The 60,229-nt window shown below is 41.5% G+C and overlaps 4 protein-coding genes across 15 annotated transcripts; 1 reads left to right on the top strand and 3 right to left on the bottom strand.

Moving 5' to 3' along the window:
- The first annotated feature begins 2,798 nt into the window (after positions 1–2,798).
- LOC103706983 (carbamoyl-phosphate synthase small chain, chloroplastic) lies at positions 2,799–12,692 on the top strand. Of its 2 annotated transcripts, none has more exons than XM_008791292.3 (11): positions 2,799–3,058; positions 3,889–3,952; positions 4,750–4,876; positions 6,597–6,685; positions 6,783–6,843; positions 6,961–7,028; positions 7,118–7,246; positions 8,693–8,802; positions 8,888–9,235; positions 9,842–10,007; positions 12,295–12,692. In XM_008791292.3, the coding sequence occupies exons 1-11, from the start codon at positions 2,891–2,893 to the stop codon at positions 12,336–12,338; spliced, it is 1,374 nt and encodes a 457-aa protein (XP_008789514.1). In that variant the 5' UTR covers positions 2,799–2,890; the 3' UTR covers positions 12,339–12,692. The 2 variants fall into 2 exon arrangements, with proteins under 2 accessions (XP_008789514.1, XP_038971261.1); XM_039115333.1 differs by having other exon boundaries at positions 2,799–3,064.
- Positions 12,693–13,517: 825 nt separating this feature from the next.
- LOC103706982 lies at positions 13,518–30,193 on the bottom strand. Of its 11 annotated transcripts, none has more exons than XM_008791290.4 (10): positions 29,891–30,191; positions 26,540–29,439; positions 26,208–26,476; positions 26,032–26,118; positions 24,358–24,510; positions 15,748–15,911; positions 15,515–15,662; positions 14,887–15,009; positions 14,731–14,818; positions 13,518–14,072 (listed from the first exon to the last, which is right to left on the bottom strand). In XM_008791290.4, the coding sequence occupies exons 2-10, from the start codon at positions 29,145–29,147 to the stop codon at positions 13,882–13,884; spliced, it is 3,831 nt and encodes a 1,276-aa protein (XP_008789512.2). In that variant the 5' UTR covers positions 29,148–29,439; positions 29,891–30,191; the 3' UTR covers positions 13,518–13,881. The 11 variants fall into 11 exon arrangements, 9 of the variants coding, with proteins under 9 accessions (XP_008789512.2, XP_038971258.1, XP_008789506.2 ...); XR_005506790.1 differs by lacking the exon at positions 13,518–14,072 and adding exons at positions 14,282–14,465; positions 14,551–14,658 and having other exon boundaries at positions 14,887–15,359; positions 15,463–15,662; positions 26,208–29,439; positions 29,891–30,193; XM_039115332.1 differs by lacking the exon at positions 13,518–14,072 and adding exons at positions 14,282–14,465; positions 14,551–14,658 and having other exon boundaries at positions 26,208–29,439; positions 29,891–30,192.
- Positions 30,194–32,099: 1,906 nt separating this feature from the next.
- LOC103707029 (blue copper protein 1a-like) lies at positions 32,100–33,039 on the bottom strand. The gene is made up of 2 exons (XM_008791357.2): positions 32,865–33,039; positions 32,100–32,434 (listed from the first exon to the last, which is right to left on the bottom strand). Exons 1-2 carry the CDS (start codon positions 33,037–33,039, stop codon positions 32,100–32,102), a joined length of 510 nt encoding a protein of 169 aa, XP_008789579.2.
- Positions 33,040–34,298: 1,259 nt separating this feature from the next.
- LOC103706980 (myosin-8-like) lies at positions 34,299–56,979 on the bottom strand. The gene is made up of 39 exons (XM_017842752.3): positions 56,454–56,979; positions 55,788–55,916; positions 55,367–55,510; positions 54,944–55,089; positions 54,702–54,858; positions 54,512–54,570; positions 54,245–54,404; positions 51,591–51,740; positions 51,334–51,470; positions 51,097–51,243; positions 50,854–50,955; positions 49,942–49,999; positions 49,739–49,840; positions 48,715–48,752; positions 48,463–48,589; positions 48,188–48,358; positions 47,971–48,102; positions 47,756–47,865; positions 47,612–47,672; positions 46,344–46,521; positions 45,989–46,194; positions 45,448–45,567; positions 44,956–45,054; positions 43,715–43,927; positions 43,353–43,492; positions 43,063–43,186; positions 42,936–42,974; positions 42,759–42,833; positions 42,476–42,646; positions 39,554–39,709; positions 39,231–39,413; positions 38,344–38,466; positions 37,856–37,926; positions 37,674–37,773; positions 37,547–37,603; positions 35,683–35,739; positions 35,427–35,507; positions 35,004–35,086; positions 34,299–34,830 (listed from the first exon to the last, which is right to left on the bottom strand). The coding sequence occupies exons 1-39, from the start codon at positions 56,454–56,456 to the stop codon at positions 34,719–34,721; spliced, it is 4,521 nt and encodes a 1,506-aa protein (XP_017698241.2). The 5' UTR covers positions 56,457–56,979; the 3' UTR covers positions 34,299–34,718.
- Between the last annotated feature and the right edge of the window lie 3,250 nt (positions 56,980–60,229).

Genomic DNA, 60,229 nt, shown 5'->3' with positions numbered 1-60,229 from the left:
GCTGTACTCGGGCCAGGCTCATCACCCAGAAGTACCTGATGCATCTGAGAAATAGCATCATATAGGTGCCCGGCACCTAGTGACGTAGCCTCTGAGGGACCCATCCGTACAATGTCGGTACTGATACCGAGTGCAGCTGCATTACGCCGCCGGTGCATGTCAGCATCATCATGACCTCCCCTAGCTCCAGAATGAGTACTCGAGCGCAGATGAGGAGGCTGAACTGCAACGTGCGTGATACGGAGATACCACTCCATGTATCCCGGTACGCTGTCTGATGGCCGGGTAACTGGGTGGCTCCTGCTCGCCTGGCTCAGCACGTGGTCCTCCCACCGCTCCCAAAGCTGATCCATATAGGAGTAATGTATCCGGTATGAGCCTGCTGTGGAACCTCTGTTGGCTCGCGTAGGGGCTAGTGGCGCTCGAGGGATGGTCTGAATACGACCAAACTGTCTAAGAACCCTTTCTGGATGATAGGGTTCTACGATATCAAGGCACTTGATGGAGCCACTAAAAAATGCGACGGGTATATATGGGCGATCTCCCCGAAGCCGATGATGGGGATCCCAAATAACCTGTAAAACAAAAGGTCCATTTCAGTTTTATACTATATCGCATATTAAATGTACTGACAAACACAAGCAAATGGTAATATGATACGTACCTCATCGATGCTCAAAAGGTCCAATGACTCACGTAAAACCACTAAATGGTCCATCGTGGTACGGGATGGAGTACCGGGCATCCAGCGGTGCACGCGGGGACTGGCATCAGTATACTCGAGCGACGGGTGAGGACTGAGTGCTGGAAAATGCTCATAAATCCATGCCTGCAGAAGCGTCATATAACCACTGATCTGTCTCACTGATGACCTCGACGCAATCCCCAACTGCCGATACAAATATGCTAAGGCAGCTGTACCCCAGGCATATGTGCTCACCCTATCCAGATCCCGCAGTAAACACAGATACGCTATAGGCACCCTGGTCCCACTCTTATCAGCAAAGAGTGTGCAGCCTAACAAAAATAACAAATAGGCTCGTGCTGCACACTCTATCCTCTGCTGCCTGTCTCTATCAGATACAGAGTGAAACTGAGTCCTCAGCCACTCCATCCTCACAGACTGACCGCGCGATGACAGTACCTCCTGACGCGCGTCTCCAGCTGACACCCCCAACAACTCCACAAGTAGCTCCTCAGCATCCCGATCACTCATCCTCTCAGGAGAAACTAATACTGAGGAACCTGCGACAGGAATCCCTAAAATGGCGGATACATCATCCAATGTGATAGTGATCTCGCCAAATGGTATATGGAAGGTGTTCGTCTCGGGCTGCCATCTCTCTACGAAGCCCGAAATCAGAATCTTATCGATGAATCGATAAGAGCACTGTACTAACTCTACGAGGCCCGACTGCCTCAATAGTGCTCTGAACCTGGTATTTGGTTGGTTTGAAGACCACCACTTCCATTCACCAACCTTGGCAGTATGGTTCATGCACTTTAGTGAAGCTCGTTCCTGTAATATAAATGTATAATTACTACTACTTTATAAAACATCAATAAACAAAATATAATGCTATAACAAATAAACAATACCTGTTGCCTCCAGATGGAAGCTGCTATATGCGTCCTGAAACTGATCAGGACGGACTCATCCTCTGGACCTCCTGGACATGGTCCAACGGACTCATCGTCTTCGCCCCTAGCGGGCATATCATCATGCTCTGACTCAGGAGAGTCCGATGGCATATGAGCAGGCTCGGGAGAAGCAATCCTAGCACGACGTCTCCTAGCTGACGCCGTAGGTCTAACTCTGGCGGGACGGGGATCCATGTCTGAAAATATAGAAATTCAATGTTAGGCTATATCAAAGAAAATAATTCAATTGCATACATAAATGTTCGGCACAAAATTCAGCACGGCACGCACCAGAACCCTTCTGTTCGGCTGCACAGTGCCGAACAGAAGGCTTCTGTTCGGCTGCACAGAGCCGAACAGAAGGCTTCTGTTCGGCTGCTCAGAGCCGGACAGAACCATTCTGTTCGGCACTGTGCAGCCGAACAGAAGGCTTCTGTTCGGCACCGTGCAGCCGAACAGAAGGCTTCTGTTCGGTTGAGTGTTGCCGAACAGAGGGCTTCTGTTCGGCACTGTTCAGCCGAACAGAACCCTTCTGTTCGGCGATCCAGTGCCGAACGGAGCACTGGAGGCGGGGGGGCGGGGAGCTACCTCGACGTGGTCGTGGAGGCGCCGGCGAGGTGCTCGTTGCTCGGGAGATGGCCGGGGAGGTGGTTCCGGGAGAATGCCGGCGACGAGAGGGAGAAGGGGAGAATGCCGGCGACGAGAGGGAGAAGGGGGAACGGGGGGGTTTTGGGCGAGGGAGAAGGGGGAGACGGAGGGGGTTTGGCCGCCGGCGAGGTGCTTGAGGTGCTTGAGGCGAAGTTTTTTGGGCGGAAGGGAGAAGCCGGCTGGAGTGGAGTTTTGGAGGGGAAGAGCGGGGTTGGGGGGGGGGGGGGGTTTGGGGGTGTAGAGAGCAATTTAGGTGAGGGGGTGGGGAGGGTGAAGGGTAATTTAGGATTTTTTATTTTTTTAGGGGTGTCCTTAGCAAATGGGGGGGTGTAGAGAGTATTTAATTTTTTTTTAATTTTTGGGGGGTGTCCTGAGCAATCGGGGGGGTGTATTTAGAACTACCCGACTGCGTTCCGTTCCCCAATCATATGCCCATGGATATGTAATGCCGTCGCAGTAAGCTGCGACCCACTCTAAAGTGTCTTCTATTTATTCTGCGTTCTACGGAACAGGGCTGCTGCCGCTACGCTCTCTCGTCTCCTATTCTCTCAGCCACCTCTCTGCTTCTTTTCTTCTTCTTCTTCTTCTCCTTCGTCTTCTCATGGCGACAATTCAACCCCTTTTTCCCGTGAAATCCATCCAGCATCCAAGAGACGGCGTCTCCTCGTCTGAGTTGCAGGCCGTCCTCCGAAAACCCTTCTCCCTTCTCTTCCCCAAGACCTCAGCCGCTCCCATCCGAGGTGATAGCTCTCGCTGGCTCCGAATCCCGGTAAAGGTTGATTGGTTTCTTACCTTTCGAGGCGAAAGGTGTTGTCTTGACATCATTGAAGTTGCTGGCTCGTTGTATCTTGAGCCATAGGGTTTCGTTTGTCTCGAAAAATGCTTTTTTTTTTTTCTTCCTTTGATTCCACCTTTCGAGATAATGGATGGTTTGGGGATATTTTCTTGAATTTACGTTGACAAATTGCAAATTTTTTTGGGAACTTCTAGGTTATTTCATAGGGTTTTCAATTTATTTGTTTCCATTGGACCAAACTTATCTTTCTTTAGTAATAAAGACTACGACTTTTTCCCCTCTTGTGGAGAAAATTAGCTTCTTGCACTTATTCTAGTTTTTGGCTTTGTGTATGTTGAGCTTTAGGTTTTTTTTGGGTCTCGGAAAAATAGTTTTTTTCCCCTATAAAATGGATTGGGAGCTGCTTTTGCACTTACATGCCAACAAATTTCAAAAGCTATTTGTGAACATATTGGTTTTTCCATTGGTTCTTGAACGTATTTGTTTCTATTTGATTAAACTTTCTTTCTTTTCTGATAAAACATAAATACTTTTCTTAATTTTTGAGGTGAAAGCTAGCATCTTGCAGTTATACAGACTACTTTATTATAATAATCTTCTTTGCAATGTTTCACTGGGCTTCTTTGTTCTTTTCCAGCGGGGATTTTGCCAATCTTGCTAAGATTTTTTTTTTCATTTGAGATAAAGGATGGTTCAGTAGCCTTCCATGTTTGTTTTTTTAAATAATTTTAAAAGTAATTGTGAATTTAATTGACTGGATTTGTGTCACTGTCTTAATTTGTCTTATTTCTTGGCCGTTACAGGCAGTGAGTAGCGGCCAAAGTGCAAAAGGGGGCAGCACGGTTGACGCATCCTGTGATGGAGATGGTAAATGATTGATGGGTGATTCAGTCTGGTTGTTTATTTTCTCACAACCTAATAGTGCTCTTTTGTTTTCCAATTGTCCTAAATTTAGCTATTGAGTTCGTTGCTTAACAATTTAGTTTATGTTTTAATTTGGGGATTTAGAATCTTCTTGATGTTTAAAGAATGGAAAGGAGTAAAAAGACTAGGATGAAATTCGTGAGGATGTAGTCTTAAGGGCAAATTCTGTTTTGAGGACTTGGCCTTTGACAGAAATAATTGGCCAAGTAGGACAAATATGGCTGGCTCCATGTAGATGGGTGAGACTATTGCTAATGTCTGCATTGGCACTAACAAGCTTGTCTGTTCTTGGATGCTTCAGATTTCTTCCTCACTTTAGGTAACGTGGAAGGAATATAAATGTCCCAACCTTCTCTTGGGACCATCTATCTAGAATTCATGTTATTATTGTTGACTGAGTGGCTCAAGAGCCTAAAGGCCTTTCAGAGACAATCTTTTTTCCGCTGTTTTGTAGAATCTTTAATACCCCTTGTATCTGCTGTACTTTAGTTTAGAAAAGGAACCAAAACTTTGTCATGTCAGACTTTGCATGTTTGACTTAACATTAAGTTCAACATTCAAATAAATTATTTATATCTTTACCTTTTCATACTACATTTAGCATGTGCACTGTATAAAATCAATCCAACTACTTATTTTCAAAATATGACATTTTGCTTAACATTATCTCTCTATAAATTCAACCATCCGAAAATATAGAAAGGTGTAGAATCTGATCTGTTTTTCCTCATGCAATCCAGTGCAAAGACCATGGAAAACATATGATGCCAGGCTTGTTCTTGAAGATGGTTCTATATGGAGAGCCAAGGCTTTTGGTGCTTCAGGAACGCAAGTTGGTGAAGTGGTGTTCAATACATCTTTAACAGGGTAATTAATATCTTCTTTACACTTATCTGCTATATTTTTGAATATCAATGGTCTATACCATAAATTCAGTTTTGATTGCACAATTACTCAATCATCTTGGGAATGTGCTGGAACTATTATTTCCCTCTTCTTTTATTTACCTTTCTGCTATTTTCTATCAATGGATTTTCTCTTATTAACCTGATGTTTTCACCTAGCATTAAGTATGTGCTAAACTTATTATTTATTAAACTTTTCATTATCTGAGTTTGATTTATCTATTTTAATCTCATTCTGAATAATGGTGCTTCATGCTCGATAGTGTGAATATTAGGATATAGGCAAAACTTGCTCAATTATAAAGCTTTAATTAATTGGTAATGGTGCAAGGTTGTGAATTGTCATTGATGATGTTTGACCGAAGCGATATATTCTGGAAAATATAAAAAGGTTACCTTGTTCCCAGAATGTTGGTTGAGTTAATTTTGATTGTACTGTTTTGCAAGAATTGCAATGCTTTCATGTATAGTTGGCAATACATGTTACATTGACATGTAAAACTTAACCAGCATGTTTCGCTCTCTAAGAGAAATGATGGTTTTCAGCTGATGCATAAAATATTGATGTAGGATTTTTTTGGTGGAAATGCGAGAAAAATGAATCAATATCTCTTTCTAATAAAATAGATTTCTTATAATATATATTTTTATCAGACTATAATTGCTTCCATCTTGTAATCTTCGGGAAGATAAATTGGAATTTGATGCATTCTTTACCACATATGAAACAAAGAGCACTAGATAGAACATAGTTTATTAGAAAAATTGGATTCCATGTTTATATCATGCTTCTATAGAGGGGTTGCAATCTGTATCAGTAATCCATGAGCATCTGAACAGTCTCATAACTTTATGGTCTTCGGAGCATTGCTATCATTTTACAATGTTTGATCTGTTCTTAGTTGTGCATTTGCATTTTCAGGAGTTAACTTACAAGATATCAGATACAGCTTATAGATAGCGGATTATGTTTGCTGTACTCCATGCTGTTTAGGATGACATACTCTCCAAAAATCCATCAGTTACTTTGTTTATGCTGAGAAAGCAAGGTTACTAGCAACTTGCAACCTATTTGTATGCTTGTGAATTCTGTAGTTCCTTTTTACTTGATATATCATGTACTCTTGTGATTGAGGGTCTTGTACACTTGGGCATCTGTCAACTTAAACCCTGGAAATACAATGATATATTGGATTGAAATTCAGGGGAAGCTTTTGGAGACTAGATTGAACAAATGGAAATGAGTTTTAGACTAAATCATATCAGCGTGACCATAACAATTTTACATAACTGTAGAATATCACCTTAAGTTACTTAACAATCAATCAGCACACTGATTCTTGGTGAATGCCAGAAGAGATATCTTAGACAATTATTAGGGGAATCGGAGAATGTTGTTTATGTGCACCTTCAAGATTTGATGTTTTGATCTCCAATGTGCTTTCACTATATATGCTGATCCCTTCTATGCTAACAAGGATGTGTTCCTTGGATTGTAAGGAGACTTAGACCACTAAATCTTATGCCAGAGTACTTCAATCATATCTAGAAATCCTGGATGTTCTTTGATCTCTGCTGTATGCATCATACCTCCCATGCCATGATTATTTCTTGTGAGGATTCATACTTTTTGCTTCTCCTTGGGCATGACAATCTTACAGATGAAAAAATATTTATTTTAGGTACCAGGAAATTTTAACAGACCCCAGCTATGCTGGTCAATTCGTCTTGATGACAAATCCTCATATTGGAAATACTGGTGTCAATCCTGGTAGACGAATCAGTTCTTGAATATTTGTTTGCCCATGATTAGCTGAAATTGCCTATCAAAGTCATCAAAGACTGAATTGTGAACTTTTATTGTGCAGATGATGAAGAATCAAGTCAATGTTTCCTTGCTGGTTTAGTGATCAGAAATCTAAGCATCTGGTACTTCAAGTCAGCTATTATATTTCATAAATGATATGAGAGGACAGTTTGCATATGCTAAAAGAAGTACATCTTCTACTTCTTGATAACCTTTATTCTAATTTACCCTTTTTTTAGTACTTCCAACTGGCGGTGCACAGAATCACTTGGTGATTACTTAGCTAAAAAAAATATCATGGGCATATGTAAGTGATGCCTCATAAGCTCTTTTTTTTATTATTTAAATATATCATTACTTTGATTATCTTTTATTTTTATTTTGGGTATGGAGCAGATGATGTGGACACACGTGCAATAACACGCAGACTGAGACTAGATGGGAGCCTTATAGGTGTCTTAAGTACTGAAGAATCTCGATCAGATGAAGAACTGTTGGAAATGGCGCGCAGATGGAAAATTGTCGGTATGGTTTAGATTGTAGTTTTCACATGCAAGTTGCAACTTTTGACAAACTTTTTCGTATGCTTCATTTGCTAATTGTGAATTTCAAAACCATGACCTTATCCTATTTCTTGATTCCAAAATATTTAATTTAAGAAACTCGAAACTTTATCAGATGCAAAAGAAGAAAGTTTTAAAATGGAAAGTTGTGAGATGAGAGAACAGCAGAAATCATGAACTCATAAAATGCTACTCAAAGTAGGGACTTCTAATTCCATGATTTGAGAGATTTGTGAAATTTTATCATACTACGTCAAACACCACGTTATCTATAATTATATTTTTAATTCTGAAAATAAGAGAGATCATAAATATTATGATTTGTGGTACATCCAATACACTCCGTAGTTTTGACTTCAATAGTGACAATGTCGATTGATCTTACGTAAGAAACAAAGACAATGTCTTCTGTTTTCCATGAGGATTACTCAAAAGGCTTACAGATGAAGCTAAAAAAATTCATTACTGAAGAATTATCGCCTCAGGTCCTTATTAACTTTGAATTAATTTTGGTTCCTAGTTCTAGTTGGAGTTCAGGCATTGCAGGCTCCCCAGTTTCATGGTGCCATTTTCAGCCTTTTCCTGTTTCTGAGTGCCACTTGCAGCCTTCCCTGTTTCTAGGTGCTCTCCTGGTACTACCAAGATTTGGAAATCATATCAGCAAACAACATGGTCATTGTGAGCTAATACTGCCTAATAAAAATTAGGGAATGCCTCAAGAGGTTAGCTCTATGATCGCAAATTATTATGAGACTTTCTTTTTTCCTTTAACTACATCTATGTTGGGAAACATCCATACTGTACCTCTGAAAACCTTGAGGTTTTATAGCGATCTTTCTCTTAAGTCTCTTACTTTTAACCAAGAAGTCATCTCCAATCTGTACAAGGTGGCTTTTTATGGATGAAAGTATGAATCCTCCGAGTATATCAAGGGATTAAGACCAACTCTTAACCTGATGTCAACCTTTTGACTAAGTCCCAAATTCTTGTCCAATGCAACTTTTGAAAAAAACAAAACAAAGAAAGAAAGAAAGAAGGGTTCCATGAAACTTGAAGACCAATGGTTTTGCAACATATACCCTTTTGGCTACACGGCTGCATTCTGTGCACCCTAAGAGTATAAGCAATGCTCCAAACTTTCCTTAGATTGGGGACTTCGAATGAAGAAAGATAGATTTGATATATGAACTGCATTCATCTTTAATGCGCAATGGCGACACAATTCCCTTTTTTTTCCCCATGCTTACTTCACAGATTTGATTTGCTATAATGGCTCCTGATCTCAGCAAGAATAAGTGCCTTAACTTCAAATATCTCTGACAAAAAAAATTAGTCAGAGTAAGGCCAGTTCCTTTTTATTCGGAGTTAAAATAAAATGCAGAAGGAAGCTTATGTTCTTGTTTTGCAGGTGTTGATTTGATAAGTGGTGTTTCATGTCATGCTCCGTATGAATGGTCAGAGAAAACAGATGCAGAGTGGGAATTCAGCAATGAGAGGAACAATGCTGAAAGTTTTCATGTTAGTATAATGATGTCTCTGCACGTGACATGCTCTGTATTATACTGTCATGCCTTTAAAAATGTCTTTCTTTTTCTTGTGGCAGGTTGTTGCATATGATTTTGGAGTCAAGCATAATATTTTGAGGCGCTTGGCATCTTATGGTTGCAGAATCACAGTTGTGCCTTCAAAATGGCCTGCTTTGGAAACATTAAAAATGAAACCTGATGGAGTTCTTTTTAGCAATGGTCCAGGAGACCCAGCTGCAGTCCCTTACGCTGTGGAAACGGTAAAAGAAATAATCGGGAAGGTTCCTGTCTTTGGAATCTGCATGGGCCACCAATTGCTTGGTCAGGCATTGGGTGGCAGGACTTTTAAGATGAAGTTTGGTCATCATGGGGGGAACCATCCAGTTTGTGACCTCCGCAATGGTCGTGTTGACATCAGTGCTCAGGTTTGCATACTTTTCAAAACTACCGTGTTTATTTAACTTTTCATATTGATTGTTTAGTTACTGCCATCTGTATGCTTGTTTAAAATGCTTTTGGCTTTCCCATTATTCCCTTTAAAAAGATTGCTAGTCTAGATTGACCAATTGATATGTTACCAAGAAGGGCAGAAAAATTACTACTGAAGGATTGGATTGTAAGCTTCTGCCTGAGCACTGATAGATGATAATTTGTTCGGCTATAAAATTGATCAGCAGTCTGGAGGTAGCCATGTTATCAGAAAGTCAGGATTCTTTATTTTGGAATAGTTCATTAGAAGCAGTCTTCTCAGATTAAAACTTCCAGCTAGAGGTTTATTGAACCATCATTGCCATCAGTTATGATGTGAAGATCAGCATTCCTTCTGCTTGTGCTTCCTTGAGGGTCATCTGGTTTTGAAATACCATAATTTGTTTTTCTCTGGTTTAAGGTCATCCATGTTGCCTTCCCTTTCCTGTGCGTAACTTTGTTGAAGTTAGTTGAAGTTACATTATCTTATGGTTCAAAAGGTGACAAGTTTTTTTGGTTCTAAAATTTTGTTTTCCTAATTTAATACGTTGTTCATTTGACAGAACCATAATTATGCAGTCGATCCAGCATCACTTCCAGTTGGGGTTGAAGCGACACACATAAATTTGAATGACAATAGCTGTGCTGGTCTTGCCTGCTCCGAGTTAAAAATCATGTCTCTTCAGTATCATCCAGAGTCCTCTCCAGGGCCCCATGATTCCGATCTGGGTAACTTATTTCATCACATGCTCCGCTTTGCTTGGATAATATAACTATTTGCACATAATCAAGCATGTAAATCTAAAGACATTGTGTTTAACTAAACAAAAAAGATATTGTGTTTATGACATTTATGTTGTAAAAGCTAAGTTACCATCACAAATTACAGATCAACCATCTGTCCGCAGTTCCAAATTAGTGAGCAGAACCTGAAAGCTTGGACAATTTGAATTGATCAGCAACATAGTACATGATATTGTTATCCAGAACATTCTGCATACTCATTGTCCATGCTAGAACTTATTGCTTGCTGAAATTACCACTGAGAAATGAGGAACGAATATCATAGGAAACTTACAAAATCAGGTTTATTGTATAACTACATGTGTTGGGGAAACATCAGGGTCCAATGAATGAAAATGAGCTAAAACAGTTTGAGGTGTTTGTATGATAAGACTGGGAGCAATATAAAATGAGTATGTTTGAGGAAGTTTGGGAGCAAAGTGAGGTCGAACAAGGGTCGGCGGAACCGTTCTGAACCGGACGGTTCCGGCCATCCCGAGCCGTACCGGTGTCTCACCGGTATGGTTCCAATAACACAAATGGAACCCGTTGCCAGAGCCGGAGAAGAAGGAAAGAGAGAGCTAACGGGGGAGGGAGGGAGAGAGGGTGGGATGCCGATGGAGTGCTGGCGGGACCGGCCACGACCGCGAGAAGCGAGGCCACGGCCGCTTGCCGATTTCACTTGTGAATTTTTTTAAGGCCGCGGCCGCTTGCCGACTTCACTTGTGAATTTTTTTAAGGCCGCGGTCGGACCTTGTTTCGAACTCAGCAGTCGCGGCCTCCGCCGGCACTCCTCCGGCCCTCCCTCCCCCGCTCTCTCTCTCTCTTCCTCTCTGCATGGTTTCTCTCTCGGTATAGGCACGGCCCATATCGAGTCGTTCCGCCGGAGAACCGTACGGTGTCCGGTACCGGTTCCTCCGACCTTGGGTTGAACCCAGGAAAGTATAGATTACTATGGAAATGATCTGATGACATTTTAAATTTAGGACCTAAACTAGAATTGCGGCCAATTTTAAATTGAGATATGTAATCTTAAGTTGACTTGAGAAGATCTTTTTCTCTATATTTCTTTTGCTTGGTAATATTCTAACATGTGATAATATTAGACTGCCTATTTCAATGTGTTTGTGAACTACAGATTGAGTTGACTTACAATCCTTCTGTTATGATGAGATTTTTTGCGTGTTTTAGATACCTACACCATTAATTATGATCTGGAAAGATTTGGGATATCTAAAAACCAAAAGACAAATGCATTTGAGGTTTCCTACCTATGTGTCTAGGCGTACCAAAGTGATCACTTTCTGGTGGCAAAGCAGATATTAATTAATTTATGGTTTGGAGGGATGTAAACCCTTGGAAATTTGGTTCATAAACATCCTATATCATATGGGTGATCATCTCCTTGGATATGTGCATGTACATGTATCTATAAGGAGCATTTTTTTTAAATCCTGATTGTTGTTTTCTGAGTCATCTAAGTACATGTGTATATGTACATGAACTTGTATAGGAGGCGGCATTTTTTTTTAAAAAAAAATCCTGATTTTTGTTTTTACAATCATTCAAGTCCTGTGAACTTGCCCTTGTAATGATGACGGACTATGTGGCTAACTTCATTTGTATCATCTGTTATTTTATGAAAATTTAATAGTCATTAATACACCAACAGTCTTCCCGTTTTGTTTCTTTTTAACCTGCCTTTCTAGGAGGGCAACCATGTATGGCTTTGGGGAGATGTCTGGCATTCACTGTATGATTAGTTTCACTCCAAAGCAATGGGGCTTGTATTTCTCATGATCATTAAAGTTGCAGCACTTACTCAGTGATAATTAAATTCCTTTTTCTTCCATTGGCTTTTCAGGACGAGTTTATTTACAGAAAATGCTCTAGTAGCTCAAAGTAGAACTCAAAAAGTCACTCTAGCTGTTTTGTAGTATTCTCGATGCTCCCTTTGAATTGGGGGCATCATGAAGTGTGCCACATAGTGAAGCAAGGAGAATGGTGCAAAACACAGCTGAGTGACCTTTTGAGGTGGTTTTTCTGAGTTACCATAACATTGCTTATTTACTGTCTTTATGCCGATGATGCACCGCAGATTGATGCAGTTATGCAATATCACTATTTGTTGTATTTCTTATGATTTCATACGTCGGCATGCATGCACTCAGATTTCTGAGGCTCATCCTCTGTCGCATATTATTGACAAAACCATCACCTTTTCGTGTTGCAGCTTTCAGAGGATTTATAGACCTGATGAAAGCAAACAAGACGTGAATGGTGCTGTATAATTTCTGCTTCACTGGCATATGTGAGAGGGAATGAAGCTTGTCAATGACAAAGCTGTCAAATTTGCTCTAGGATCCTTGTTATGCAACCAAGCTTTTTCTGGGCCCAGGTACATTGTCGATCACACGGCACTAAACCCCGAGGCCTTTGCCTGGTTCATTTTGTGTAGGAAAGCTTGTCTAGTAATATAATGATGAATAAAATTTGTGTTGTTTTAGATTCGCATCTTAAGTTATAAAATGCCAGGTTTTGGGTGGTAAGTGTTTACATATTTTGTATCGTGATGATGGTTGATATCTGAATTATGGGTGTAATGTCAGAATTTCTTCTGGCATTCGAGTATTTTCTGTTGCTGATGGTTCTCCTCCCCAGTAGTCTCAAAATAGTAGTCTCTGCAGCAGTTAATCTTGCGATATTTTTTTACCAAGAAATTTCAGCTCTGTAAACGCCAGCTCTTTGTTTTCAGATTTATACGAAGTAAATATAAGGGTGGAATCTGTTCAGAAGGCGAGCCGTCATCAATCTTCTGTATCGAGTTGTGCGATTAGGTCAAAAAAGTTGCCTTTTGATGACTGAATTTTCTTCAGGTTTAGGCCGATCAAAACCCTCGGGCCTTCGTCTTGCCTATGCCGCCTTTCCACAGCTCAAGGATGGAAGCTAACTTTTTTTCCTCAGAACGCATCACTGGCTTTTGTAAATAAATAAAATAGTGCCGCGTTTCCACAGCTCGAGGAAACTCCATTTCGTATGGTGCACCTTTTGGCATGGATGGAAGAACCCACATCTCTGCCGACTTTTTTATCTGGCGTAACCAGAACTAAAGAGAATTAGAGAATGCCACTATGAATCAAGATAAATTCTGATATAGAATCATATTTATTTATTTATTTATTAAAAGAGTTAGTTGTTCTCGACATATCCTAGGCACCTGATTCTTCGAGCTCTAGCGATTTACGAACTGAACGAACCAGTGAATCAGGCAATTATAGTCCCTGCCATCTGACTTCCATTTGTTCATACTAAAAGTTTTTCTAGATGTGATGCAGAGGGCACTACCGGCTGCGAATATTCGACGGCCTCATTCCATTATAATCCATTTCACAGTCTCAGTGCAATCAAATTCTGAACCATCGAGAACTCCGATGTGAGGGAGAGAGAGAGAAAGAGTAAAATATAATGAACAAATCTGCTATAATTTGAAGCAACATTTCAGCTTTTCTTACATTTTTATGACTCATAAATAACATACTCGCACCAAAATACGCTTTACACCCAGAAAAAAGAACTGAATAATCATATCTTTTATGAAGGAAACGAAAAAAGGAACACGCTTTTTATACTCTTATAAACAGTGTCGATATAGCATATACCTCAACTTGAATCGGACTCAACTCTCTCTCAGCTGAAGCTCAATCCCCCCAAAATGAAAAAGATCCAAGAAAAAAAAAAAGGCAAAAAAACAATTCTAATAAAAGGGACAGAAGGCTTGATAGCCTATGCTCAGAATTAATCAGATTCTCTCTAATGATCTTCATCTGTTTGCATGAGTCTGTCCCCTCGACTGAAGAAGAGCCACTGACATAGCACGTAGCCTATCAGTAATCTCAGTAAATGAGGGGCGGACGGCAGGATCAGGTGACCAGCACTCTTCCATTAGCCGCCTCCATTCAGGATCGCAGCGCTCAGGAATTGGTGGCCGAAGAGTGTTGTTCACAATTCCTCCTTCACATTTCGCAACATAGATTATTATTGCAGAACTAGACATGCAATTGATTGATTCGCATGACACCTAACAGATAATTGATTGGCACATGCAGCATTTTGTTTCTTAAAAAAAATCATACTCCATCCACAAATTACTGCAAATAATCAACTACAGCAATAGATCTTGTTAATGATAAAAAAAAAAATAATTGGATCTTGCCTGCTAATGCAGCTAAGAAATCACCTTTTCATGATACATCATGCGGACAAAATTGTACTATAAATTAGGTTACCATTTACATGAAAGAGGTAAGAGCAGCTCGAGTCACCTATTTATAAATTTTGCCACTTATTTTATTTACTGATTCAGGTTGCTTTAGCAAAACAAGGGGAAATCTTTCCGATTACTACCTGTCAAAGGTCATTTTTCTGAGATGAGGAAGAAAACAAGAAATAATTTGGAATTATGTGAAATCCTCACTGCATTATATGTTACCTTTTCCCTGAAAGAGTAGGCAATGTTATCCTAAACTCCATGATCCAAAAATATGCAAAAAAGAAAGAAATGAGATCATCCCCATCAAATACTCTACACTCTTATTTCCTGCACATCCATAACTCGATAACAAGATTTAAGCAAGCCTTTATTTCTCTGGAAGTTTAAAAACAGATTTACCTATGATTGCGCCGCAATGCATGTTTGCATAGGGTTCCTCGCCGGTGAGGATTTCCCACATTGCTATTCCAAATGAGAAAACATCAACCTACAATAGCCCAAATATACAGTTAGCTTCCCTCATGAAATGTATAAACTACCAAATGGACTAGGTACCTTTTCAGAAACCCGGCTACTGCTTCCATTCAACAACTCGGGTGCCATCCAAGGAAGGGTTCCTCGTACACCACCGGAAACCAAGGTATTGCGTTTAATTCTTGATAATCCAAAGTCTCCAACCTGCAAATGCGATTTCCAAATTCTCACTAATAAACTATTTGAATTCTAAGTTTAGATTCCAACAGCGACGACAACAATATTAGCTATTCTTTTGAAACCACTTTAAAGCTAAAACAGCGATATCTTCACAACCATATATTCTTCCAGGAAAAAATTTAGAAATTTCCAGCTGCATCTTTTCAAAGCCACATTTATGCTCTACGCTTGTTCGTTGAGCCCTCCTACTCTAGTTCCTTTTTAACGCTGACTACAAACCAACCCACCCCCGTCCCTACCAACCTTCCCCCACTCGCCCTGCTTTTCTTTATTAATTTCATATATACTGCAGATGTGCCAATGCAGAACAAAACCTGGACCGAGGCAAACACTAAACATCAATAACAAGTTTTCCAGAAGCAAAGATCAAATGATAGTAGGAAATGTAGCTTTATATGAAACATGATTCTAATATACCAGATCGACTGCTCAATAAGTGTCAAAGTAGACTTGCAATTTCTGGCACTACCTTGCAGATTGGTCTTTGGGAATCTCTCAAGTTAACTAGTAAGTTGTCACATTTCAAATCGAAATGAACTATGTTCTTTGAGTGCAAGTATTCCATCCCAAAAGCTGCATCCATTGCAATTATCAGCCTTTTACGGCGGTCAAGTGCCCTGCAGAGTACATTTTAAGCACAATCCTGTCCTAGTCATAAAGAAATAAGATGAAACAATATACCAGAAACTATGGTATGCTCACCTATCCTTCCTTAGTAGGACATGCCTGAGCGATCCATTCACCATAAATTCTGTTACAGTGGCCAGTGTTCCCCCAGCTCCATCAGGAACAACCCCATAAAATGCAACCACATTTGGATGGTGAAGATTTGACAGGATCTGTGCCTCCCTCCAGAAATCCTTGGTCTGCAGAACCAAGAGAATAATGATCCAACAGCATAAGTAACTTATCAACTTGCAAAATAGATGCAATTATTTATACATGTAATATTTTAAGCTCACAAATATGGGTACTCTTGAGAGTAATTCATGTGGTACAATCAGGTAAGATGAAAATAAGTCGAAGCTAGAGGATGCAAGAGTCAGATATAGTTTTCTACATTAGTGCTGGTTTAATCAAAAAAGTTAATCTAAGGTTCTATTATGGCTTATCCGCATTTGCTACATTAGTTCCAATGCAACTAAGTGTGTCTTCCTTTTGGTGCTGGAGAAATAAAGAAAAAATTTGCCTCTCCAGATGCATGATTTGTAATTATTACATCCATTTTAGATGTGTCACCCCTCTTTTGAAGGAGACTTCTCCTTTAGCTTAGGTTACTCCAGGCCTCCAAAACTGTTGAAGGTATAGTGCTGAAATAATAGAAATTTTATCTAATGCATGTTCATATTTTCTTGTATATATAGCACTCACATGCGATAATGGAAAATCCCGTATCTTCATTCTGACAATGCGAGATGTTAAAGACTCTCATTCAAGTAGAGACATGCAACACCACAAATAACATTTTTAGTTGCATTTTCTTTTCAGATACACCAAAAGAAAAGAAAAAAGAATGCATTTTCTTTTACATAACCAAGCCCAATCCCATAAAGATGGAATTGTTGTTGGAATGCATCAGAAGGTTCCAGGTCCAACAGAAAAAAGTTTTGAGCATATATTTATTACTGGTATTGTTACGGGGGAATTTAGCCACCATGCCCCACGTGACCGGCACGCGCGCCCAGGAAGACTACGGCTGCCCCTTGATCCAGCAATCCGACCCCGAGTCGGATATCTTCGGCTCCGCAGCCCGACCCCGAGTCGGCTGCCCCTTGATCCAGCAATCCGACCCCGAGTCGGATATCTACGGCTCCGCAGCCCGACCCCGAGTCGGCTGCCCCCTGATCCAGTCATCCGACCCCGAGTCGGCAATCTCTCGACAACAACAGACTGTTCCTCTGAGGCACGCCACGGCCCCCTGCTCCACTACTCCCTGCAACGGCCGTATCCGGCGCTGCCCCACGATCCCCTGTAACAGCCGTACAAAGCGGAGCTCCACTATGCCCTGCCAGGGCCGTACCCAGCGCTGCCCCACGACGCCCTGTAACGGCCATGTCAGTGGCAGCCCCATCGTGCCACACGATGACGAATCCCCGGAAAAACCCCCCAGCCTGATATATATGGGACTGGGGGGGGAGGGGGAGGGTAAGCAAAGGTTTTCCAGAGTATTCTCTTATCCGTTACTACTATCTCTCCTTCTCCTTCAATCTCCTCTGACTTGATCGTCGGAGGGCCCCCACTACCCCAGTGGTGGTGCGAGGCTTGCCTGCAGGTTTTCCGGTGGAAGGTGGAGCGCAATCAACCCAACTCCAAGGGAACCCCGTTCACACCGCTGTGCCAATCGTTCTCGGTTTGGACCACCAGCAACAGTTGGCGCTAGAAGGAGGGCCCGGATCTTAGAGCGATCGTAATGGCACGGCGAGGTGGTCGTGGAGCTTCCAATGCTTCCGGTCGCGGGGCCTCTCGCGCCTCTGGCCGGGAAGCCGCTGCATCTCTAACACGCCCTCAGCAACACTCCACCGCCCCACCGCCCATTCAGATGGTCGAAGCCGCCCAGTTCGACCAGCTAACCCAGCAGGTTCGCACCCTCGCGGAGGCGGTGCAGAATCTGCAGGGTGCAATGTCCCGGGCGCCGCAGCAGGCTCAGGAGCCGCCGCTGCCTGAGCGTTCGCCTGTCCTCCTTAACCCGCGTTCCTTCCTCTCCCATGGGGAGGAGCGCCGACGCGAGGAGGATTCTCGAGCACGCTCCATTCTGCCGGGACCTTCCCACCGGAGCTGCGCGGGGTACGAGAGGCGGGCCCGGGCGCGTTCCCAGACCCCCCAGTCCTCGAGGAACCCGCGCTCCGGCCGATCCCCCTCTCGCCGCTCCTTGTCTCCCACCCACCGGTCGCGTTCCCTGGACCGGCGGGTGGACGATCTCCACCGACAACTCCAGGTCCTGAAGGGCCATTCCAAAGATCCCTTCGCCGACTTAGAGATCTCCTCCCAGCCGGCGCTCGCCTCGAGGATCCTGCGGACCTCGAATCCGCCGGGGTTCAAAATGCCGGCGATCAAGCCCTATGACGGGGCGGCGGACCCTCGGGATCACGTCGAGAGTTTCAGGACCCTCATGCTCCTCCACGGAGCATCAGATCCCCTTCTCTGCAAAGCTTTCCCGGCAACCCTCCGTGGCCCGGCGAGGGCGTGGTTCGCCGGGCTGGAGGCTGACTCGATCCGGTCCTTCGACCAGTTCACTCGCCTCTTCATCACTCACTTCGCCGTCAGTAGCCGGCGGCGACTGGTCTCCGACTCCCTCTTTGATGTCCGGCAAAACGAGGGAGAGAGCCTGCGGGATTATCTTACCCGCTTCAACAAGGCTACGCTGGAGGTCCGGAACCTGAGTCAGGAGGTGGCCCTTTCAGCCCTGAAGCGTGGCTTCCGAAAGGGCAGACTCACCTTCTCCCTGGATAAACGCCTGCCACGGAGCTTCCCGGAGCTGTTGTCCCGGGCGAACCAGTATGCGGACGCCGAGGAGGCGGCCGCCCACCGGAGCAAGGAGGCCGCCGAGATCCCTCCAAAGCTTGGAAAGAAAAGGCGAAAAGAGGCACGCCAGAGGAGGAGCCCGACGCCCCAGCGTCGGCGCAGAAGCCCGTCGCCGGCGAGAAACCACGGCGCCCCACGCCCTCGTTCTCCGCCTCGACGTTTCAACCGGTACACCCCTCTCCTGACTCCCCGGGCCCAGATCCTTATGGAGATCAAGGGGCGGGAGGATCTCCCGGCTCCGAGACAGATGCGGAAGATCTCCGGGAAGAGGCCCTCTCGGGCGTACTGTGAGTACCACCGAGACCACGGCCACGACACGGAGGACTGCTTCCAGCTTCGGGACGAGATCGAGGCTCTCATCCGTCGGGGGCGTCTCGGTCGATATGTGAGCGACCGACGTCCCCCCGCGGACCCGCGTCCGGCCGACCCGGCTCCTCCGGAGCCTCGGGAGCAGAACCGACCCGTTGCGGGCGTGATCCATACTATCACTGGGGGCTGCTCTCGGCCTGTGAGGAACGCAGGGGGCTCGGCGGAAGCATCAGGGATGGCCGTCGTAAAGAGGCAGAGGGTCGGCAATGTAATCACCTTTTCTGATGAGGATGTAAAGGGGGTTCAGACTCCCCACGATGACGCCATGGTGATCTCCCTCACTATGGCAAACTATGATGTAAGGCGTGTTCTTGTTGATAGTGGAAGCTCAGCCGATATTTTGTTTTACAAGGCCTTCCAAAAGATGAGCTTGTCCAGACAATTGTTGCACAAAACATCCACCCCCCTCATCGGATTCACTGGTGACGCTGTCCCGGCCGAAGGAGTCGTCGAGCTGCCTGTGACTGCGGGCGTTGCACCCGCAGAAGCCACGGTGCGACTCGGGTTCTTGGTCGTCCGTGTTCCCTCGGCCTACAACGCTATCCTCGGACGACCCGGACTGAACGCCCTTCGTGCGGTGGTCTCTACGTACCACTTGCTCATGCGGTTCCCCACGGCGGCTGGGATCGGAGAGGTCCGAGGTGACCAACCGACCGCACGGCAATGTTTCCTAGCGACTCTCAAAGGGAAGAAGCCCGTGGAAGCCCTAAGCGTCGAGTCCCTTGACGCCAGAGACGAGGTGGCCTTGCGGCAGGGGGAGCCAGCCGAGGGTGTGGTCGAAGTTCCCCTTGAGGAAGGCCGCCCCGACCGGGCGATCCGGGTCGGCGCCAATCTCGACCCGGGAGCTCGGGCCCGGTTGGTGGAATTCCTCCGAGCCAATGCCGATGTATTTGCCTGGTCGGCGGCCGATGTACCTGAGATCGACCCGGAGGTCATTTCTCACGCCCTCAACGTCGACCCGACCCACCGACCAATAAAGCAGAAGAAGAGACACTGTGCCCCGGATCGGATCCGGATGGTCGACCAGGAGGTAGACAAGCTCTTGGAGGCAGGATTCATAAGGGAGGTAAGCTACCCCGAGTGGCTGGCAAATGTTGTACTTGTCCGGAAGGCGAGCGGGAAGTGGAGGATGTGCATCGACTATACCGACCTGGCTCCTACCAGTTGGAGGCCCTAGATGGTCGAGAAATTCCGAGGAGCTGGAATTCCGCTAACCTGCGGGTGTATTACCAGTAGAACGACAAAGCCAGGAAGACAGTTCGAAAAATGTACAATTCTTTTTATTTCAATAATTCCTGGTTACAACGGTGTGTTCGTGTGATTACAAAGAATTCCCAGAGGGGAATTGGGGAGTAAAGAAAACAAGGAAGAGGTGGAGACTCCGTGGAGCTGAAGATCTGGGATCCCGAACCCTCCATCCGAAGCAGCTGCAATCCCACCGGGCGTGGGTGCTTCTCCCCGGAGGCGCCATCGACGCCTCACGCAAAAGACAAAGAGCCGGCGCGGACGAAGAAGAAGTGGACGAAGGAGGAGTTCCCGCTGCCTCCAGAGGAACGCCACCTCCAAGGAATATTCCGGTCCTCCCCAGGAGAAGGGGAGGGAAGGAACACAAGGGAGAAAAGCGCGAGGAGGCGCGAACCCGGATGAGGCGTCTGGCGCAGAGCTCAATCGGGAGGCGGGGCTGAAAAGAGGGGGGATGTGATCCCGGATGAAACGCCTAGAGCGGAGTTCCGCCGGGGAGAACCTCCCTGTTGATCCCAGATGAAACGGCTAGTTGGCGGAAGTCGCGAGGGGCGCGCCTCCCGTTCCTCCGGCGGGGGTTTCCCAGCCACACGCCGGAGAGGAGGTCCACGAACCATGGCAACCTGAATAGCTCCGGCTTGGCAGGCTCCACCGCGCCTGCACTTGTATTTATAGCCAAACTGAGGCCCCCCGGTCGTTCCGATGCGGGTGGCTCCAATAAAGGCGGGCGCACCGAATCCGGAGCCGTTCCGGCTCTCGAGGCGTATCCTCCCACGATCTCCTAAGAGTCGTTCTCCTTAATTGCATTCTTCACGCAGGACACTCCGGGCAGCGTGTATCCCGCGGCCCACGTATCTCCGCTCGCGCTCAGGCCGCATCCGCCTCGAAGAGCGCGCGTATCGCGGCCGCTTAACTGACACTCCTTGCAAGCAGCAACTGGCGATCCGATTTCCCAAGTAACGCTTCAATTAGCATTTAATACCCTTCTGGTGTTCCCCAGGCGACGCTTGGAGAAGAGGAGAAACACGATCGTAGCTGGCCACGGAGAAATCTCGTCGAGCGGCAAGCGACAGGCGCGTGACCAACGAGCGGAATTCCCCGAGGCTCGGCCCTCGGATGCCAGGCTAACCCGATGATCATCCCGGGAGCAGACTAGCCTGAAGCCCCGACCGGTCGCCTCGGCTTGCGCCAGCCTTGGCCGACCAACGAGCGGAATTTCCCGAGGCTCGGCCCTCGGATGCCAGGCTAACCCGATGATCATCCCGGGAGCAGACTAGCCTGAAGCCCCGACCGGTCGCCTCGGCTTGCGCCAGCCTTGGCCGACCAACGAGCGGAATTTTCCGAGGCTCGGCCCTCGGATGCCAGGCTAACCCGATGATCATCCCGGGAGCAGACTAGCCTGAAGTCCCGACCGGTCGCCTCGGCTTGCGCCAGCCTTGGCCGACCAACGAGCGGAATTTCCCGAGGCTCGGCCCTCGGATGCCAGGCTAACCCGATGATCATCCCGGGAGCAGACTAGCCTGAAGCCCCGACCGGTCGCCTCGGCTTGCACCAGCCTTGGCCGACCAACGAGCGGAATTTTCCGAGGCTCGGCCCTCGGATGCCAGGCTAACCCGATGATCATCCCGGGAGCAGACTAGCCTGAAGCCCCGACCGGTCGCCTCGGCTTGCGCCAGCCTTGGCCGACCAACGAGCGGAATTTCCCGAGGCTCGGCCCTCGGATGCCAGGCTAACCCGATGATCATCCCGGGAGCAGACTAGCCTGAAGCCCCGACCGGTCGCCTCGGCTTGCGCCAGCCTTGGCCGACTAACGAGCGGAATTTCCTGAGGCCTAACCCTCGGATGCCTGGCCTAGTGCCGGAAGAATTTCCTGAGGCCTAACCCTCGGATGCCTGGCTCCTGAGGCCTAACCCTCGGATGCCTGGCCTAGCGCCGGAAAAATTTCCTGAGGCCTGACCCTCGGATGCCTGGCCTAGCGCCGGAAGAATTTCCTGAGGCCTAACCCTCGGATGCCTGGCCTAGCGCCGGAAGAACTTCAAGAGTTAGGAGTCGGCGAGACGCTACCAAAAGTTAAAAAGAGGAAGGACGAAAGTGAAATGAAGAAACACTCTATTTGCATTAACTTTCATTGTTTCAGGGCCGAGACCCATACAACTTGGCAAAACGCCAACATACAAAGAAAAGGGCAAAGAAAGGTACAGAGGGTCAGCTTGGAGGAACCCCTGGGTCGGGAACGCCGGGCACGTCCGCAAGGGGTAGGGAGGCAGTTAGAGAATCAGCAGGCAATGACGCCAGAGGACGCCTGGCTGCCGAAGGATCGCTCGCGCCCCAAAGGCGAATCGACGCCATTAAGGAAGGATGTCCGCCGAAATCCGCAGACGGCCAGATCAGCGACAACCGCTATACGCCATAAAGGAGGCGGGGAGCTCGAAGCGCGCGCGCCTTTCCGAGGGATGGCGGCAATCTCGAAGCATCACTCCCTTCACCCGTTCCCCTCCTGGTTCCAGGCTCGGAAGTGGGGGCTACTGTTACGGGGGAATTTAGCCACCATGCCCCACGTGACCGGCACGCGCGCCCAGGAAGACTACGGCTGCCCCTTGATCCAGCAATCCGACCCCGAGTCGGATATCTTCGGCTCCGCAGCCCGACCCCGAGTCGGCTGCCCCTTGATCCAGCAATCCGACCCCGAGTCGGATATCTACGTCTCCGCAGCCCGACCCCGAGTCGGCTGCCCCCTGATCCAGTCATCCGACCCCGAGTCGGCAATCTCTCGACAACAACAGACTGTTCCTCTGAGGCACGCCGCGGCCCCCTGCTCCACTACTCCCTGCAACGGCCGTATCCGGCGCTGCCCCACGATCCCCTGTAACAGCCGTACAAAGCGGAGCTCCACTATGCCCTGCCAGGGCCGTACCCAGCGCTGCCCCACGACGCCCTGTAACGGCCATGTCAGTGGCAGCCCCATCGTGCCACACGATGACGAATCCCCGGAAAAACCCCCCAGCCTGATATATATGGGACTGGGGGGGGAGGGGGAGGGTAAGCAAAGGTTTTCCAGAGTATTCTCTTATCCGTTACTACTATCTCTCCTTCTCCTTCAATCTCCTCTGACTTGATCGTCGGAGGGCCCCCACTACCCCAGTGGTGGTGCGAGGCTTGCCTGCAGGTTTTCCGGTGGAAGGTGGAGCGCAATCAACCCAACTCCAAGGGAACCCCGTTCACACCGTTGTGCCAATCGTTCTCGGTTTGGACCACCAGCAACAGGTATCAACCTAAAATCAACTAATGAGAAACTAAAGAAATGTTCCTTTTCTTTCAGAGAAAATGTAAATATTCTTCTTTCAGGCTAGTTGATGGTTAGAGGGAGAGAGCTATCCAAAAAGGAACAAAGATCGAGGGCAGGAGTAGAGGACTATCCTTGAGTTACCAATAGTTGTGATCTTATCTTTCTTTCCCACCTCACCAAAACCATTATTGATACCATGCAGCTGACTGATTCTTGGAGGGGGGGAACCTCCAGACTCTTTTTCCTTCAGCCCTATGAGATTGAACAGGGGTTCTAGCTATGGCCGGCTCAACTGCGAAAAGCCACTGAACTTCATTCATTCCTCCGGTTTGAGACCAATCCTGTCCTTCAGCCGAGAAAGGCCCTTGTTCTGGTTTGAAAGGCGAGGAGCTGAGGACCTTTTATATTTTCTCTTTTATTTTTAACAGAGAAGAAACCCAAAAAGGAAACACCTAAAACACACCTAATCTACTCTAGATCCATTCTTCTTTTACATGTATGCTAGTTTTACCATGCTTTCTAAAAGTCAATCATGTCTATTTGTTTTACAAAAGCTTTCTGATTTCTTTCCATGCATCAGTCCAAGATGGGTATGGGGGTGATAAATTTGCAGAAGAAGGTATATTGGGTAGACCTAATTTTGTCTAGGTGTGACGAAAGATATGAAAAGCATGACTAGATGGCAGGTCTAACCCGAATAGATATGATCCCTGAAGAGGACTTCACAACCCAAACTCAAATGGATGGGACAGGGTTCTTTGCCTATGGTCATCCTAAATAGTGAGAAGGGGATGTGTGCAATCATAAGAAATATTACAGAAGCTACAAACCAAAAAAGATAAAAATTAATAAAAGCAAAAAATACATCAGTAGTGATCATGTTCTCAACGCACCAATCGCTCTTGTTCAGATGATCTCCCTGAAAAGCAACTTTTCTTAATCCGCTTAATTGCAACATCTGTTCCCCGCCACTTTCCATGGAAGACAGTTCCGAATGTACCAGATCCCAATTCACGTAGCTCTTCAAGGTCAGCATTTCTTATGATCTGCTCATCAGCATATGAAACTTTCAGTTTTAGATTTTCTCAAAAAAAAAGAAACTACCAGATTTAGATAAATAGCGATATATCATTTAGCACTGAGAAATGAACAGATGTCTGTGAACATGAGGGAAAGGGAGAATATGCATACAATAATTCATTGCTTTATAGAACTTTTGTATGAATAACTAGGAAAATTGGGAGAATATGAAGCAGCAGAAGATAAAAAATTTGGCCAGCCTGTTTCACTCAGTGAAATAAGAGCTAAAAAAGATTTTTGATAACTCATTACTATAGAAACTTTAGTATGAAAAACTAGGAACATTGGGAGAATATGAATCAGTGGAAGATAAAAAATTTGGTCACCGAGCTCTACTCAGTGAAATAAGAGCCAAAAGATTTTTGAGAATAACATATATTTAATAACTTCAATTTTTTCAAAGAATCATATTTTTTTAAAAATTAATTGAAAATTGTTTATAGTGAGATTTAATGAAGGGAAAGAAGAATAGCATATTCTGCTATACAGCTACAGGTTCTGTAGTCTACAGTCACAAGCTTTGCATTTGCAAATGGCACAGCAAGGGCAGATGCAATAGAGAATGATCATAAAAGGTTCAAAAGGAGTTGAAATATATACAAGCGAAAGAAAATAAAACAAAAGAGAAGCATGTAATATAAGAGAACCTGCAAACACTGTAGATGTAGAAAAGGCAGCAAGATTTTTAAAATACATAGTGATAGGCATTAAGAAATACATAAAATGATTTACAAATACTCCTATCCATAACCCATGAAATACAAATCATCCACATATTATTGAAATAATATAATATGATGGATTACGTATTAAACAAGTAGTAAAGAGCAATGCTCTGATAAAATCATGGTTCACGGTACCAACCCGAACTCTGGTGGCACAGAATGTACCGTACCGTACTAGTTCAGTACGAGTATCCAGTACGGTAGGCGTACCGAGACTCAATATGCTGAAAAGTTTCCATACCATACTGTACCGATATAGTGCTAATGTGGCATTGGTATAGGGTCCGGTACCAAGATGGCGAACTTTGGATAAAATACTACAAGAGCAAGTTGAATCAATTAAAGAGGCAAAAGAAACAAAGGCTTTTGATAATTATCCACTATATCCCATTAGGCAATAAGCAGACAAAGTAGTGTTAAATCTTCTTCGGCTAGGCCAATTTAGTTATAATGTTTCAGGAGAGTATGGAAACAGATGAATATACATTTAATTCTCCAAATATTTGCATAACAAAAACAGGTTCAGCAGCTTCATAAGATAAAAAAATTTTTCCCTGTTTTGCTGTAGTAAACATCACATTGAATGTGAAATAACTCATGGATCAGAAATTTGTGGATCATGCAATCAAGGAAGACAGAGCTCACCAGCACAAGTTTCAAAATGACATGAGCTAACCGGCAATGGTCTAGCTTGCTAGTAAAGCTAGGGCTCAAACCATGTTAGATGGCATATCACAATTAAGCATAAAATACAGCCCATACCTGCAAACCATATATACCAGCTTCCATCTCTGCAATTGCAGCATCACTTATGGATTCATCCATATCTCTTTCATCAGTTTTTGCATCCTAGAGTACAGACATGATACATCAGATGTAGTATGAAACAGTTGGTTTAGAATAGTGAGAATTTCAAATAAATACCACGCAATATTTACCTCACTAACAGACTCCGGAGTGTTGCTCTCTGCATCAGTCACTTTTGGCAAGGAGATTTCACCAGTTTCCACTTCATCAACTGCCTCCTGAAGTACATGAGGAACAATTGTTGGGAATGCTGGGATATCTGAAGGAACACTGTCAGTTACATCTTCAATAATAACCCCTGTCTCCGGTGCAACATTGTTATGCACATTACATATTGATCTGTTCTCTCCTCCTTTCCATGGTTCAAGACCGCAGCCCTCATGATCCATGTCAGTGATGCCTGAATCAGGATGATTAATGGAGTCCCAATCAAGAAGAACAACTTCTTTCTTTAAAATGTTACCTGTGGCTGGATTTGGAAAGAAAGACCAACTCGGAGGGTCATCAGCATGCAGGTTTAGACTCAGACCAATGCCACCGACTGTAACAAGTGGAGCTGTAGAACCTGATACTTTGTATCCTTGGTTATCCTTCTGAGACATTGTGCCTGGAGGAAGATGAGAAACAGGATCACTTGATAATGCGTAAACTAGGTCATTTGGAGTTTTATCACCACAACACTCTGGAGTAATGTCTTCAGCAAATTTGTTTGGAAGTGGAGCTTCTAGAGAATCCTTTGGCCATGAAACAGAAGGTGGAAGAGCCATGACATTGCCACCTTCACATGCAAGATGATCATTTAATGGTTCAGATGATTCACCACGCAGACTATTAGCAATTCCATAGCTTTTGGTGGAAATTTCTGGCTTCGATCCATCAAATGGGTTGCCAGGAGAATGCACTTTGAGATTATCCGAATCAGATTTTGAAGAAAAAAGTGAAGATGTAGGAACAGAACTTTCTAATGCTTCTAACTCCTGGGAAGAAACATGAGCACCACGCATACCACCAGGGTTGTAATTTGTGCCAAGTAACTTACTCTTGTAAATGGATGTCTCTTGTGTTGCATTAAAATCATCATGATAAAGTTTCTTATCCCGAGGAAGAAGAGCTCCTTTCTCATTCATCTGTGTAACCGCATCTCCAGCCAAACAATGTTGCACATAACAGTCTTGTGACCCAGAATTGAGGTCATCAGATCTTTGTTTACGTCGATGTTCTTCACCAGGATAATAGGCAATTTGGTGCTTAGATTCATTTCTTCCACGAACTTCTGGATGATGAGAAGAATATGCAAATTCTGGTCTAACCTGAGGACTGGTGGACAAGGTTCTCTGTAATTTATCAGAAAGATTTGGGTGATTGATATCTATATTTTCATGGAATCGTGTTGTTCCTTCCTGCAGGTTATTTTGGCATATTTGTTGACAAAATGGTGATGCTGTAAAGTCCATGTAGGGTGTTGTTCCTTCTGATGCATTAGACAAATTCCTTTCACCTTGTTCTTGAAGCACTGAATCAGAATATGCATGAGGCATACCTTGAGGTGGACCAATTGAATCATTGGATCCCAATATCCAACTCAGTGAATCTCCTATCTGATTGGGGCATTTGTCAGAATGAAAAGCTCTTTCAGTTTGAGGAGGCTTTTCATAATATGGATATAAACCTAAGTCACTGTCATTGCGAGTAAATGGTGGATTAATAAAATCCCTGATGTGCTTATGATTTTGAGAAGGCATTCCATGAGATACAGTCGGCATCTCAACATCACTACGCATGTTAGGATGCAGCTTTGGTACTCCTTGTAGACAATAGCTAGCATCAATCTCATGATAATTCTCCAGTGGTCGGTCTGCTATAAACTGATCATCATATGATTGATTGCTAGAATGTCTCATATCTCTCTGCTGAACTGGCCTTGGAGAAAAAGGAGGTGACTGTGTGGGGGTCTTTGGTGCAGTTTGAGAACTAACAAAGAACTGTGGACCAGGGAGATGCATGAACATGCCAGCATGATCTGGAGCAGCAAGTCCATTGATAACATCAGAATGAGGAAAAGAAGGGGAATCTCTCTGAAATCTTGGAGAATTATCTAAATGATATCCCATTTGGCTTGAATAGCTATTACCACTTGAGCTTTTCCTGGGACCTGGCTCTAGTATGTTATTCACAGCAACAACATATTGGTACTCTGAGCTGCTATGCAAGTCTCTAGTATCTATAGAAGGGTTATCAGATTCAATCAGGGATATGAGAAATAATCTAAGTCTCTGAGATCCATCAGCCTTTTCAAGCCCATAGTACTCTTCCATCATATTCTGAAGATCCTCATCTGTAGAAACAGATATCAGAGCATCAAGATCTTCGCCAGGAAGCTGATACTTGATGGTGTGAGGTTGGTTGCAAATGCTCACGGTTTTTTGCATAAGTTCTTTCCATGAAAGATTCCTTCTGATGGAGATAATCCGTGTCTCACCACCAACATATCTCAGTTTCCCATCACCTGGCCTCGGCAAGATCTTTCCACCAAAGCTGCATAGGAATTTCACTTTACTGGACTGAGGACTTTCCACGACTCCAGGTCCACGAGGGCAATTCTGATAACCTTGAAGGGGCTCAGAAAGAGGACCAGGTTCAGAACACTCATCCATACAGTTCTCTGTCACTTTCCTATTATTGTCGCCATGAATTTTGCTTGTTCTATCAATATGTTCCATAGCCTTGCCATCCATCAAATGCCCTTTAGCCAAATTAGGATTAGAAACATCAGAATAACCATTAGAGTCTGTTCTTCCAAGCCCAAGAATGCCTGCAAGATCCTCATAGCCTGCCTGAAAAATCTGATAATTATTACATCCTACATTCTTCATTTGCCCACGATCTATCCCAGGTCTAAATGTTGCTCCTCTTGGTGTGATTCGATCTTGAAGGAAATCCATGGAGAACTCCTCGCCAGTCCGAACAGAGATGTTATTCAAGTGCTTGTTTGAAGGTACCTCACCTGCGACCAAATAATTGTAATCTTGCGCAAATCTCTGACCTGGAGGACTGGGTATTTCACCGTCCATTCTTCAAATTAGAAATGGGTCTCATCGACGTCATCTGGCACACAGAACTTTCCAAACTCTAGAAGATTCTTATCCATCTCTTCAATTCCCGAACACTTGAACATGTGTGTCTCCAAGACACCAGCAGAATTCCCACGCCTTCAATTGTTCAATCCATGTAATGTGCATCTGCTACCATCCAAATTGCCAATCAAATTTAACCACGACCGACCAACACTGCCCTATAAAATTGAGATTTTTAATCTGGGCGATTAAAGTCGAAGCGATCATTTTGATGCTATCTGTCAATAAACTGATTGCACATTGCAGACCAAAGTTAAAGCCATCAACAGTTAAAAAATTTCCGCAATACAAGTTTTAGAAGTTTTCATATAAATCAACATCCGAAATTCCAATAAGAAATCCGAATTAAAGACATGCTTCTTAACCTTTATATCAATCAATTGGGCATAGCTCCAATCCGACAGGATAGAACAGAAAACTGGTCGAAAAAAATCGAAACTTACCACAACACACCACACCCCAAACGAGCAAAATAAGGGGAAGAAACTCGAATGCATGCAGAGAAGAAAACAACAATTGGTCAAGATAGCACTAAAAGTTGCAATTTTGAAATCAAAATCATAAGATTCGGGAACAATTAGAGATGGGTTTCGATCCAAGCATGCCTCAGAGCAAGATCAAACCTAAAAAGGAGCTGAAAACTTCCAATATCCCGAGCAAACGAGGGTCATCCATGGTACCTGGAATTACGTATCGCTCCCCTCTTCGGATCAAGCCGAGTAACCTGGAAAGATCGAATTCAAGCAGGCCATGGGGAGAATTTTTGGTTATTGGACAAGAGGTCTTTAGGATTCCGGAAATTTCAGTTTTTTTTTTTTTTTCGTTGCTCGCCTCGTTCTTTTAGCTATTTTGGGAATGGAGAAAGTGCCGATTGCTGCGGCCTGAAATTAAATATGGGGCGTTGGAGGAAGACAATCATGAGAAGAAGGCGGCATCGACGGAGGAGGCTGTAACTGAAAACAATATTACCAAACTCTCTCCCCCACTGTCGTGAGCGGCACGTGATATTTTGCAAATGGTTGCATGCATGTGGCAGCTTAACTTTATAGTTCATGGTTTATGACTAATAATATATTTTTTTATTGGCACCAACCCATGTATTTTAAGAATCCGAATTGACATTGGGCAGCGCTATCATGTTGCTACCCTTTGTCTGTGTATTGTACTTAATTTGAAAAAATAATAATTAAAATAAATGACATGTTTTTAGTTCTAATATATTTTTTGGGCTTATATATATATATATATATATATATATATATATATATATATATATATATATAGTTGATGCGAGGAGGTAATAGATTTTTATATTTTTTAAAAAATTAGATGAGATTATTGTTCAGTGAAAACCAACTAGCTTTTTTATGAATTGAATGTAAACTAAAACTATATGAATTTATTTTATGTCTTAATTATAGAAATATTTTATAAGTAGAGCTGTGAGGGATTTCTGACCTTCAAGTTTGCCGTCTGATCATTTTTTTTTTACTGAGACAAATGTATCATGCAGAATGGATTCGGATACAGTAAAAAAAATCAAAAAATAATAAATTCCGAAGCACACCAGGCAACTCTCTCTTTCTAATCTAAAGAGTGTCATCGAAGTGGTTGGACATATATAAGACCGCCCATTCGGCTGCCCTGTTGCCTCTCGATATACAACCAGCTGACCGTTTTTGTATGGACCCTTAAACAACTTCATTTGCATCACCCTTCAATCCCGGTTCTCCAACTTTGTCCTGCATCACACTCAAATGCAGTGGCTCAGCGGACTTCAAGTCTTCAACCAACAGCATCCCTTGGCGTTCACCATTATGAGATAAACTGGCTGGCCACACGAGATTCGCCAAGTAACATAAAGCAGTCATATTTTCTCCTTAATATATATGCCCATAACATGGTTAACACCTTCCATATCAATCAAGCTAGAGGCATCGGTTTGTATAATGTCTGATTTAAGGAAGATTACACTGACCACTTGTATGTTTCTTGAATTTTTTATTTGCCATGATGCCATCATAGCAAGCACGTTAGCACCTTTATAAAAGTCAAAAATGAAAAAGGTAATCGAATGCGAACCTCCGACCTTTCCAAACCATGGTCTCGTGGCTCCGACTTTTTGTCTTATAATTTCTTCCTTCGATGTCTTGGCTTTTAGTCTGACTTTTAATTTATTAGTGAACCAAGGTACTTCAGAAGGAAATTCTAAAGGCTTCCAAAAGGGCGGTGCAAAAGTTGACAGAGTTTTCAAAGGCTAGGAGACCTTTGACGAATTCGTGTCCAACTGCCTTGCATGAAAAGTTTTATTCCGGTGCACAATATTATATGCCGCCCTTTTGCCAATCCTATCCTGTTATTCCATGCATTGCACTATCTCTCGGGATTAGTTTCGATGCGACAGGTATAAATTCATTTCTCATAGTGTTTAAGACGGAATAAGGACGTACAGCTGGGTGCAATTCCTAGTAGTGTAAGTACATTAAATATATTGAACCAGAGCAGCTTCTCATTGAGGGATAATTTTTTACAGATGGGCAAGCTGGAATAGCTGATGCTGTCAAGTTTGGGAATCAACATGAGAGTGGGCTCAGCAACCACGGCCATCCATTTAAAAATAGGATGTGTAGATATATATATATATATATATATATATATATATATATATATATATATATATATATATATATATATATATATATATATCAATTATTATTCAGTGCAATTTGTTTCTGAATGGGTTTTGCTAGACAAAAAGGATTCATCTTTCTCATATATAAACTCTAAATATGGTAAATCAAATGAGAGCAGACATTACAACATAACAAACCAATTTTAAATTGACGTACATAATGAAATCTCAAAGATAAATTAGAACGATCTATCATTTTAAGTCATGAAGGTCGTCAGAACTGCCACAAGCACCACCATGAAACTCTGGTACTCTGCTACCGTAATCTTGTTGGAGGAACCGGGAACCAGAGCGGTAGGGGTGGGGGACGCAGCGGGAGCCTGCAAGCTTGGAAGGACAGTGATGACAAGCTTCTGGCCGGATTCACAGTGCCCGGCCTTTCCACAGAAGTACCATCTTTTCCCTGGACTTGAGAGTGGGACCGCATCATCCCCAGAGGCTAGAGGCCCCTGTGCTGAAACCTTGTTGCATGCCTGAAAATCTGGGCCACTGACCCTGAGGACGTTGTGATTTTCAGGGTCATACCTAAAGACTGCAAGATTTATAAAGAAATAAAGTTCAAGATCCATCCATTTTTTTTCCCCAGATATTGTCTAATCTTTGCACTGTCTTACGTTAGACTTCTAAGAAACCCGTCAGATTTAAATCTATGGTTTATCTTGGGGAATGAACCATGTCCGTCATGCAGAGGAAGATTGAATTTTCCAAAGATTAGAGCATAACCCAAGCCCATATATACATATATATAGGCTTCGTGGAAACGGTCCTCTACATGAGATATGCATGGATGGCAGGAATCACTTGCATTTATCTCAATGCATCTTATAAGAATCTGTGACTATGGGAAATGCCAGGGAGGCTTGGATTCTAACTTTGAGGCATTCAATCATGATGTGGCCAAGGATGATAGCGTATATAATTAATAGTTTGATCATTAGAGAATCGAAGAAGAGGATCGATACCAAGCGAGTCGCCGACTCTGAACACCTTGCCCCGAGCCCAGTCAGTGTAGTTCACTCCAAGGTTCCAACCCATGTCATCGCCGACCACATATTCCGTTGCTCGAGCCATTGCCGGAAGGATCGCCATGGCAACCACAGCTACTGCAAGGACAGCCAGCATTTGTCTGCAAGCCATTGGAGAGCTCCTTGGTAATGGTACGAGTAGCCTAGGCTTCAGTCAGCCAGAGATCTTCCCTATGGAGTTTTGGGGATGGGAATGCCGCAAGGTGGAGCCGTATATTTATAGAGTTCTCCCTTCGCTGCGCCTGTACTTCCTTCGAGCTGTGCTTCAATTTCAGCAGCTCGACCGGCGGAAGGCGGCAGCATCAGCTAATTTATGAGAAGCGGACAAAAACAAGGGGAGTTGGTGCGAAGAGGTTCTCGGGTGCTTCTTTGGTAGTTCTTTTGTTTGTTCTGGCCATCTGGAGATCCGGCTGCTGTTCTCTGCGCCATGGAGTAAGCAGTCAAAAAATTGGTGATGAGGAAGCTTCATCTGAAAAATTCTGTGTTATTATGACACAGATTACCCCTAGTCTTTCTTCGCCTGCCTATGAACCTTTGTTGTTGAGGAAATCACAACTTCAATTCACTGCTTCCATATGACACCCTTGTTTGTTTGTCACACGTTAAAAAAGGCCAGCTTCCATATGGCACCTCCTTTATACGCTATTATTAAACAAAAACTCCCCAGATTCTTAAAGATAGGGAGAAAGAAATAGGAGCGAATCAACCGAAAGCAGGAATGTATCCATAGGTTTGTAAAATATATAAATAAGGGCATCTGCTATCAGTTATAATCAATCTTATGTATCATATATCATTTACCAATATGAGCTAATAGTTACAATCAGCATAACACCATCCTGCCATGCCCACTTTGCGGTCGGGTCGACAGCTTATTAGACCTGTGCCTAATGCATGGCTTTAACCACTCCAGTGTGGAAGCCTAGTCTCTTGATGTTTTCTCACAACTACAAATGAGAAAGAGGAAATATGATTGATGCAGATCTCTCCAACAAGGATATCCTCATCACCGACCAGCAGATACAATGTCTTGGTTACCAAAATTTTGGGGATAGATTTGATTTCACATGTCTGCAGTCTCAACATCAACCTGCATGATACCTCCATGCAAACAGAAGCATTAAGGCAACATCTTCCCAAAAGTTTTTCACATAGGAGTTCTTTTGAGGACCTCCTGATAGGTACTTGCCCAAGCTCCAGCACTACTTGCATGAGGAAATTAGTAAAAGAAAAGACAGGAGCCAGCTTGATGTGGAGCAGAATGGGAAAATTGCTGATTACCCAATAATCAATTCTTGGTCAATCTCAAATCCAAGCATGAATATCGGGTGGGGCTGGGACAGAAAAGAGCAACCCTTTAATTTCATTCAATACATAAATCAAGCACAAAATGGCTCCGCTTTCAATATTAAAGGAAAAATAATAATTTCCTATAAACATCTGTTTTCATAATCTGTTGCTTTACATTTACCCGATGCCTTACACTATGTAAAGGGACCCTATATTTGATTGATTGAAACCTGGAACTTGTCTAAAAAAGAATGCTGCCTCACCTCACTTGTAAAAAACGAACTCTCTATGGGGAGGCTGAAACTCACCCCAACCCCATCAGCTGCCCCTAGAAACAACTTTACACATCCAGTCCAAAAAATATTAATTTATACACCCGTCAGGGAAGGGAAGAATACAAATGGTGAGAAAATGAATGGATTTACATCATTTGGAGAGAAGCAAGAATATGCCTTTAGGAGACGACTATGGGAATGCAAAAATACTCAAGGTTCCATGGCCTCACTTTAAAAATTCGAAGGCCGGATTATCGAGAAGCACCTCTGCTGGTTTTACATCTGAGAAGTCCTTTTCTTTTAGAGAACTTGAAATATCATCGACAGAGAATGGAATGCTGCATCAGAAAACAGGAGCAATACTGATCAAATTTTATTCAAGTTATAGGTTTTTAGGCCAACGTACATGTTTATAGATTATTACACAATAATATAATAAAAAAAACCTGCATGCTGGAAAGAATCCTGTGTCACACAATAATATGACAGATAAATTTTTTGTTCCTGCTACCTGGAGTTATCATCAAGCAAGAAGGAACTGCTATCTGCATCATTAGAGTCCTCTGTCATTAAAACCCGCATGCCAGAAAGAACCTGTATTAAGACATGACGAAGGAGCCAGTAGTTATTTTTCCTGAAATAAACTCCTTAGTTAGGTGCACTATTTTATAAATATGGTCAATTAGCTTATACAAAATTCAACATGAAATGGCTATGCCGGTCATCAGCAGTAATTTATTTTTCAGTCTGTAAAAGTTATTATGCAGTTTGATTAGTTGGCCAGTATAAAGTGGGTTACAACATCCAAAACAAGGTGCAAATAAACTCAGCAGAACAATGAATGTGCGTGGAAATTGAAACTTCATGATTCCTAAAAACACTTGGGAAGGATGAACATATTACACAAGACAGATGATTAATTGTTTGAACTTACAGTAGAAGAAACACTTTGTGTGTTGTACTTGTCATCCCAATACTGTGTGCAAATTCTGTAAAGCTGTTGAACGCTAAGGATCTGCAGAAAGAAAATAATCAGCATGGACATGTGAACCATGTGACACAGGCAAAAAGGCACACAAACATGAAAGTGTGCTCATGCACATGCTTACACATGCGCGTGAGCACACACACACACACACACACACAGAGAGAGAGAGAGAGAGAGAGAGAGAGAGAGCAGGTGTTGTTACCGGACAGAGGTCATTGACAATCTCATCATAGGAAATCCTATACTTCTGAAATATTACCTGCAAATGGAAAGCAGATACAGCAGGTAATGGGAGAAACAGGAGAGGATGCATTTCATCAGATACCTTGATCCTAATTAATTACTCACTCCAGTAATCCTGAGAACACTTCAAAAAACAAAACTTTATTTAATGTTTCTTAAACAAAACAACTGTTGCTTATGGCATACTGTTGACTTGACAAGCAAGAGTTTGAAACTATAGCTTGTGACATACTACCAGTTCTACTAAAGCTCGGAAAAGATTTGACCTATTATACATGGATATCTACATATATGACAATAAAGCCTCAAACCTTTCGAATGGTTTTGCTAACTGCATTACACTGTTAATGATTAGCTAAGACACTTGACAAGGGACAGGACCGAAAAACTCCACAAACCTAGAATTCATGCCATTAATGCCACTTGATAATTGCCTTGGACAGAAAAAAGGGCAACAAGCTTCTGGAGAAATGTTCTGGATGTTTCCTTAACAAGATGTTCTAATGATTTCTACAAATATGAACTTGCCAAGATCAACTGCTGAATAGAGCAACAACTAACATTGCAATCTCCAGAAATAATATATAAACATCAAATGTTTATCTAGTGAAAAAAGTTCAACAAGAATTCAGAGTACACTTTAGGTTAGGGGTAAAAAGTGGAAATATCAACCATCCATCCTCAAAAACAGTTTCCTCCAGTCATGTTTGATCCCAGATTGGAATTAGAAATCTGGCATATTTAAGTGTATTGGACACCAATTTCATCAATCCTATCTTTTCAGAGCATCAAGTGCCCTAACTTGAGCGTTCATCAGAGAAGAAATGGTTCTACATCACGACCACTAGTATGGTTTAATACAAAACTGAAGGAAAAAACATTAACAAAAAAACATGATGCCATAATGTATTGATTAAATTCTTTTATGTAGGCAATGTGCAGCAGGGTATGTGCCGCAAAGTTAATTAAATAAACACAGAAGGCTTGCTTATTCTGTGATCCACATTTGCAGCTTCTTTCTGAAAGACTGTTGCATGTGTCACATACATCAATGGAGATAATAAGCAGGCACTACCAAAGTAGGATACACCATATTTTAGATTACATCTTACAATCTCTAACAGGATTTCTTTTGCCAACCGGACAATTTATTGATATAAAAAATAAAAATAAAAAAATGTAACTGATATAATCATAGTGGCTTTATGATTATATCAGTCAAATTTTTTAGGGGCCATTGCTTGGTAGAATAGTAAAAGGCTTGGGCTACAAGAAATTGCACAGGTTCGACTCCTGAGGAAGCCACTTTGGTGCAAAAATAAGGCCTCTTAGGACCCTAGATTGTTGGGACCACACATTTTTCATATAATCATGGTAGTTTTAGGTAAAATTGGGAGACACTTGTAGAGCAGTTCTGTAGTAGCAGTGGTGTCCAGTAATGCAAGTTTCAGGCCACAGCTTGCTACAGAACGGTAATAAGAACTTATATCTGTATATATTGTAAGGTTCGTTGTACAGGTACCAGACTTCGTACCTATGCCACCTAGTATAGTGTCAATATGGTACGCGGTATGTCTGGCATACTAAGTGTCGGTACGCCACCAGTACCGGTACCGATACCGAACCAGTACGCTACGCCCGGTACCGTCCGGTATGTCCGGTACCATCCGGTATGGTACGATACCGCATACCATGGTATATTGTACCAAGATATACAAGATAATCCCAGTTATACAAGTTAGTTCTGTTATGATTGACAATTCCAAATAAATTCTGTAAATTGATAGTCTATGATGCTTCAGATGGTAACACAAATTACATACCAAGAAGCCCACAGCTTGCCTTACGTGCTTAAGTTCATCCCAAGATGATCCAACATACTGAAATGCGAGAAATTGTTAGAAATTCAGAGCAACCAAAAGTAATTAACTGTAAATCAGAGATGATTACCTCAGATTTTGCTTGTGCACACCATAACTCCAGATCAGCCAAACCAGCCTTTACGTACTCTCCATTGCTGAAGGAGCAACACTCCCGACGAAGGAGTAGACTGCAGAGTAGCACCAGAAAAACAATAATACATATTGCCTCCACATAGATGAAAGGATTGAAAAATCAAAACAATCACTGACCTGTTGAAAAGTTGTACATTGATGAATGAGAAAATCTGAGTAAACATCTTTTGAATTAGAATTGTGGGCACCTGGAAAACCACCAGGTCAATGACAAGTCCTCTTCTTGTGAACAAATGGTGCAATTTTACTAAGGCTGCAAATCTACTGAGGCCAATAACGGGACAGGCTGGCCAAGTTGCCCAAAAGGCCAGGCCTGGACAAATGGGCTCTGATTTTAGGCCCTGGGACCCAAAACCCTGAAACCCAACAAGCTAGGCCCTGGTTTAGCATTCTGCACAAAATGGATCGCATCCAATTTGAGCCTAGCTCAGCCTCATAATAATCCGAACAAAGGTCAAATTCTGGCCTGCTATACTCGGACCAGTTTCAGCCTAGGCCAAGCTCGGCAGGCATAAGATTGTGTTCCCAGGCTGACATCAGTCTTAGGCCTGGGCTGGCACATTATCACCCCTAACAATTACTTAAACTTTACCTAATAAACTTACATAGTTTTCCTGCAATGTTTGCAGAAGGTTATCGAGGCAATCAATGATGCTCTGCCAGTGGGTGCTCTGAGGTTGACTCCCAAATGAACGCCCTGAGACCCGCAGCGCCCTTGTTCTCGGTGCCTAAATTTTCAACATCAATTAAATTAAAAAATTGAGATATGAAAGCAAGGTCACAAATATTCTGATAAATTGAAATTCGCTTACATATATAACAAAGCAACAATATTTTGAGGATAAATTTATATATAACAAAATCTACAAGAATTGCATACTAAAACTAAGTGGTGTTCCAATTCTACATGGTGAAAATACATGATGAGAAATCAAATCAGAGAACTCACACTGTTTATTATTCCTATAATATCTAAAATGCCAAGACACCCAAAAAAAATGTTACAGCAACATCCTACCCATGCCTGGAGTTGTCACAGAATGTATAGTGACTAATAACATGACAATGACTTCAGCTGATTGTATTCCAAAGTATTCAAAGCCCTTTATTGTCCTAACATGTTCAATATGTGTAGGTCATGAATATGATCGAGTATGCTAATTGTCGATTTATATGGACCGACATGCATTTTGGGACACTACCTCTGCAATAGGATTGATGATCCTATGGGTAGGGTCACAGCTGAACCCTTAAAAAACTTATTAATTCAAGCAGCTGCACATTTATAATGTAGAACATAAGCAGTGTACCAAGTATAACAGATTGTTAAGAGAACACTCAATAACTGAAGGTTCAAAACAACAAAATCGATCAAGAATTCAAGATATTGTTCAGTTTTACAAACTATTTCTGAAAGGAACTATGTAGCAGGAGTTTAACCTTTAGAGATAGGTAGTATTGGGTAATGAAAGCAAAACAATATGCAGAATACCTGAATACATGATGAAAGCAACGAAGACAAGTCCTTTTTTACATTATCACGGACAATTCCATATATCTTCTCTACGTAAGCTGTGAGTTGTTGCTTGAAAAGCAAAGCTGGATACTTGGCCTCAACTTGACGCACAACAACATTCAGTTCATCCACAGGAAGATTTGCAGAAGAATGAAATCTCTAGAACATGCAACAATACGAGATGCAAATGTGTTGTTATTACATTTTTGTGTCCAAGAAGAAGCATAAGTGCAATGGTCATGGATATCCAATAAAGAAAATGAAACTTTGTAAAGAAGAAAATCATAATTATCACATACTTGTGTCATCCTCCCAAACAATGATGTTGGAGGAGGGGGTTTACGATGCTGAACAGTCCCAGCTGCACCGGCAGCCTTGAGACTCCGTTGTAGCAGGAATAACAAACTAGATGTATTTGACAGCCAGTAGGCAAGATGGACATTGTTCTCCTCATTCTGCATCACAGATTTCATCACAATGAGCTGATAATGGTAAAATTATGAGCATTGGTATCACAAGCAAATACTAAAATAATAACTATAGATAGTATCAAGATAAAGTTTGTTGGTCGAGATCCTCTTTACAAGTTATACAGTTTTTGTTTTATCATAAACAGCATCCAGAGATAACAGAGGCAGCAGACAAAAGAAAACACTGATTGATCACTTGACTCTTTCCAGCTAGTCTTTGAAAAACTAATTGAACAACAGAGGATCATGCCTAAAGTTTTTTTTTCCAAGATATTTGTTGGAGATAAGATGAAGCCTCCAAATTAGAAAGGATGATGGCTGAATGGCTGCAAAAGGAACTATATCCCTATGAATTTCATTGTAGAACCAACAATTGAATAAACAATGAAATATATGCAATGAATTCTACATGAGTTATGACATATTACTATTAATGTCATAAAACAGGTATATATTTTATTCTATAAAGCATACTCATAGAACTAAGTATGACTCATAGATCATACATATGACTAGTGTACTATATCTGAGTTAGCAATAAGTAGAGTTAATAATATGCTTAAAGAACAAGAGACCATTACTGAAGGCTCAAGATGGTCGATCCTGTAAAGGTGACACCATGGAATGCCGTACCGGCCCGTACCGGCCGGTATGGGCCGGTACGTACCGGTCCGGTCCTAGACCGGTACCGGAACCACAAGAAAACCGGTATCTCCGGTTTTCTTGTGCGAACCGGCCGGTACGAAACCCGTACCGGCCGGTACCGCTTGGTACCGGCCTCCGGTTCGCACCGGTACGAAATTTTTTTTTTTTAATGAACCACAGCGCGAGGCGCTGTGGTTTTGGCTCGCGGGTACCGGCCGGTACTGTACCGATACCGGCCGGTACGTACCGGACGGGACCGGTACCGTACCGGTCCGGCCCGCCACCGGTACGCCGACCGGTACCGGTACGGCGGACCTTGGGTGACACAAAGGACCAACTTGACAACAATGATAAATAGCACTCCAAATAAATTGACAAAAATCTGTTTTTTAATTTAGCAGAAAACCATCAGCCACAATACATGATATTCCCTACACCAGAAATTGGAAGTAATGAAATATTTCCCCGCAGCACTGCATATTGAGGTTGATATGAAAACAAAATTAGCACGCGTAATTTACTTCTATGGAAACTCTATGTCACCTTATGTAATGCAATAATCCTTTGGTAAATCTTGTCTACTATAACATATGTGAGATCTATACCTACCAAGGCATCAAGCCTTGCCCCCAGTTGTTAAGCAGACTTAAATCCTTCATCAACATCATCAATCGTTCCATTAACAGCTGCATCTACTGTCACTGCAAGATTATTCAAATTCTCAAAATCTCGATCCATGAGACCTTGGATCCTTTCCCCTCTCTGTTTACCTTTACATACAAAAATAGAATCTTCTTATCGATGAGTATGCCTCAAGTCAAGTCACACGCTCATACCATCAGCAAGTTCTCCAGTGTCTTCAATTACTGCAACTTATATGATTCTTCTAATGGCCTCATTTCTTAGAGTAGCAAAGAATGATAAGAATGGAAGCATAAATCATGAGACAAATAAAAAATTGTCTCAATATGAATGTAATTAAATTCCTAGTTTATTTTCTTGGTAACATCATTTGAAGCCCAAGAAACCCTGGTAACATCTAACGAATTGACTTCTTAAACAGGTCTGAGAGGTATCTCTCTCAAAAACATGGAAAAAGATTATCAAGTATTTCTCACTCGAGAACATAATATGTCTGACATAATATCTATATATATTAGGTACAAGATGGATCAAATGAAAAGAAATTCTTAAAGAGGGGCTAGAAATGTCACAATAGTATTGTGAATTTTTTGGCAAGCCATTTGAGTTTTTAAGAACAAAATGGAATTATTTCTGCAGACAGAAGTGATAGATGGCAATTTAGTTAACTCTGAATCAAAAATTTCATTTTTTATAGTGAATACCTTTTCAAAGACTATAGGTTGAAGTGATAAAACTTAAGCTATCATTAAAGCTACAGAACCAATATACACATCTAGTTGTCTATAAGCAAGCTGGGGTGGCAATCGGCAGGTCAGGTCGGGTTGAGCTCATATAATATTAACAAGGGCCTATGGGCCTTGCCCGAATCCAACCTGCAGTCAACCCGCCTGACCCACAATCAACCCGCTGGCGCGTTTAATTAGTTCAGACTCATTTAATCTTGAGCTTTTATCACATGAATAGACTATTTATTTTTCACACTTTCGTGGATTGTTAGTTATATCAAATAATCAAACATATGTTTTGCAATTAACAACAAAACATATTAACAAAACATACAGTACAAACCCTTATCCATCTATTCTTCTGTTAAATTATAAGCCACTAGATCAATATTTAACAGCTAAGATCACTCACTACACAAAAGCAATACATGCTCACAAACACACATATATATACATATATAATACCAATCATTACATATGTAACCCTACACACACGCGTGCGTGCATATATACATATATAATACCAATCATTACATATGTAACCCCCATTACCTGATGGATTGAGGGGTCTTGACCCAAACCCTACCCAACATGTGAACCCAATGGGTCAGGGTAAATGGTTCGGGATCAAGATTGCCACCCCTGTATGCAAGTACAAATTGATCTGCTGAGATGCAGTCCCATCAGTTAATAATAACAGAATAAACAATTAATTAGCATGTAAACATCCAATTACCTCAATTGCAGAACCGATCATCTGAATAAGACGATCAAAGACACTGGTCTTTTCTGCTTCAAAAGATTTCCAGTGTAGGAGGCATTTGTATATGGTAAGCACTGCAACTGGTTTTCCTTGACTAAACCCAATATGTTTGCTGACACAATTAATGAGGGCATCAACAATTTCCTGCACAAAGAAGATCTCTGTCAAAAATAAATCAATAAAATCATCCACAAGCACTATATGCATGGATAACTGATTGATTTCATTCTGACAATCCGTGCACAACAGCACGTACATGCTGCCTCTCTATCCTCAACTTAGGATCGCTGTTTGCATAATCCTTAATAGCTGGAGGTGCACTTTGAGGTTCCTGCATAAAAATATATTCTTATGATGCAGGACTTAAATATAATTATGTTCACAAGAAACAACAGAAGCTGATTCCAAAAGGCAAAACACAATGGGGCGCAACCTTAGGCACTTCAACATCATGGTGACCATTCTCCAAATTCTGCGATAACAGAAACCAAGAGAAATTAGAAGCATAACTAACTAATCTAAAGAAATCAATGAAGCATTTTTCTAGAGCATGTTGGTACATGTTTTGTTGGAGTTGCTGGAATTGACAAATGTTCAGACATGCGTTTTACAGGTGCATGCAACAAGGTCTGCTGTCGGAGAATTTGATCCTCAGACTCCATGTTAGATAGTTTTTCTTGAAGACTGTTATAAAAGCATAATTATTTGCCAGTTAGATAGTTTTTTCCTGAGTTAGGAAGAAAACCAGCTAAACATATAACGATGTCCAAATAAAAAGAACAGCATAGAAATGCTTCATAGAGAAGAGGTATTCATGCATCTGGAAACTAAGGTGAAAAAACAAAATAACCTTTTCATTGCATTGTTCAGGTCAATTATTTTTGACTCGGCCTCGGTTGCCTTCTTTAGCCTTTCCTCGCTGATTCTGCTTGTTTCTTCACACTTCTTCTCGCTTTCATCAATCTTCTTTTCAAGAGAACTCACCAAACCCTACATATAGTCAAAGAGTGTCCAGTGCATAATTTCCACGTACAAACATTTATAATTTGGTGGGAGAGAGAGAGAGAGAAGTAAAATAAATGAAAATCTAACTATCAACAACCTGTTCTCTTAAATGATTGCAGTTATAATACAAAAAGCACCATCCAAAGCTATCCTCAACTGTGGAAAAAAGCTAACCTTAAAAGAGGACATGTACATATTGGGGCTCACCTTAAGCTTCTCATTTTCCTCTCTAAGTTTATCCATCAAACTTGTATCAATAATTGGAACCTCTTTAATGACAGGAACTTCCTCAGCAGCCTTTTTGGCAGTTTCACGCTCCTTTATCAGCAAAGCTTTTGTTTCATTAAATTGCTGACACATCTCCTGCAACTCAGCCTGCAACTTTGCATTTTCCTGTGTTTTTGCTTCCTCCATGTCAGCCTACAAATGAAAAGAAATGCATCAATCATCTTGATGAGTTAAGAATACGGAAGAGCACGACATGCAGAAAAGTACTCAGATACACAAAATTGACACCTGATACACCATGAGAATGCCAACCAACAATTCATAAGAGCTGATAGAGCCTGACTATTTGGAAGGCACCTAACTCAGGACACTATTATCAGGACCATGGATTTTGTATTTAGGAAAAAAACAGCAGATCTCGCATAGTTGTAACTTGTAAGTGTCAGGAAATCATCTAGGGAGGCAAGCAGGCCAGGCTCAAGTTGACAATATCCAAACTTTTGAACGGGATCAGCCCAAAGAATGTAGAACTTGGCCCACTTGCTGGCCCATCTGAATCTCTAAAATCATCCCTCAAGGCAGGAAAATGTGACACCAATGCAACAATCTATAATTCATTACGTCTAAGTAATTTTAAATAACCATTTTGCATGTTTGATCATTTTCTATCTAAAAACTGTTTGCTATGCAGGAAATCTATAAAAACAATATATTCCTAATATTTTTCTTCCACCATTTGGCCATATTCCCATTTGCTCTTTCAATAGGATTCAGAAGATACGAGCATCATGAGTTATCTAGCACTAGCTATGGTTTCCAACAACATTTCAATCTGGACTTTGCGAAATGGCAAAGAATAAATAACAGATATATAAACATACGAAGAACAGATTTTTTTATTGGATTCTCCTCTTCCCAAACAATAAATAGATAAACACATACAATCTTTATTCCTTTCATATTTCAGAAACAAAAAGATGTAAAAAAAAATACTATGCAAATTAAATCATCAAGCCATGGCTCAGAAAATAAAACTTGGAAACAGTGTACATAATATGCCATCAATTAGACCAATTCAGCTACCATTTCTCATAACCAATCCTGCAGGTGGTACTGGCGACTTTGAGATAAAAACCATTTCAGTGAAATAAATTCTATAAATGTAGACAATAAACAGAAGAAATTATTAAGCAAAGAGTATGACTGGTTCAAGTGTTTACCCTCATGCGTTTCTCAAGCTGCAGCCGCAATGTCAGTTCCTCAACTTGTTTCTCCAACTTATTTTTGGCAGCTTGGAGAGCACCAGTTTCCTTTGCCGCCTGATGATAAAGATAAGAAAATTAAGCAACCTAAAGCATGAGGTTAAGGCTTAATCCTAGCAATATATCATTCCATTTGCCTCTTAGCACAGGAAACAAAAATCATATTACAATTTACCATCTAAACATAAAAGTTTTATTGTTGCAGGCAGGTTATAATAATTTCAATCATGTAAAAAGGAAAAAGAAAAGAAGAATGAATGAATGAATGAATGATATGTCAAAGTAATAGTGATTATACTCTGCACAAAAAATCGAGGGTTGCATACTTCCAGAAACCCATGTCTCCCATCCTTATTACATACTCAAAGAAAGCTATTTAGCCCTTAGTAAAAAATAAACACATTAAATGCACTTTAGAAGGAGCTGCAAGATTCATGAAAGAAAGTTTACCATTTTAAGCTTCCGTAGCTCTCTTCTAGCAAGTCTTCCTCTCCAAGCACATTGAGTAGTAATTGCAGCTTTTTTTATCCTTGAATAATGTAAGTGTGCCAAGTATTGGCGGCATTGACTCTAGAGTAGATTAATGTAAAAAGTAAGAGTTAGTCTCATAATCTTCTTTGATGACAGAAAATTAAAATGGAATACTAATAGAGAGAAACTGAAGCATCCACTAGAATGTGAATGCTACATAAACTCAAAAGAGAGAAGAAATAGTGTTTTACAAAATTGAGACAGAGGAATAATGTATCAAGGCAGAATGTATCAATTTGCAGTTCTCACTCCAATTCATTTGAAATATAATTTCATAAGAAATCAGCATGAAAACCAAAGTATAGACATCAAATGGTCTCTTCTTCTCCTCACATGTTTATCACGGTCTATAAAACATGTGCATGTGCATTCTTGTATGTGGGCACAGGAGAGTTGTGGCAGCAAAATCCTCGGGGTTCCTATGAATGTATTGACATTGATCCATTATTTTCTGGTTTACCTGAATAGTAATTGCAGCTCTTTTCTGCTGCCTTATATGAAGTTCCTTACGAGCAGTCATCCCACGTAAACCAGCTTGAATTGTAATAGATGCAGAAGACAACATTTTGTAAGCTTTTCTTGCAAGATGCATGCGGAAACATGTCTGGATCCTCAAAGAAGCAGTTTCTCTTCGCATGGCTTCATAAAGTTGCCGTGTAAGTTGTCCTTCAAGAAGAATAGAACGAAATTGCATTGGATTAAAACAAATCATGAATATATCAATGAGCAAAAAGCACTACCATTGAAGACAATAAAAACCAGTCAGTTTTGAATAACATCAACATTATTAAGCATGCATCTCCAGTATAAATTACCTCTGAATATTGCTTGAATCTGTACAGCTGATTTTCGCAGTAAAATGAAATTTTTATGAGCCAAGTATGACCGAACTTTCCTCTGAATTATGTTAGCCGATCTTCCTAACACTTCATTCCTACGAGCATCAAGTTGAGCCATCTGGCCAGCCCGAAGAAACACCTTTGTTTTCCCTATCTGGAAGTATGAACTTAATAAGAAAGATAATCTTGCCATCACATGAAGTAAGATATTCCAAAATGCATACATGCACACATGAAAAAAAATTACCAATGCAGGTATAAAAAAATATAACAGTTGAAAAGTATATACAACTAAAATAACTTTTTAACATAGTGATCAGATTTTTCTATAGACCCACTAGTAACTTAAGCTCACAGGAAAATGGAAATTTCAATTAATTTAGATGACTGGATGTTATGTTGACTAAATTTTCCTAAAAAAATATAACTTTCTTACATCTGTTTATAAATTGCCATACTTTGATAAACTTCTTTCAAAGAAATTAATTAAAAGAACATTTATTGTGAAAATAGGGGTATAAAAAAATAGAGTCCCTTGGCCATCACCTTGATTCTCTCAAAGATAACTGAACTAGTTGTGACATTAACTAGAAGTGAAATCTTAACGACTAATGCAATCTTGTTGTAGTTTTTACTTCTAGTAATCCCCCTAATAGAAAAAGATGCCGACCCAAGCGAAGAGAGAAGTAGGAATGAGCACCAGGTTTCAAACACAAGTGATCCTTGTGTGTGTGTGTGTGTGTGTGTGTGTGTGTGTGTGTGTGTACAAGAGAGAGGGAGATAAAAAGTGTGAGGATAAAGAAGGCTCAGGTCACCACATCAGGTGTCGTAGGCCACAAATTAAGTTTACAGCTCAGAGTCCAAAAACTGATCATCTGCTACAGTCAAGCAATTCCACAGAGCAACAAATGTTTCCTTATTTGGCTATCGTGTAATGCTTGGGACTTGGGAGTTAAGGCTGCATTACACATTCTTGCTTCCGCCAACACATAGTATCTAGCATGTCTTTTAGTCTATTACCATGTTTTGAGCAAAGCTGGCTCGCATTACTTTAATATAACTGGTTGCAATATTCTTTGTCAATATAGATGCCATTTTACTTGAAATTATGTTTGACAAAAATGGATCTGACAAAAAAAATGACTAGGATGGTTCTCAAAATTGCAGAACTGTTGACTAGTTGTGGAAGGCAAAAAGGAAAACAAATGTAGTTTAGTTGCATTTAATCTTTTTGTCACAAGTACCTGATAGCCCTTGATATCCACCTTTTCTAATAACCTCTTTGAAGCAGTGGCCTCGTCACAACTGCCATAAGAAAAATTAAACCAAAATGTGAGACCAAGCAAATCTAAAAATATTTAATGAAACTTTGCTTAGAAATACTCTACCTCCCATCCAAAACATCTGGTGCAAGAATGCCAAAACGATCTATGAACTCATAAAATGCCCGCCTGGTTGGATACCCAGCACAGCTTATCCTAATTGCTTCCATCACTCCCTAAGGCAGAAGGTGATATACCGTACTACAGCTGTTAGAATTTGAAATAAACTGTGTGTAACAACAGCAGCAGCAGTAGCTATAAAGCTAATAGAAAATCCTTACCCCACACCTAAGCTGCTGCAGAACATTATTATTCTCGAAAATCGCTGGCTTCAGAAGATTATTTGGTTTAACACAGCGAATATAGTGTGGCTCAGTGGCATTCAGAGTTTCTAGCAGAGCTTGTAGTTGTTGCTGCATGGTTACAGGAGATCTCATCCATCAAACCATAAAAAATGCAGGATATAGTGCATGCTCGATTAAGAGATTCTTGTTGTACCTTAAACCTTGAGCCTATTGATGAAAACTTTGAAGATTTGGATGAATCCTCAGAAAGAGGTGGACATAGGCCTGAGACAAAAGAACATTTAGAAGCATTCAATAGTGCCTGATGCTCAGCAACAACATAATCCTTGTTCTTATCCAAGAACAACTCTGTCTGATATGTGACCTGAATAATGAAAAGAGATTTTCTTTAATTTTTATTTTTGTACTAGTACTGCTTATGTAAGAAAGTATCGAATATGGAAGAAAACATGAACAAGAGGTTCTCACATCACCAGCATAGTGGGAGATGGTGAAATCTGAGGGTGATAATTTTGGCTTGCTGAAGCGTTTGTGGTTTTTAAAGGACTGATACAGCTTCTGAGCAAATGTTTCATGTGTTGACCTTGGCAACATACTGCACAAAGAAAAAACTCAGTCCTCTCACTATCTCGCTCAATCAAAGGTTGACTGGAACTTTAATCTACACTCTCTTAAGTAGAACAGCAAAAGACAAGATAGTTCTGATGTTATGCCACATACCAAGCCTCATCCAGAAGAGCAATGATCCCACCTGGTTTCTGGAAGCCAATGGTGAAATGTTAGTCCAAGCAAACCTCGAAAACACGTATGCTTAAAATATCAAATATGTATTTGCAGTCCATATACAAAATTCATGGTGATTGGAACCTAGGACTCTCGAAGCATTCATAGTTGGTCCTATTGGAACCTAATTGGTGCTCAAACTTACAAAAATATTGTAACATTATCTAATTTTATGGAAATATTTTTAAAAATTCCAAAAACTTTTATCTGACTTTTCACAAATTAAAATATTTTTAAAGGAATGAAAAACTGCAGAGTTAAATTCAAATTGGCAAATTCAGATAAGGAGAATGGACAACAATAATATTAGGAATCCTCGTCAAAGGTAACTGGACTTTTGAGTAAACCAGTTCTCCACCATTACATTCCATAAGTTCAAAGATAGACCCTGTCCACTCCAAATCTTAAAAATAAATCATCCAAATACAATCAGACCCATGGTTCAAAGTCAGTTTTGTTTCCAGTTTCAGCCTGACCAAATACATTTCATATGCAGCAGTTTCAGCAGTTTCTGCACTGGTTTCACTTATGGGGGGAAAAAAGAAGAAAATGAAAAAGAAAATGGGTCTAGATAATAAATTAGAAATCATTTTTAAGAATATTATATGTTTTGGGGCCACAAACCTATATTTTATTGGTTTCCAAGGAAAATCAATACTTTATATATTAAGTAAAATGTTGAAGAAGTACATCTATTGTGTGATTTAAAACTTTACTGTTTGATCACAGGTTAATAGTTTGACAGCATTTTAACATTTGACGATCTAAAATTCTGATGTATAAGCTGTAAGATGGCCAAAACTTACATCAATGCAATTACTTTCCTCTCATTTTTCTATGGATAAGGCTCAATATTTCAAATGTTCTCAACATTTACAAGATGCATGGTTTCAATCAGGCATGCACAGTTTCCATCTCATTTTCCATCTATTATTTCTAACAAAAAGTAGTTAAGGTATACCTTTTCAATGAGATCAAGAACATCCTGATTATCAACAAACTCAATATAACTCCAATTTATTTCTTCTTTTGTATATTCTTCCTGCTCCATTTTGAAAACATGCTGCATGAAACCAAATAATGAGTCAGAAAAACCTTTTATGAAGTAAAATAACAATTCTAATCACATAGTAGATAAGTTGATGTGATTAGTTTTTGTCACACCTGATTAAAATGTTGCTGCAGTTTTTCATTTGTCAGATTGATACAGAACTGCTCAAAGCTGCAAAGAACAAACATATTAGAATCTAAACCCTACAACTATATATACGACAATGTCAACGATTAGAATGTGAGACCAGCTTATGTAAAAAGGATATATTAGCAGCAATAAGTTGCACACTGCTGCATGAAAATGAAATCATACAAGCCAAAAAAACTGAGAAGCTCAAGACATTAAAATTCCAAGGAAGCAAGTAAACAGTTTCCCTAGAGAATAAGCTACAAGTACAAGGCTATGGTATACACCAAAATACACAATTTATCTTTAAAGGCTCAAAAAAAGGGACATGTGCAGTTTTGAAGTCTGCAAAAGTGAAATTCCTTGTGAATTATAAATCAATATTCAAATGTCGCAAAATAGTCTGTCCACATATTCCAAGCCAAATGCTCCCAGACAACCAAACATGCCTCTGCATGTCTGAAAGCAGAAAGTACAAACAATTCCCAGCTTGCCTCACAAGATATTCCTCAAGTCTCCCAACATTATTCGATTTCCTTTCACCGTAGAAGATTCTTAGTAAGGTCAATCATTATCTTCTACACAAAAATGTTATTGTAATTTCCTAGATAGTTCCTTTTCTAAAAGAAAAGTTGCAAAAAAAGAAAGAAAGAAAAAGTTCAAAAGGTGCTTCATCAAACTCAAAATCTTGCCAACTAAGAATCCAAAAAAACACTAACTTAGACAAAGGCATTTTTCTATATAAACTATGAAGTTTTAAGAATCATTTAATCAGCCAAATAATGTCAATATACCAAAAAAATCAGAAGAAGCCTTTGTGTGGAACAATCTAGGCAGTTCACAGCAAGATGTTGGCACATTTTAATGGCAAACACAAAAGCGTACCGGTTAAGCACCTGTTTGTCTTGAAACTTTCAAAGCCATATATATCTAGCACTCCAATTAAATTCTTAGAATCGGGATCTTGACCAATTGAGTTGTTGATCTTATTCACAAGCCTGCAATTGAAAATATAGATGTTCTTACTAGGGCAGTTTGACAGCAATTTCAGAAAGCATAATTGAACAAGATTTGTAGCTCACTAAAGAGAGGGTGGAGGAACATTAAAAAGTTCATCAAAGAAATGTGTGGATGCTTACCAATCAAACAACTGTGAATATACAATCTTTGCCAAGGCATCTCGACTAAGAGCTGCAGCTTCTGGATCAAGACTTTTTATTATGTTTTCATCGCGGGTCACAATAATGCGCTTACATAAAGAATCCTCTAGGGCCTTTGCATCACACCTGCAGAAGTTCCATTAAGGTTTTTCTTCAGAACATGTGCATCCAATATGACCTCGGAGAGTAAAATTTTTTCCAGTAAATGGTGCTTACATAAAAAGCTCAGCAGCAGTTCTTAAATGGAACCACGATTTTTCATCTTTCAGCTCTGATGAATCTGTTTCTTTTCCCTCTGCAAATTCAATATTTCCTAAGTGGAGAATAGCAGCCACAACCCGGAATATTGCATCCTGAAATAAGGAAAAGTCACACCACAAAAAAGCAGAGGCTGCAGGTAGCTCAAATAAACAATAATAACAGCCAACAGAGATTTGCTTCCCAGAAGTCAGTGGAAAATAAAAAAATTCTACCTGTTCATCAGAACTGATTCCAATAATATCCATCGCCTTTCTAGTTTCCAGGTATTCCTTAGAATCATCTACGCCTTCAAGCTCAAAGCAGTTGGACTGGTTAAGATAACGAAATGTTCCAGGATTTCTCAATTTAAATCTCTCAACATCCTGAGAAGCAATGCATATGTGTTAATAGTCTAAATAGATGATTTAGCCCCTTATAGTAAGTAAAAAGGAGTTTGCAAAAGCTCAAGGGTACAAGTAACAAGTAAAATTAACATAAGTCAAACTAAAAACCGTAACACACATGTAGGCTGCCCATCTAATTGCATTTTTTTATAGATCATGTGGATGGTGGAGTAGCCTGCTCGAGCAACCAAGCATATGGTTCATCCATAGAAGAAACTGACAAGTAAATTAGGTTCAAGGGGATGTGTTCTGATAATTGTGCCACTTCATTTGATGGTTCTATTACTTCCAGCAAGGTTTGCCGAACTGGTACCTATCGACCAGCATCTGGCTCGGCATGATACGAGTCTGTAGCGTGCGATTCCAGAGTGTATCGAAGACAGGGAGAGGGGAAAAAGGAGAGAATAAGAGAGAGGGGGGGGAAGAGGGAGGAAGGGGGAGGGTCCTCTAAATCCTAACCCTAACCCTAAGTGAGAGAGAGAGGGAGGGAGGGAGGGAGTGGAAGGAGGAGGGGTCCTCTAAACCTTAACCGTAGGTATGAGAGAGAGAGGGAGGAATAAAGGGAGAGGGAGCAAACAGCTCCGATCATCGAAGCCCTCCAACAATGAAAAAGAGAGAGGGGGGGGGGGGGGGGGGCTCCAAACCATTGCAAGCATCGGGGAAGGGGGGTGGAGTCACTATCTTGAGCAACTAGCTAGCACTGAAGACTCGAACCAGCTGACTTAAATGGGCCAAAGGCTGAAACACGAAACGTGGACCATCTCGAATATAATGGCTGAACCATGCCAGTAACTGATCGGTCCAGTTCGATAAACCAGCCGATTCGGCAATCCTTGACTTCCAGTATTGATGATAGAAAAAACTCAAAACTTTTTTGTTTCCACAAGAATTAAAGCAACCAGTATGATTGTCTATATCTTCTCTCTCTCTATCAGAGACATGTTCCCAACCTCTCTCTTTCTCTCTGAAGTTTTCTTCTGCTGGTCGGATAGCAAAAGCTAGTAAGCAGGGTATTCTCCTGCACATGTTCTATAATTTCCGAATTGAGTGATTGGGCGACTATATCCTGCCTTTTTGCTTTTCCAATGCACTAAGACTCCCCTTATAGATTAAAGAAAAATAGAATTCCCGTCTTCAGATATACCACCCCAAAACGCAGCATTGCTCTGTCAGGCTTTTGCCCATTGCAGAACATTCCCGGCTGCTGCATCCCATAGGAGTCTGGGCAGTGTCTCAATGAAGGAAATGAATGATGGCATGGATGATGAGTTGATGACATTAGATGGGTGACACATGAGACCAACCAGTCCCTCCCATCAGTAAATATTTTGAATAATCAATGACTTTCTGCCGAAGAGTCTTATATTTAAAGTATGTTCTAGTTATAAAGGTTGAGCCTAAAAATATCAACTAAAATCTAGTTGATCGCCAAACACAAGCCTCAACTTCAGAAACAAACAATTGATGTCATATATTGGGCTCCGATACTCTAAATCTCAGAGAACAAACCCGCTAATTTAGGGTTTCTCACCTCATTGATTATGACTGCCTCAAACCCCTGCAGGTCATCTATGACTGAATACTTTCCCAATACTGTCAAGTGTTTTATGCACATTATAGCAAGCCTCTGGCATATGGCCCCACCTATCCCAAAACCTTGAATCAGAAGCATCAAGCTCACTTTATAATGGGTATCCAGATTCAAACATGCTTTACATCCATGAGGCACATGGATCTCATTTGCTACACAATAGCTAGTTATGTGCCACCTGATCTAAGAATCGACACTATTTGCAAAGCCCAAATACTGAATATGTTACGCGTTGCCCAAGGCCCAGATACCAAATATGTTACACATCACCCAACTCCCTCCCCCCCCCCCCCTCTCCTGAAGGCCAGGTAGTGGTGTGAACCCTCCACGACCTTTATTGTCCCTAAAACTAGGTGTCTAAGATTCCAACCAAACTTACTATTCATAAACATATGAATCATAAATCCACATTGCATATCCACTCTTGACATTCAACGATCTCAGTTTTGGGATAAAGAGTTGAGGCCTATGGATCTCACATAATCTAGTTGGTCTGAGACTCATGTATCATGTCTAATACTGGTTCCTATTTAGGGTCATGAGCTTCAAAGATGATGAATGATCTCATATCCACTGCATAAATAAGCTTAGCGAGTAAGAAGTTGCATGACAATCTAAAGTTGATATTTCAGTGCCCTGCTGCATGACTTCCTTCTTTAAAAGGAATTCATAAGTGCCACCGCACAAATGCTACAAAGTCTGCCAATTCTGTAGGCATCGCTACAACCAACCCTTCCCATGTTATATTTCATGAAGCATGCAATCTTCCCTTATTAACTTATATAATAATATAACATCCAAAAAAAAAAACAAATATTGCATATGAGTAAAACAAAGAAGCAAGAAAAATTGAAAATCAATTAGAATTTGATAAACAACAAATAATCAATACCTCTGGTGGTGCAGCACAAAGCATGTAGAAACAGTGATAATTCCTCTCAGGATCAGATACTTGGCAGACACGAGATCTTTCAAGAAGGTAAGTTCTAATGGCAGCTCCTGAAATCCTCCCCCTCTGATCAAACTGAATCTCAACAAACTTGCCGAAACGACTATGTACACAATAAGTGAATCAAGATAGATGTCGAGCTATTTAAAACACGCATGGAATGTAAAATTTAAAATAAAGGATTGAAAATCATGATAGTAATTTCCCTACCTTGAGTTATTATTTCTGACTGTCTTTGCATTGCCAAATGCTTCAAGAACAGGATTGGACTGCATAAGAGGATCCGAGATATTCAAGAATAAAAGGATACGAAAAAGCTTTTCAAATTACAGAAACTTTTTAAACAGAACCAATGTACTTCCATACACTGATACAAGACAGAATTCAACAACAATTTCACCTGAAGCACTAGTTTCTCCACTGTCCGCCCTTCAGCTGCAGCTCTCCCTCCAATGTAAGCAAGATAACGCATAAGCATTTTGGTGCTTTCTGTTTTACCTGCTCCACTTTCTCCACTTACTAATATCGATTGGCTTAACCCCTCGTTTCTCATCAGTCTGCATTCATGAAATAAACTATTGCGATTAAAAAATGGAGGCATTTCAGAGCTTAAAGTTTGTCTAACAGGAATTTGGTAAGTACCTGTATGCAGCATCTGCAACAGCAAAAGGATGGGGGGCCAGCTCACCAAAGGTTGCCCCTTTGTATTGTTCCATCATGTGGCTATCATAGAGATGGGGCAGTTTTCGGAAAGGATTCACAGCAATCAATATTCTTCCAGTATAGGTCTGATTGTAAATTAGAACCATCAGCTACTGCCTACTTCAGAATGCCAAAAAAAACAAAACGGGGAGAAGTGCCTAAAATAAACAATAAGCACTACTGCAAAAGCAAAACAAGAATATGTACAGGCATATGATGCAAATCGATATGGGCATTACAAGTAAAACACCCACCACCACCCTCCCCACACACACACAAAAAAAAAACACTTAATGATGGAAAACTCAATGGCAGGAACAATGATAGACTAGATCCATCCTACACCCTATGGAGTGCACTTACATAGATTTCATTGATGTCGTATCTAGATCCTAGGTTCTGCAGAACCCCTGGTTCATGCAAATAAGCGAGTTTTGTCATGTCATCAACTCCACAAGGTGGTGCTTCAGGATCCTTAGGATGGGCACAAGAAGCCTTAACCGTGACCTGCAATAAAAGGAGCCAAGTCTCTGTTTTGATTTCTATAAGCCAACAGAACCAGATAACGATCGTACGAAAGGAAAAAAGAGCATGGAAAAACTTTTTGTGGATTAGTTACAAACATGAACAACCATGTTACCAAGAATAATAGCATCTGAAGCATCTCTCTAGCGAAGACAAAATGGCCAAAGTAAACTAAGAGTGCGTGGACAGGCATAAAGCCAACCATTGATCTAAAGACAGCAAAGTGAGCAACATAAAATAGTCAGTATGAAGTACTCACCATCTTCCCGGAAGTACATCTGACCTTTATTTCATCACCATTGACCCCCAAGACTTCCCCATCTATCCAAGCCACATTAGGGTCCTCGACCCAAACCTGGGATCCTACTGCAATATTGACTGAAGTCGCCTGTCAAGCATAAGATTTTAACAGGGTTAGAACTATAGAAAGTGTGTGTTTTTCTACGCAATGAAAATCTTAGTGAAGTGCTATTAATCTGCCATAAAGCAAAAAAGTTAATGTGGACATCCATAGACGAGTGATTACACAAAGCATGAAAAAAGACAACATGTCATTGATATATGAAGCAGAATTTAATGCAAAAACCACCAGTAAGTAATTGGACCCATCAAGATTGAATTTTTCAGCTGATTGATGACTCCCAGCAGCCAACAGCAGATACTTAGTAAAGTCCTTAAAAAAAATCTCCATTTGAGCAAGTTACATCAATGTGAGCGTGAATTTAATATGGAAACAGAGAAAGAGTGCCACATTTCAGTTTTTTGTGGTTCAAAACGTCATCTTGAGCACGTCAACACGATCAGAAAAAGGGGCAGGAAACGTAATAAATAATCCATATTAACTAGTAGAAATCCAAGAAAACCAAGAATCCCAAGAATGAATAAAAGTCAAGATTTAGCGATCTCCAGTGCAGGGATTCCGTACCATTTCAGACCGCCAGAGATAAAAGATCCAAGAAGCTCCTCGACACGCCGCCTTCAAAGACCTTCTAAAACCCTACCAAAGATCGAACAAAAAAGAATCCAAGAAAAAGAACACTTTTTGCGATGATACCACGATTCCAGCTCCGCCTTGGATCCACAACTTCCTTTATATCTGCAACGAGCCGAATTTTATCTTCTCTTTCCACCGTATCCTCCTCTCCCTCCCTCTTCCTCTATCCCTTTACACCTATCTGCCGAGATCCGCTCGGGCGCTCCAATGCCTAGGGCTCGACTAGGGCAAACAACTACCCCCCTCCCTCCCCTTCTCCTCCTTTTTCCGTTTCCCCTTCTTGGAGCCCGCGGGGGGCGTCGCCGAGAGCGAAGAGAGGATTCTTTGGAGGTAGGGAAAAGGAGAGACAAGCCCCTTTCCCTTCTCCTTTCGCCGCCGCGATCGCCGCCGGAAAACCCCTTTCCGCCGCTCCGATCCTTCCCTCTTTCTTGCCCCCTGGCTTTTATTTCCTTTCGGCCTTTCACTTTGCTTTCACATGAGGGGAGAGAAACGTAAATGGCATTTAATATTTTAATTATGTTCGTTTTCCCTGGATACCCCCTGAGTTTGGTGGAATTGCGACGCGTGCCACGCCTGGTTGCCATCTCGGCGAGCGATGGGGAATCGGCTGTTCCTCTTTTCGTCGTCACGCGGACATATAAATAATGATAATAATCGCGCGTTTTTTATTCCGACGCGGTTCCAGAGGTATTTGGAGAACGCCGCTGCGGTACTACGAGATAACTTAAACGTCGCACGTGTGATACATTTACTTGAATTAAATTAGAAAAAAAATGATTAAGGGCAATAATTCATTGACCTGTCACATATTGAAACATTTTCCCTTCGATGTTATATATCAGAAAATGTAATTTTTTTATGATTTTTCTCTCTTTCTGGAAAAAGGTTCGAGACATTATTACATCAAAATAACAAAACTTATTAACCGCCAACTAGATGTAGGTTTGCATAGGATACCAGCATCTATTAACATAGATCAATTAATGTTTGGATTATTGAAATGTGCAGCTGATAAGTTTACTAGTATGAAGAATGGTTAAGGTTTTTTTATCACTATTTGCAACTCCTGCTCTCTAGGTTGCTTGGGCTGGTTCTTCTCTTACAAATAGTTCTCCTGCATGTAATTATCTTTAAAAAAAAATATTTTTTATAAAAATTCCAAATAATAAAAAATAAAACTCTTATTTTTTATTGGATGTGTTCTAACGTGTCAAACATTTGTATAGTATTGTCATAATTATCGTTGGAGTGTTGTTTGGACTTCTTGCATACTGTAATATAAGAATGGAAATGTAGATACAAATAGCAATATGTATAGTTGAAAAATAGCAGTCTCTCTACCGAGATTTTTTTTCTTTTTTCTAAAATTAGCAGTTTTGACAAACTTGAAGCAAATATATTAGTATAGGAATGAACCATTTTGCAAGGGCATATTGGTTCCTAAGAAATAGAATATGTTGCTGACCCATGGATTATATAAAAAGAAAATGTGAAAACTCAACTGAACTTATTAAAAACATAAAGAGGTGTCCATGTATTGTGGCTAGAGAAACTGATGTTGTAATCACCAAAGCGTAATATATAGTTGCATGCATAGAGATTGTCCTGATGATTGCTAATATATGTTGATTTTGACAGCTTAACAACCACATAGATTCATGGATCTTAACGTTTCACGAGCCTAGTCATGGATGAAAGTTTCTATGTTGCATAAGTTGTAGATGAAGGTAAGTTATATTTTCAGAATTGTTCCATCCTTGTTATCATAAAATCTGATACGTTATTAATAAAATGAAAAGGGTTTATAAACGGGTCATTCCTCATCTAACTTCGCAGCATGTCCACAAGCCAGTCTAGTATAGAATTATGATCAAGCGACAGTTAAACTTCTTCGAGGGTATTTTCTCCAGGTCGATCGGAACCGGATAGAATTTGAACTATAAATAAGTAGAATGATTTGTTCGACTTTAATTAGACCCATAAAAAAGGTTGCATTTCAATTGAAAAGCTCTTTGGCTACATGTTTGAATTTCTCATAAGATGGTCCATTGATTACAAATTGATTTTATTTTGATTTATCATGTAATATAGGCTAAGTTATCATCTAAATGAATATATAAGGAGCCCATAATTAATTTATGATCATATAGTTATTTTGAATTCTACTATCTTAGTTATGCCGCATGATGAGTATTAGTATATGCCTCATTTGGTTAATGGCTTTGTAATGGATGGATCCATTAGTATTACTAATCGGATTAGGTCTCCACTCCATTCTTGTATATATCTATTTATAGAGAAATCCTAGAACGTCCAGGTCTCTACATTTTCAGGCATCCAGAGAGAGGAGGAAAAGAATTATCTTTTTTTTTTGCTTTCTTCTTCTAAGAGATCCTACCATAGCGATCGCCAATAGTTGCTCAAGACTCGAGGCATGCTTCAATCTTTTAATCTTTTGTGTTCTAATTTATTGCACGGTCTCTATGAAAAATCCCACACTACATTCTCTCCTAGGTGTTGGTTTGTTAATTCACCACTGAAAAGGAAGCAGGAACATGCATTTCAGCCTGTCAAGGCTAAGCAAGCGAATCAATTTTTCAACCTTATACCTATAATTTGGCAGATACTTAACCGCTGAAGCCTTCTGACCTTAACGATACTATAATGCATCGAGGTGATAGCATGATCAATGCTGATATTTTGGTTACATGTTAGTCTCGTCCAAGTTTCAGGACACCATTTCCAAGTAGTAACCTAGAAATTTCCGACTTCGTCCAAGCACATCAAAGCTAATTCCAGGAATAACGAGTCCCATCATGCTCGTACATGAATGATTCATCTGCAGATATATCACCCCTTGACGGAAACTAAACGACGTTAGAATTTGTCGCCCGCACATGCAACGCTCCGAAGCAACCTCGTGGGGACGTGGCCCCACCAAATCGACGATCATGAACTTCGGGTCCACCGAGGTGCACCGTGCCGAAGAATGGCACGCGAGTTAAAAACTGGCCACTTCATCCATCAATCACAGCCGTGCGATCAGAAATGGACGGATCTCGGTGCCACCGACTCGGCCAAAAGGGGCTCAAAAGCAGCATGTCCGGAATGAAGGTATTCTCGTAAATTCTTCCTAACAGCGGGGCCATTGCTAAAGATAGTTGGAGGGGCCACAAGCCGCTTTCGTTTTATTTTGAGGAAAAAAGTTCCCCAACTGTCAAAATCGGCACCGTTGGATTGCTTTAAAGATTTGTTTTTTATCCTATTCTGAGCACCGCCACGGCTTTGATTCTTTGGATCGGACGGCCAGGATGGTCTGGCGATCCCACCGACCGCGCGGTGGGCCCCGCGACCGAGGGAGATTCTGTCGCGAGGCCTCGGGCACGTCGTCGCGGTGCCAGCCCGGATAGCTGGGAAAAGCGACGGCCGACGGACGGGATGTGTCGCGATCGAGAGGGATGAGATCCTGGCCATCGGATCCTATCCGGCAATTAATTGGCAGGGCTTCTGGGAAAGCCTCGAGGTTCCCATGGGATCTGGAGGAGAGCGACGCGCTGACCACGGCAAAAGCAACTTTAACTAACTGATTAATTATTTATTTATTTTTGAGCTAGTGTGAAGTCTAGAGAGAGAGTGTGTGTTTTTTTTGGACCTCACATCATTGATCAGATGGCTGCCGATTGGAAGCCAGAGCAGCTAGATGACTA

Source organism: Phoenix dactylifera, chromosome 18, assembly GCF_009389715.1.
Source record: "Phoenix dactylifera cultivar Barhee BC4 chromosome 18, palm_55x_up_171113_PBpolish2nd_filt_p, whole genome shotgun sequence".
Taxonomy (NCBI): domain Eukaryota; kingdom Viridiplantae; phylum Streptophyta; class Magnoliopsida; order Arecales; family Arecaceae; genus Phoenix; species Phoenix dactylifera.
This window is presented reverse-complemented; position numbering and strand designations above follow the sequence as displayed.

Coding starts and splice junctions, on each gene's coding strand:
- LOC103706983 (XM_039115333.1), top strand. CDS start 2,891: ATGGCGACAATTCAACCCCTTTTTCCCGTGAAATCCATCCAGCATCCA. Junction 3,953..4,749: donor CGCATCCTGTGATGGAGATG/GTAAATGATTGA, acceptor CATGCAATCCAG/TGCAAAGACCATGGAAAACA. Junction 6,686..6,782: donor AAATACTGGTGTCAATCCTG/GTAGACGAATCA, acceptor TTTATTGTGCAG/ATGATGAAGAATCAAGTCAA.
- LOC103706980 (XM_017842752.3), bottom strand. Junction 47,866..47,970: donor TGCAGCAGCTTAGGTGTGGG/GTAAGGATTTTC, acceptor CTTCTGCCTTAG/GGAGTGATGGAAGCAATTAG. Junction 42,975..43,062: donor CAGCAACTCCAACAAAACAT/GTACCAACATGC, acceptor CTGTTATCGCAG/AATTTGGAGAATGGTCACCA.
- LOC103707029 (XM_008791357.2), bottom strand. CDS start 33,039: ATGGCTTGCAGACAAATGCTGGCTGTCCTTGCAGTAGCTGTGGTTGCC. Junction 32,435..32,864: donor CAGAGTCGGCGACTCGCTTG/GTATCGATCCTC, acceptor TAAATCTTGCAG/TCTTTAGGTATGACCCTGAA.
- LOC103706982 (XM_039115330.1), bottom strand. CDS start 29,147: ATGGACGGTGAAATACCCAGTCCTCCAGGTCAGAGATTTGCGCAAGAT. Junction 24,511..26,031: donor CTGGTATATATGGTTTGCAG/GTATGGGCTGTA, acceptor GCTGATGAGCAG/ATCATAAGAAATGCTGACCT. Junction 15,663..15,747: donor GTCCTACTAAGGAAGGATAG/GTGAGCATACCA, acceptor TGTACTCTGCAG/GGCACTTGACCGCCGTAAAA.